This window comes from Phyllostomus hastatus, unplaced genomic scaffold (genome assembly GCF_019186645.2).
Source record: "Phyllostomus hastatus isolate PE091 unplaced genomic scaffold, TTU_PhHast_1.1 phas_contig_495, whole genome shotgun sequence".
In the NCBI taxonomy this organism is placed as follows: Eukaryota; Metazoa; Chordata; class Mammalia; order Chiroptera; family Phyllostomidae; genus Phyllostomus; species Phyllostomus hastatus.
Window position 1 is genome coordinate 8575487 of NW_025333895.1, and position 60948 is coordinate 8636434.

The 60948-nt window shown below is 68.1% G+C and overlaps 1 protein-coding gene across 4 annotated transcripts; it reads right to left on the reverse strand.

Moving 5' to 3' along the window:
- Positions 1–50345: 50345 nt before the first annotated feature.
- LOC123823373 (ficolin-2-like) lies at positions 50346–56145 on the reverse strand. Of its 4 annotated transcripts, XM_045846026.1 has the most exons (10): positions 56034–56145; positions 54955–55008; positions 54818–54871; positions 54683–54736; positions 54144–54215; positions 52866–52898; positions 52323–52450; positions 51833–51962; positions 51289–51423; positions 50346–50809 (listed from the first exon to the last, which is right to left on the reverse strand). In XM_045846026.1, the coding sequence occupies exons 1-10, from the start codon at positions 56125–56127 to the stop codon at positions 50562–50564; spliced, it is 1002 nt and encodes a 333-aa protein (XP_045701982.1). In that variant the 5' UTR covers positions 56128–56145; the 3' UTR covers positions 50346–50561. The 4 variants fall into 4 exon arrangements, with proteins under 4 accessions (XP_045701982.1, XP_045701983.1, XP_045701984.1 ...); XM_045846027.1 differs by lacking the exon at positions 54818–54871; XM_045846028.1 differs by lacking the exon at positions 54955–55008 and having other exon boundaries at positions 56034–56142.
- Between the last annotated feature and the right edge of the window lie 4803 nt (positions 56146–60948).

A 60948-nucleotide genomic window follows, 5' to 3' on the forward strand; every position in this document is an offset into this window, starting at 1 on the left:
GCTGGCCCAGGTCCAGGCCGGGAGGCCGCAGGACCCTGTTCCCGTGGTTGCGCGGAAGAAACGATTCCCCTTCTGGGAAGCCCTGGGAAGGGCTCGGACAGGAGAACCAGCAGGCACGGCGCCGCCCCCTGGGCGGGCAGCCTCCCGGGGCCAGGAGCCCCGCCCGCGGCACCCTCTCTGCCCTCCGGGGCAGGGACCTGGCCCCCACGGGCAGGGACACGCACGGCCCGTTTTCCACGAGTGAGCTGTTGACCTTCGAGCGAACAGCGGGCGCCGGGGTGAATTGGAAGGGGTGTCATCACACACACACACGAGCGCCCCGGGGTGAGCCTGGGGGGCCAGCCCAGTGCCCGGGGTGCAGCGTGTGTCTGGAGCAGAGGACTCCAGGGCCCCCCCCCGCTCGCTCTGCAGACGGGGCTCCCTCCCCTGGAGCTCACACTCTGCGGCCATGGCCACCTCACACCGACCAGGACCCCTGCCCGCCGAGCCAGACCCGGCCGCACAGACTCGGCCGCCGCCACCCAAGGCTGCCGTCGTCATGGGAGAAACCGCCTGGTTTGACATCCTGGCGAGTTGCTCATCCAGTGACTCAATCGGTGACACTCACCGACGCCCTCGGCCCAGCTGCCACTGTGCCAGCAGGACCCGGTTCGGGCCGCCGGCCGGGGGTGGGGGGCCGGGCACGGGGACTCGGCGTCCGAGCGCACAGCTGTGGGCACGCGGCCGGCTCCGTGCCTCTGAGTCAGACCCCCACCCTGGGGTGTCCGGCGAGTTGCCGGTCACGCTCATAAATGCACCGCCGCTCTTCCTTCCACGCGAGACGCCGGAGCAGGGCTTGAAGCCGGCGGGAGTCACTTTCTCCCCAGAAGCCCCCGGGAGGAGCCCCCCCCCCCCACACACACACACTGGAGGATTGTCTGCGTGAGCCTTGAGCTCGGAGGGGCCCTGGCGTGCCCCCTGAACCCACCGGTGGGGGTGGCGGTGCTGCGGTGAGCGCGTCCGAGGCGACGCTCTCGCCGGCCCAGCTGGAGGCGGACGAAGGCTGGTCAGTCGCCCGGACCCTCCAGCCGGGACCCTAGGCGCCCCCGCCGGCTGTGATGGCGCCGGACCTACGCCACTGAGTACGGCCCGAGCCCCCGTGCCCAGGGCAGAGCGAGCGGAGCCGGGTCCTCGCCACGCTGCTGGAGACCGGTGTCACCGTCCCCCACCGTCACCGTCCCCCCACCGTCACCGCGGCGGCCGGCACGAGACTGAGCCCGGGCGCAGAAGACGGGACGGACAGACGGCGCCGGCGAGGAGGCCTCCCCGGCCTGGGGGCCCCGAGCCAAGCACAGCGGGGCCCCGGTCTCCTCGGCACCCGGCCCCTCGGCAGGGCAGGGCCTCGTCCCAGGTCACCCCTCCTCAGTGGTGGGGAGGGCCTGGCACTTGGGGGCCCCACCGAGCCCCCCCTCCCCGAGCCCTGCTGCTCCCCAGCTGACGCCGGGGTTCAAGGTCGGCGGCGGTGGCGGCGGGCCAGCATGGGGCCGCACGGCCGAATTGACGCAGCACCCCCTGCCCCCCAGTCCCGGCTCCCAGATCGCCCGTGCACAGGTCGGTGTGGTCTGGCCGCCGGCGCCAGGCGCCTCCCTGTCACATTCTCAGTGACACCGAGCGGTCTTCCCTCCTTTTCACGGCTCGCTCTTGACAAGAACACAAACTCGACGTCACGGGCGCCAGACGGAGCTGGGACCGCGCTTGGGACTGTCACCTGCTCCGGGCCACGGGACGGGGCGCTCGGCCGCAGGAAGCCTCGGCTGCCCGGTTTCTGGGGTGAGGACGGTGACACGGGTGGGGGGGACGGCCACAGTGTGGCCCTGATTGAGCTCCGGGCTGGAGCTGGAGGTGCGGCGACGCCCCCAAAAATCCCGGCCTTGTCGCGTGTCCTCCGCACGTCAGGGGTCTGTCCCTCTGGGCGCCCCCCTCCCCTGGCCGTTCCCGCCGGGGGGTGACCTCGTGGCCGCTGGGCTCAGGGTGTGAGGAGGACCCACCGAGCACCAGCCCGGCGTGGGGCGGCCGGGGATCTGGGTCCGTTTGGCGGGTGACTGGTTTTGTGTGGCCGCGTCCGGCGCTGCGAGTGCTGGTGACGGGCCCGGGGCTGTCGGGACGCCAGCACCCCGGGCGGAGCACGGCCTTCCTCTCGTCCGGAGAGGGGCCCATGTCCGCGCAGCCCGGGGGGACGTGCCGGCGGAGGCCCGGGGTTGGGGGCTTCTGGCCCCAGTGGGGTGCATTCGCGTGTCCGGGGCCAGCCCCTGCCCCCCCGCCGCGGCAGAGCAAACCACCCAGTTCAGGGAAAGACCTCCTGCTCTCCGAACCCCCGAGGCCCACTGCGGCTCGAGTCCAGGGCCGGTGTGGCCCGGAAGCTGGGGCGGGTGGGCAGCGGGCGGCTCACCCGTCAGGGGACAGACTGTGGTGTCTGTTCTCGTGACATTTGTCCAGGGGTGTGGGCCGGGGTCTTCCACGGCGGAAGGAGCCGAGCGTGAGGGTGGCGGGCACGGTGGGGTTCCCAGGGGCTCCTCTGTGGCCCCGCCCCATCTGCCCACCCCGCGGGGGAGGCCGGGGTCGGGTCCCCTGTCCACTCAGGTGCCTGGGCCGGCAGACGGCGGATCACACCCGGTGGCTGAGCACGCAGTGGTCGCCCCATGAGGCCTGAAGACCCGACTTGCGTGGCGGGCGCTCACGGAGGCTGCGTGCCCATTTACAGCTGGGACCCCTCCCCCTGGGCCCCCCTCGTCCCCCCACCATGTCGGCCGGGGGCTAGCAGCTCCTGAGAGGGGCCCTGCCTCCCTCCGGCACTGGTTTCCTCAGCGAAGCCCTCACCGCGTGCCCTGCCCTGCCCTCCTGCCCTGGCACATGCCTCCCCCCGCCCCCAGGCCTTCTCTGGCTCTCGGGGAGGATGCCTCACTCCTCCCTCCCCTCGGGCCCCACTTGGTTCTGCTCTCTTGAGTTTCTCAAGTAAACCCCCCTGGCAGGGCCCCGGGTCTCCCCACAGAGCCCGTCAGCCCCGGGTGCCACACGGCACCGGAGCTCGGACCCCGGCAGCTCCACCCGACCAGCTGGCACCCGGGAGCCGGGCGTTGGGGGGGGGGAGCGGCGGCAAGGGAGCGGGTGAAAGGGCAGGGCTGCGTCCACAGGAGGGGGCTCCCCCGCCCCGGGACTGCCGAGTGCCGCCAGCCAGTTCCAAAGGTTCGAGCTCTGACTGAGAGGTCAAGAGCATTCCCAAGGTCATGGGACAGGACCCAGTGGCCCCGGGGGGAGAGTGAGGGCAGCTGGGCTCAAGGTCGTTGTCCCAGAGCTTCCCAGCCCTCTCAGGCCACCCCTTAGAGGGGACCTGCTTCTGTGCCGAGGGGTCTGGGGCGGGCGGGGGAGCGCAGGGAGCCCCAGCGCCCCCCCACCCCAGGACGGCGACACCAGCCCTCCCAGCCGGTCCGGGAAGCTCTCTCCGATGCTTTCCCAGGAACAGGACATGCCAGCCCTTATACCGAAAATCACAGAGCAAGACCACGTCCGGCCTCTTTCCGTCTGAGGTCAGAGTTCGCCCGGGCCCACAGGCCTGGCGCGCAGTAGGCCGTGGATCAGTAGACGGAGTGGCTCCTTGGAAGTGAGGGGAGTGGCTGCTTGGAAGCGAGCTGCGGGGAGAGCAGATGGCCGGCCCTGTGCTCCGCCCCCTCCCCACCCCTGCCCGTCTGCCCGAACCCCCCGCCCCCCCTGGCGGTGTTTCCAGCCCGCAGGTGACGCCCGTGCGTCCCGGCCTCGCTCCCCTCTCGCCCCGGGCTGATCCGTGATCCAGGCGGCCCTGGGACCTCGGGTCCCTTGGGAGGGCCCTGGAAGCGGGCGCGGCTGTGGGAGCCGGTCCCCTAGAGCAGGCGAGGGAAAGGGTGCTTGGGAGGCAGACACCACACCGCTCGGCCCCCGGCTCCCGGGGCCCCGGCCTCCCCTCCTGAAGCCCAGAGGTGCTGGGTCCCCTCCCCGAGGTGACGGGTGTTGCCCTCGACACACCCTGCCCGGGGCTTCCTCGGGTCGAGCCACTTTGGGACCCAGAAGGCAGGATCCTCGGGCATGCGTGTCCCCACCAGCTCCCTGGCGGAGCGCACGGCAGCCCCGCACCCACCCCGCTCCCGGGCCCGCGGGCCGCTGTTAAAGGGGAGAGGAGCTCCGTCCCACCCCAGCTGGCAGCCTCCCCGGCGGGGACGGTGACGCCCGGCTCCCTGGAGCTGGCTGCCCAGGCAGCTGGCCTCTGACCCCCTTCTCGGCCTGGGAACGGCTGCAGAGATTTCAGACACCGAGCTTGCTCCAACCGCCCACCACCCTCAGGCACGATGGGCCTCCCAAGGAGGCTGCCCCCCAAAGGCAGAACCTCAGAGGTGGCCCAGGGCACTGGGGCCGTCCTCGCGGGTGGCGGGTGCCTCTGGGCTGCCTGCGCTGAGGGATACGGTCCCCGGAGAGACCCTGCGGCTCAGCTTCAGCAAGAGGAAGGGAGAGGCGGGTCCCGGCCCGGCCCAGGGAGCTGCCCAGGGTCCTGAAACGCTCGGGCGGCCCTGTGAGGGTGCAGGCGCCCGCATGTGAGGGTGCGGTGGGGGCCGGCCGAGAGGTGGACGCCTGGCACCCTTCGCGTGGACGGGCAAACATTCTCGCCACCGAGACAAAGCTTCCCACCGAAGTTGAACAAAAGTTTTCTGCGAGAACACGGGGCACCTTTAAAATGACGCTAGGAGGGGGCCCCTGGAGTTTGCCTTCTGGTCTGGGGATGTAGGCTCGGGGTGCCTGGAAGTCAGAGGGCCGTGGCGAAGGCTCGGGGGGCCCTCGGGTCCCTGCGGTGTGTGTGTGCGTGAGGCACCCGCCCGGGCGCGCCCTGTCCGTGGGTGTGGATGCACGTGCGCCTGGCCGTCCACAGCGCACAGCCTGCCCCTCGGCCAAGAGGCTTGTCTGCCTCTCACGCCAGCCTGAGGCTCCCCGGGGACCCGGCCGACGGGCCGGGGCCTCCGAGGGGACAAGGAGCAAGAACCCAGCCCCCCGGGCCCGGGGCCGGGGCCACCCCTCCCAGGGAAGAGCCAGGGAGCAGCCGGGGCTTCAGGAAAACCAGGGGAGCTCGTTCCAGAGCCTTCTCTCCCGCCAGCCACCTCTAACCTTCTGTCTTTTGTTTCCCCTTTTGTTCTGAGAGGGAGGGAGGCGGGGGGAGGGAGGGCAGGGGCTGTCGGCGGGGGGGAGGGGGGAGGCTCGGGGCGACGGTGCTGATGCCCACCGCCCCCCGCTGCGGAGGGCTGGTGTCCCAGCTCCCGGCGTGGCACCGTGGCACCATCCAAAGGGCATTTTAATGTCACCGGCGAGCAGCCTGGCTCCCGAGGCGAGCAGCCTCTTCCCAGCGCCCTGGTGCCGGAGCCGCACGGCCGGCCGGTGCTCCCACACGGCCCGGCCCCGCCGGCCCGAGATGCATTTTTAAAATGGAGAGCACCCAGCCGGAGCCAGGCTCTCCGCTGGCACGCTGTTTCGGGGGACAGCGAGCCCACGCGAAATGCCCAGCTGTCCCCCGCACGATCACGGCAGCTTGCTGCTCACACTCCACCCGAGCGCGTGGCCGCCACCCCCCAAGCCCTGCACGCCGAGCCCCCCACCCCAGGCACTCCAGCCCAGCATGCCATCTGCCTTTCCCCGGTCTGGTCCTGGAGGCACGAGCCCCAGCGTCCCTCAGCTTCAGGAGCCCCAAGGGCAACCCTACAGCCAGAGGCGGGGCTGCTCCGGAGGAGTGGGGTGCGGGGTGCGGGCTGGGAGTTAGGGCAGAGCCGCCTCTGAAAACGCCAGGGGCTCGGACGCGCTGCCCTGCCTCGCCCCAGAAACAATAGCAGCCAAAGGACCCCTCACACGGGTCTCCGAACTTCTCAGCGGGAAGTGGGGCCCCCTGCGCAGCGCGGCCGAGCTGGGGCGGGGGTCCTGGGAAGCTCGGCGGCGGCACCAGCCCCGGCCAGTGTGCACCCCCCCTCCCTCCACCCCAAGCGCGGCCGCTCTGACGTCCGCCCCAGCCGCCCGGCTCCGCGCCCGCTGCGCGGAGCTGAGCTGCTCCCCGACTTCGCTGGGCTCCCCGGGGACCAGGCGGGCGCCTCTCGCGCGCCGAGAGGAAAATGGCGTTGGATGCACGTACTTGAGTGAGTTCGGTGCCCATGAGGATGAGGAAGAGGAGGCTCAGGAGCTTCCGGGCTGGTTGCATGTCTCGCTGCCACCTCCAACGTCCTGGCATGCAGGAGCCTGGTGCTCGCCAGCGGCGGCGGGTGCGCGGACGCGGACGCGCTCTCGGCTCGGCTGGCTCCGCGGCGGCGCCTGGCCTTGTCCCCGCGCCCTCAGCACCCGGAGCCGGCGGCGCGCGGGTTCTGCTGCGCGGAGCGTCCGCTCTGCATATTGATCGGTCCCCGCTCCGCGCTCTCGGGCGGGGCGGGCCGGCGGGCGGGGCGGTGGCGGCTCCGGCCCCTCCTCCTCCAGCGGCTCCCGGCGCCCGGCTCGGAGGCGCGGCCCAGCGGCGGTGCCAAAAGTTTGCCGGGTAGGGGCGGGGGCGGGTGGCGCAGAGGGACCCGCGCGCCACGCTCGCGCGCGGGAGCGGGGAGGGCGGCGGCCGCCGGCGGGGAAGCAGGCTGGGACAGGATGTGACATCAAAAAGGCGGGGGAATTTAACGCGGAAAGAAAGTCCATCCTGAGGGGCCACAGCTGCGTGGGGGGGGCGGGGGGGGGACTTGCTCTGGTCCTGGGATTTGGGATCAGGATCCGACCGTGGCCAGCGCCTTCCAGAGGCAGGGCGCCAGGGGGCAGGGAGCGGCTGGGGTGTTGGCCCGAGAAGAAAGGGGTGGTGTCTCTTTCACCACCCCCTTAGGGGGTGGGGACAAAAGGCAGACCTGCGGCCAGAGGTCGCCCCTCACGGGGACACCCAGCGTCGCCTGTCCCCCCCCCCCCCCCGCAGGAGGCTCCCCGGCTGAGGTGGCACCTGGACGCTGAGCTGCAGGGCAGGGCCTGAGCCCCTGTGCCTCCCTCCTGGGGTGGGAACGGCCCTGCAAACGGGGGCTTCTGTCCGCTCGGGGCCAGCATGGGGCTTGTGCTCGCACGCGTGGGGGTGGGGCACACAGGCACGGGCGGGAGCCGGTGGGTCAGCTTTGGGCGGTGCACCTGAGTTTGTGGAGGAAGCGGAGGACACAGCTCTGCCTCCCCAGGCAGCTTTGTCTGCAGCCGGGACCTGGGACGGGAGCCCTCCAGCCAGCGTGGGCTTCCGGATCCCCTGAGCGGGGCCACCCTCTCAGCCCCGGCCTAGGGGTTGGCCACGCCCCCCGCCCCCCAGCGGAGACAGGCTCCCTCCCTTCCTCCCGGCCCTCGGCACCCTTCGGTCCTTCCCAATGCACTCGCTGCCGGAGGTGCCGCAGGAGCCGCTCCTGGGCCCACGGTTTCCATTCAGTGCCTCCTCGTGGGGGAGAAACCCCAGACCACCTTTATTTTCCGGGATGACCAGGTGGCGACAGCTGCTGAGCCGCACCTCTGTCGTCTATTTCCTGTCTGGTCTCCGGACAGTCGACTCTGTGAGGGACACAGCTGACAGCCAGAGACAGACTCCGAAGGCCGCGCTGGTGGGGGGTGGGGTGTCCGCCTGTCCTCCGCCTCTGGCGGGGAAAGGGGCCTGCGGGGCGGGGGAGGGGCTGGCACAGGGCTCCCCGGCTCCCTCCTGCCTGTCACCCTGCCACCCGGCACAGGGGGAGGCCCCGTGGGCACCTGGGAAGGACCTGAGTGCAGGCACCTTGGGAACGCAGGTGACGGGTTCAGGGAGGGCTCTGCCCTGGGGACGCTGTTCTCGGAGCCCTGAGGCCACGGCCCCGTGCAGCCTGTAGGCCCTGGGAGCCCGGGGGGGTGCTGGACTGCCCTGGGGGCCGGCTCCCCGCCCCCTCCCCCCCGCCGGCCCGTTCCTAGTGGGGCGCCTCGGGCAGGTGGGCCCTGAGGCCCTGAGGTGAGAGTGTCGGGAAACGGGAAAGACGGGGTGCGCAGTCCCACTTCTCTCGGCCCCTCCTGCGGTTCCACCCGCCCCGGGGTTGTCTGGGCGGAGGACAGGAGCCTCTGGGCGGCCGCAGGGTGGGGGAGGGCCGTGCTCGGGGGCGGTGCACATGCTCTTTTCACCCCGTCGGGGGGTCAGGGGTGGTCCTGTCTGCACTCGCTCCCACGACGGCCACCCCTGGTCAGTGGTCCTCGGTGGCCCGGGGTCTTTGCCTCCGGTCACCCCTTGGGGTGGTCTGAAGTCCAAGCACCAGGCGGCCGCAGCCAGGGACACGGCCACCCCTCCCCGCTGACCAGTGTAGAGTCGTGTCCTTCTCAGCTGCCGGCCCTCCCACTGGGGAGGCCACGGCGGGTCTCAGAGTGCGGGCACGTGGAGGCGGGCACCGGCTGGGGTCCGAGGGGCAGCCTCTTGGGCAGGGCGGCCCCTGGCCCTGCACTCCAGCCCCGGGCCCTGCGTGGTTCCAGGACGTGGCCCAGTGGGTGGGTGGCCACGGGACGCCGGCTGGCACGGCTGGCCCCCTCGCACCCCCCCTCCTGCTGTCCCCCACGGGGCACTCGGGCCGGAGCCTGGGAAGGAGCCCGCTTCCCGCTGCGACCCGGGAAGCGGGCAATCGATGGGCTTCGTGCTCCTTTAAGACAAGCCTCCTTCCCCGCCAGCTCGTTACAATGTGACAGAGTGGTTGCCAAGGCAACGGCACCAACTCTCCTCTCTCTCTCTCTCTCTCTCTGCAAATTTGCTAGCAAACGGGGCCAAACCCGCGAGAGGTGTCCTGGGTGTGCTGGCAGCGGCAGGCTGCCCGACCTCACCTTCCTCCGGGCGCCAAGCCCGTGACCCACGGAGTCCCCACGGGCCTGGCTCTTCCTTCCCAGCCTCCCCCTGGCCCCATGGTCCTCATTAAACTGAGGCTCGTGAACCTAGTAGGCTGAGAACCTACTGTGTGACACGTGGGACCAGACAGAGCCTCCCCCTCGGGGCCACAGGCACCGCCCGGGCGATGGGGACTGGCTGATTCCCGGGACCCAAGGCTGCCTTTCTGCACCCCTGGGGCCCCGTGGGCCCGCAGGTGGGTGTCTAACCCTGGGGGTCCTTCCCGCACAGCCGCTCTGTGGGCTGCGGCCCCAGTCACTGGCCCCGGCCGGCTGCCTCCCCTCCCCCGTGGCAGCCTGGGTCTCCCCGCACCGCCCTGGGGTCGCACTGCTCTGTCTCCTTCCTCGCCCGGATACCGTTTGGAGGAACAGACGTTCATCGCTTTCGTTTTCCTCTCTCCCTTTTCAGAGCCCGCCCCCCTGCCCCCGAAGGCAAAGCAGATGCCCCTGTGTGAGACCCAACTGTGTCCCGCGTCTGCTGGGGCCACGGGCCCTGGGCTGGGGGGCGTCCACCCGCAGACGGGTGTTCCCTCCTGGTTCTGGGAGCTGGAGGCTGGCCCCGCCCCCCCCGCCCCAAGGCTCCCGGGAGGGTCCTGCCTGCCTGCCTGCCTCAGTTCCCGGTGGCTGCCAGGGTCCCTCGGCCGGTGGCCACACCCCCGGCGCGTTCACACCGCCCGTCTGTGGGCCGTTCCTCCGACCAGATCCCCACCTCGATCGCGCTGGCACTGACCCCTTTCCTCGGAAGGTGAGGTCCGCGGGGCCGGCTTGCAGATGGGACGGCGTTCGGAGGGAGAGCGGCTCTTCCAGCCTCTGGCAGGTGTACAAACTCGGCCAGCAAATGAGAGAACCAGGCAAATATTGATTGTGGGGAGTGCTGTGAGCCAAGAAATGGGGTGCCGGGGCTGGAGGCTCACTGACAGCGCCCACAGAGGCCCGGCGGCGGGGGCGAGCCCGGGCAGAGAGAGGCAGAGGGCCAGGGAGCGGGGGTGGGGGGGGAGTGGACAGCCGGGCCCGGAGCCCGGGGCCTTGCCAGCCTTCGGAGACCTTCGACGTTGTTCCCAGGGACAGGCGGCCGGCAGGCTGGGAGGAGGGCGGCTGTGGGGTGTGATTTGCACCGGGGGAGCTCTGTGTCTCCGTCTCCGTGGGGCCGTCGTCGGTGGGACCCGGGAGGCTGCTGACAGGGCCCCGAGGGTGACCGCAGCGCTGGACGGGGCAGGGGAGCCTGCAGGGCCGTGTCCCGAAAGAGCGCAGGGGACCGGGATGTGCTGATGACTGGGTGTGGGTGTGGGTTTGGGGGGCCGGGGACGGTCTGGGAGCCTTGGTTTGGGGCTCTGGGTGGGCGCTGGCTCCCGGTGAAGAGGAGAAGCAGGCTTAGGGGGAGTCAGGGGCTCGGGGGGGGTGTCGTGGGCGCGAGGAACCTGGGGGGAGGCACCAAGCAGAGGCACCGAGGAGCAGGCGGCGGGAGCCTCTGGCAGTTGTCCTGGGCTGGCCAGCGGGGGCGGGGGCGGGGGGGGCCGGGCTGCACCGGAGTGCGAGGCCAGGGCGCCATCCACGGCTGCTCTGGCAGGGTCCCGGCTCGGTGCCCCCGAGTCTGGCCTGAGAGTCACCCTGGAGCCTGCGGCTGGTCCCCATGGGGGTCCCCAGACGCCTGCTCTCACTCTAGCATTAGGCCGTGCTGGGGTCAGGTCAGCTTTGACCTTGCGCCCCCTCCCCGGGCTGGGGGCCGGCCTCTGTGTGGCTCCCGCCCTTGGAGAGGAGAGCCGCCGCGGGCCCAGATGGTGCCACCGCCCAGCGGACGGGCCCCAGGACCCGCGCTGAGCTCTCTCTCCGCAGCTGGCATCTGTCCCTGCCGTTGCTTTGGCCCACAGACGAGGAGGGACCGGAGGCAGCCGCGAGGGGTGTCACTGGCTCAGGGCTTCGGGGCCTGACGTGGAAGGGGCTGCCCAGACCTGGGCCCTCAGGGCTCCCCGCGCCCGCCGTCCTCCCAGCACGCCCCACCTCGAAAGGGACCCCGCTCAGCCCTGACTGTCCACCCTCGGAGACCTCCCAGAGGCCGGACCCTGCCCCCCGCTCGTCCCCGGGGGGCCATCGAGAACAAACAGGCAGGAACGCTGAAGGTCGCTGGTTTAGCGAAACAGGCGACTCGGGAAGACAGGTCCCTTTCGTGGCCTCTCAGGCTAGCGCTTTGTCAGCGGCAAGAAGGAAACTGGAGGCAGGCCAGAGGTCTGTAGCGGGCCTGCGGCTTCGGGAACATCCCTGAGGACCTTCCCGGCCACCCCCCCCCCCGGGCTCCTGGGGGTGGGGAGAGTGGCAAGCGGGGGCCAGGCCTGTGAGCTCTGTCCCCAGAGTCCTCACCCGGGCGAAGACACTCGGGGGAGTGGCAGCGGTGGGACAGAGCCCCTTCGGGGGCTCGGAGACCTGAGTCTGGCCCAGAGGGACCCCCGCAGCGTCCGGGCCCAAGTGAAGGGTCGCATGCACACGGCGCCGCGTGTCCCTGGTGTTTGCTCGGTGGCCACAGATCCGGAGGAAGTGCGGGAGGGGCCGGCACAGCCAGGGCCCAGAGACGCTGCCGCCGCCGGTCGTTGCGCCCGCGGCCACAGCACAGGCCGCTGTCCCTCCCGCCGGCGGACTGGTTTGCTCCTGTTCGGCCCTGTGGGCTCGCAGGTCTGTGTCGTCCCCGCTCCGTCCCCGCAGCCCCCGGGACCCAGGGCCCAGGATCGGCGAGAGCGGGGTGCTGGCCCCGCTCCCGAGCTGAGGGGGACAGCGGTCACCCCGTGAAGTTCGGCGCTCGCTGTCGATTTTACGTCTGTGCCGTGATAGCCGTGCCGTTCTAGCCTCCTTCGCCAAGAGCATTGCTACTGTCACCGGATGTTCAGCTCCGTCAAATGTCCCTCTCTGTGTCGGTTGCGATGCTCCGATGGGCTTTCTCCTCCGTTCGGTTGCTGCGGCGGAATCACAGAGCTGACGCTTGGAGGTCGCACCGTCCTCGCTTCCTGACGCGGACCCCGCCCGTGCGGCCATCACGCCTTGTCCTCGTGGGCACTGCTGGCCCCCCCGGTGGGGACACTTCGCCTGCGATCTCGAGGAACGTGGGTTTGTCCTGGCGGGTCTTCCTCACGAGGCCCCGGCCGGCTTTGGCGTGGGGGTTGCGCCGGCCGCGTCCAGCCAGTCGAGAAGCTTTCCCTTCTGTTCCCCGTAGCCTGACGGGGTTTGTGTGACGGTGACGATGCTGCTTCTCCGAGCGTTTGGGAGAATTCACCCGTGGGGCCATCTGGGCCTGGGTTTGTTATTTGGCTTTTGGTGGAAAGGATGGATTGTTTTTAATTAAAAAACACATTTAAAAAAATACCTACAGAGACATTTGGATTTTCTCTTTTGTCTGGTGTGAGTCTGGGTAGGTGGCATTTTTCAAGGAATTTGCCCTTTCCAACCGGAGTTGTCAGGTTTGTCAGCATGAAGTTAGTACATTTTTGATGTTCTTGAATTTATTGGCACGGAGTTACTCGTAATAGTTTCTCCTCTTTTTAAGATCTGAAATAACCACCCTGTTTCTTTTCCTGAGATTAATGATCTGTTTTTCTCATTTTCTTTTGTGGTCCATCTAGTTAGGGTCACCTCCGCTGTGTGGCCTTTCCAAAGAATCAGCTTTCAATTTTGTTAATTTTCTCTTTTTCTGTTGGTTTCCTGTTTCTTTGGCTTCTTTATTAAAAAAAAACATTTTATTTATTTATTCTTAGAGAAGGGAAGGGAAGGAGAAAAAGAGGGAGAGAAGCATTGATGTGTGGTTGCCTCTAGTGTACCCCCTACTGGGGACCTGGCCCACAACCCAGGCATGTGCCCTGCCTGGGATTTGAACCGGTGACCCTTTGGTTCACAGGCCAGTGCTCAATCCACTGAGCCACACCAGCCGGGGTTCTTCCTTTATTTTCAGTCTTTTCTCCCTTCTGCTTACTCCGGTGGCTCCTGCTCTCCCCAGTGTGGAGGCAGAGCCGCGGGCTGTTGATTTGACGCCTTCCTCCTTTCTCCTACAAGCTGTTGAGAGCGACACGTTCTCCCGCGGGCGCCGCCTCGGCCGCGGCCCCTCAGCTGTCACGCGGCGCGTTTCACTGCTGTTCAGCCTGAAATGCTGCCTGATTCCCCCGTGGCTTCTTCTGAGAGCGTGTCCGTGCCGCTGACCTCCGCTGGGGATTTCCTAGATATATCTGATCAGTCTTGATTTCTTTTTTTTTTTTAAAGATTTTATTTATTTATTTTTTTAGAGAGGGAAGGGAGGGAGAGACAGAGAGAGAGAGAAACATCAATGTGCGGTTGCTGGGGGTCATGGCCCACAACCCAGGCATGTACCCTGACTGGGAATTGAACTTGCAACACTTTGGTTTGCAGCCTGCGCTCAATCCCCTGAGCTATGCCAGCCAGGGCCCCCACTCTTGATTTCTAATTAGCTTCCACGGTGGACGGGGAACAACAATTCTTTTACCGTTTTGTTTCATTTATCTTTATTCTTGCCTGAGGACATGCCTATTGATCTGAGAGAGGGGAAGGGAGGGAGAGAGAGAGGGAGAGAGAAACATCAAAGGGAGAGAGAAACATTGATTAGCTGCCTCCCATAGGTGCCCCCAACTGGGGACCAAACCCACAATCTAGGTCTGCGCCCTGACCGGGAGTCGAACCGGCGACATTTCTGTTTACAGAGCAATGCTCCAACCCTCTGAGCCACACCGGCCAGGGCCAGCAACTCCGGGGCTCCGACCGGGTGCTGTCAGGTGTGTCCAGGTGATGGGTGGCGTCCTTCAGGGCTCCCTTTTCTACGCCCTTTCCCTCGCTCCCCTGTCCCCCGCCGGGAGCGAGGTGTGCTAACGTTTCACCGAGGCGGTGAGACCGTTCTCCGTGCTGCTGCGGTTCTGGGGCGGTCGCCTGGTGCCGCCTGAGGCTCTGGGATCAGGTGCGCGTGCGCTGAGGACGGTGGCGTCTTCCCGACAAACCCTTTCCTCCTTGTGAAACGCCCGTCCTCACCCCGGCAGCTCCCCCCGCCTCGGCGGCGTCTGTTCCGCCCACCGAGAACCCCCTCGGCCTCTGTCCTCACCGTGGACGGAGCGCGTGTGTTCCTCCATTCGCGCCCAGCCTGTTTCTGGCTTTATCTGTTGCGGCCAGGTCTGCGCGGGGTCTTGCTTTTTAAAAAAAAAGATCTATTGCGAGAAGCCCCGCCTTTTCATTGGGGTGCTTATTCCATTAACATTTAGGGGTGTCGCTTGATGTTTGTTTTTGTTTGTTTTTCCTTTTCTTCTTTGTTTTGGGCCATTTGACTGTTTTTAAAAAATAATTCCATTATCACGAACCTCTTAACCTGTACGCTATACATCGTCGCACTGGGTTGTCGCGATCACTCGGGATTGACGATGCGCGCTCCCGAATGGGTCCCCGGCCGCCGAGGGTTAACGCCGTATCCTTCCGCCCACAGCTGCGGCCCCGCCGCGCCCCGCCCTGTGCCGGTGCTGGAGCTGTCCCGCTCGCTGCCTCGCACGCGTTTCGGCCCCCAGGCCGTGCCCACTTTTGCTTTAGCCAAGCGTCTCTGTTTTAAAGACCTTAAGGGGAAACAGGCATTTTCTATCCACCTATTCGCCCATTGCTTCCGACCGCAGGCCCGCCTTCCCGCCCAGCGTCCTCCCGGCTGCCCGAGGGCGCCCCGCCGCGGTCCTGTTCGGCCGGACCCCGGGGAAAGCTCGCGCGCTGTCCCAGAAGCCAGTGACGCGTCTCCTCCTCCGCCGTCCCAGGCTCCCCGCGCTCCTCTGTTTGGGCGGAGTCCGCGGGGAGGGGGGGGCGCTTGCGTTCCCTCTCCGCGCACTGAGGCCGCCAGCCTTGGCACTGCCGTCTGCTTCCTCGCGGCTTTGTCGCCTTCTCCGCGGCGAGCGAACTGCAGCGTTCGAGGTTCAAGTTCCCCGATGGCTGGTCTGCGACCTCCGGTCTGCGCGCCGAGCGCGTCTGGTGCGTGGTAAATGCGTGTTTGGTGGTTCGGGTCTAAACTTTCCGTTTGGATACTTTTCCATTTTCTGTGTCTCTGCTTGCTTCCCCCCGCCCCCTCATTTGAAAGCGTTTCCCCTTCCTCCTGAGCCGACCTCCAAAGGCCGTGCTGGTTTTATGTGACTCCCACGCCGGGTCCCTCTCAGGGCCTTTTCCTTGTTGTGATCCTGTCCCTCTTTCCCGGCTCCCCGTGGTTGAGCCCCACCGGAGACTGTCGCTGCGTAGGGATGAGACTCTCACCCTGCGGTGTCTGTCCGGAGGGTTGGCGCTTGACCTGGAGGTGACATAGTTAGGTGCCACCTGCGTCCCGCCTGCGATGAGGGCCCAGATCCCTGCCCGGCCTGCTTCTCTTCAGCCCCACGCACGGGAGCTCCGGAGCCCAGCCAGAGTCCCAGGCCGTCCCCGGGGTTCGCACCGAATGCGGGTCCCCTCCTGCGGTTCCTCCGACTGGAAGCCTGGCGGGATTTGCGCTCGGCGCTCCGGCTGCCCAGCCCGGCCCCCTGGGCACAGACTCGCCCCCTCCCCGGAGCCTCGGCGCATTCTCCTTTGTCCTGGCCCGGCGTCTGCAGTTGTCTTCTGCGGGAGGATCTGTGTGCAGGTTTTTCTGCGCTGGAGGTGAGGTGGCCCCGGGAAGCCAGTCCTCCCAGAGTCCTTTACCTCCTGCAGGGTAGGGAGCCCACGCAGCCAGCCCTGCGCGTCCTGCAGAGCCGCGCCTGCGCAGCCCACTGGTCCGGCCTATGCCCCGCCCCCGGCGTTGCCCCGCCCCCGGCGTTCCCCAAGGTCCCGCCCACGCAGCCCCGCGGTGCCCTGCGGGTTCTGTCCCCACGCTCCTTTCGCAGCTGGTGGAGCTCGCTGAGTTTGTTTCCCATCTCCCACGAAATCACAGACCACAGGGGCACCGGACGCTCCGCGCCGGTGGGCCGAGGCCTCGTGCCCCGGAGGGATGCACCGGCCTTCCCTGCCGCCCCTTACGTGCGGCCCCTTAAGGGCCACCCACAAAACTGTCACGCACACTCGTCTTGACAAAAGTCTCCTCGACGCTTCTTCAGCGCCCTCTTGCCCCCTGGTGTCTGGGCCCATTCGTGGGTGGGGCTTTGTTTGCAACGGCTCCGCGCCCCGGTGGCCAGGCCCTGCCTTGGGGACTGTCCCGTGGGTAAGTCACCCAGACTCAGCGCTGGGACTTCAGCGATCCCCTCCGATCACGGACCTGCGTTCTATCTGGGCTCAGGAGGGGCAGCGTGGAGGCCGTGGCCGCTCATCCCGCACACACCTGGCCTTCGACCCTGGCCTTCGACCCTGGCGGTCGGCGGGGACCGCAGCTGGGCTGCCCTGGCCAGGGCACCTGCGGCGCATGGCCTGTCCCCGCTGCTGCTTGGCGGCCTCCCGAGCGGTGCTGTGTGCCAAGGGCGGCCTTCCAACGGAAGGACGTGACCTGGCTCGCTTCCCCCGCCCTCCGCCGGGTGGGGCAGCAGGACGTCGGCCCAGGTTCACGGACGGAGGACCCGGGTCAGGCCACGAGGTGAGAGCGGGCTATTGCCACGAAGGAGAGGGCCTGGGAGGTGGGGTACACCGGGGCAGCCACGTCTGGTGACTCTGCCACCGGGGGCAGCTTGTGAGTGACCGGGCAGTCACGACTGCTGTGAATAGGCAGCCACCGTGCCTCTGGCTTCCAAGGGCTGGGACGGCGCTGCCCCGACTGGTCCGGCCGTCAGACGCCTGTGCTGTCACAGCTCTGTGCTGGGCGCCCGGCCGGGCGCCCGGCCAGCCTCCCGGCCCCCGGTGGGCAGTGGTGGCCGCTGTTTTACGGGAGACGACGCGGTGAGTGGGCACCGGCGGCTGCTGAAGGGCCCCGTGGCTGGTCCTGTGGCTGCCGGTCGCCTGTGAGAAACCTGCGGGTTGCAGGGGACGACCCCGAAAATTGTGCTGCGGATGGACGACGCCTCCCAGGCCCTCAGAGTCACTCCTCCCGTCCCCGCCCCCGTCCCCCCACCCCCGCTGTCCACCTCCCCTCGCTCCGTTTTCCTCCTGGTCCTGGCTCTCGGGTCCCTGGGGTGGGGGTGGGGATCTGAGGACCCCTGAGCAGGTGGCCCAGTGGCACAGCGGGAGCCGCGTGAAGGACTGTCATGACATCGGGTCTGTCTGAAGGTCATGACCTGAGGCGAGAGGGCTCAGAGCGGGGCGGGCCGAGGGTCGGTGGGAAGGCGGAGCGGAGCCCCGGGGGGTGGGGTCTCTCAGCTGGAAAGGCCCGGGTGATTTCCCTCAGCTCCGGGTGCGGCTTCGCACTAGAGGGATCCACAGTCTCTCCAGGCTCAAATCCGCCCGGCCCTCCGGGTCGCCCCGGCGTGGCCTCCCTCCGCCACAGGTTTGCAGACACTGCTCTTGGCCTTGTTCACAGCGTCCACGAGCTGGGGGCCAAGGTCCACATGCAGAACCTGACCCCGGCCCCTCTGCCGTGGGGCGGGTGGGAGGGGCGCCTTCCTCTGCAGACCCGCGACCCCGTGGCGGGTCCCATCCGGTCGCCCCCTGCTGCACCAGGGGCAGGGGGGCGCCTGCGTCTGGTCACAGCGAGTTTTCCTTCAGTCCCCTCACCTTCCCGTGACCCAGAGATCGAGGCGAGCGGGCAGGCGGGGCACCGGCCACGGTGCCCACGGTTTCTGTTTCCCGTGACAGAGGCGATGCGGAGGGGCGGTTTCGGGGTCAGACCGATTTCATTCCTGGACGTGGGGGTGTTGGTGGGAGGGAAGCGTGAGCACGGCCCCCACCCCGATGCCGGCGAGTCCACTGACCGGGGCCGGATCGGGGTTCCCGCCATGGGGTCGGCCCAGTCTCCCTCCGCCAACGCCGCCGCCCGTGGGCTTCTCGACGCGTGCCTCCCAGGACCGGAGGGAGTCCATCTTCAGGGAGAGATGATGGATTTAGATAATAGAGTGTTTTGTCACCGAGGAGGAGTATTGATCGAACAGCTCGATTCTCCCAGCGCGGGCAGGTCACGCCGTCCCCATTTGCTGCAGCACGGAGCAGCCGTTCTTCCAGCGACGGCCCCCCGTGGGCCGGCCGCCCTCTGCTGCCCTCGCCCACAGCGCCTTCCTGCCCCGGCTGCCCGCCGCCCGCCCGCCTGCCCGCAGGGGCGCGGGGGGCCGTTCACTTTCCGTCCCGACAAGCAGGTCCTTGGACCCCCCGCCCCGCCCCGTCAGCCACCGCGGGGAGGGCAGGGGGAGCCGGGAGGCGAAGCCAGAGAGAGTGCTCCCTCCGTAGCCGGGTCCCGCCGAGGTGGAATGTTCCGGCCCGCACCAGGAGTCCGTACCTGTGGGAGTGCAGATGGCATGGGACCGGGACGGAATTGGGGCGCCTGGGTGCCGTCGGCCGGCTCCTGGCCTGCGGCGGCCTCTTCCTGGGGCTGGGAGGCATCTGCATCGTGCTGTGAGCGTGGGTCGACCCTCCCCCTGCGTCTTGCCTGACCCCGTCCAGAGCTGTGTCGGCCCCAGAGGCGGGGGACCCCCCACCTGCCCTCACACCGAGTCCCTCCGAGTCCCTCCGTGGCCCCGGCAGGGCCCGGTGGGCGGCAGAGCTGATGAGCTGCAGGTGCTGCAGGGCAGCTGGGGACGTTCTCCAGGCCGGTGGAGGCCCAGGGGCCGCAGGTCAAGGTCAACAGACCCATCCGCTGAGCAAAGGGCTTCCCGACACGCATCCCCCCGGGACCCGTGTGCAGTCCTTAAGAGCAGCCCCGGGTCTCTGGGGGGATGGCTCCCGGGCTCCTGGCCCTGGGCCCTTTGCTCAGCAGGTGGATCTGTTGACCTTGACCTGCCGGCCCCTGGGCCTCCACTGGCCTGGAGAACGTCCCCGGCTGCCTGGCTCTGGCTGCCCCGGGTCTCTGGGGGCCCAGAGGTGAACTTGCTCCCCATCCCTGTGAAATGCAGCCTCCGGCTCGTCTGCCCCCCAGGGCCCCACACCGGAGCACCCCAGCCCCTGGCTGTCCCATTCCATGAGACCGAGCCTCGCCCAGGAGGGGCCACCAGCCACACTGCACGGTGACCTCGGGTTAGTCCCTCACGTCCGAGTCTGTCCAGCCATTGTCAGTATGATGAGAAGGGTGTGTGGGACATCGACCGATGTGACCGGGCAGCCAAGGAGGGTGGACTGTCCTAATGGGTGGGGGTGTAGACACCACTGAGTGAGCATGTGCACTGTGTGGCCGTCGCACTCAACATGACTGAGCGAGGAGAGCAGCGAATCTGCACCGAATCTTGCTTTAAGCTCGAACATTCGCCCATGGACACAGCTCGGTGATTCGGAAGGTTCTGCAGCTGTGGGCACCGGGTGACTGGCAGCTTCGTCGCGACGAGGCGCCCGCTTAGGCGTCATGTCTTGTGCTGAGTTCTTTTTGGTGAAACAGCAAATCACCCCGGTGACTCAGCCCACCTGCAGCCCGGATCTGGCGCCCTGCGGCTTCTGTTTTTTCCCCCAAACTAAAGTCACCTTTGAAAGGGAAGAGGTTTCAGACCATCGATAAGATTCAGGAAAACACGACGGGGCAGCTGATGGCAACTGGGAGAGCTGTGTGAGGTCCCGAGGTGCCCCCTTTGAAGGGGACTGAGGGGTCACTGTCCTGTGTACAGGGTTTCTTGTATCTTGTGTCTCCTTCAGTAAGTGTCTCTGTTTTCATGTTACATGGCCGGGCACCTCCACGCGTAACGTGTCCGCAGGGGCCTGAGGGCGGCCGCTGTGTGGAAAGTGGAAAACGCCAGGTGTCGGCAAGGACGTGCAGATGCCGCGGGGACTGGCATGGCCTCCCCCACCCCTCCCCCGCACGAGAACAGCCGCCATCCCTCACCCGTCACCCCGATTCTGGGTGGGCCCCCGCGAGAGCTGCGGCAGGGCCCTGAACAAACACTCGCACGCCCGCGTGCACGGCAGTCTCGGCCACGAGAGCGAACACGAGGAAGCCCCACGGGTGCCCAGGCACGGGTGGTGGGTGGACCACCCACGGTCAGTCCCCACAGTGGGGTATGGTCTCGCCCGAGTCGGAAGGCAGCCCTGACCCTGGCTCTCTCTCCCACCCGCCCAGAGGGTGTCGTGTGGAGGGGGCTGGGCCAGATGGGGAAGGACGGGGACTGTGGCCCCGCTCACGGGAAGGACTCGGACGGGCCAGTTTACAGGGACAGGGAGCCCACGGTGGGGCCGGGCTGGGGCAGGGGCGGGAGTGGGGGGTTCACGGGGACCGAGCGTCCGTGTGGGAAGAGGGACCGTCCTGGAGAGGACGGTGGCGGCGGCAGAGGTTGCACAGCGGTGGGACTGTCCCTGAGGCCGCTGAGCCGTGCGCGCCCCAGACAGGGTGGCTGGGGACGGTCACTGTTCCGTGTTTTACCTCGCGGAAGGCGCTGGCACGGGCCGGCAGAGGGCGGGTCTCGGGGGGAGGGGCCTCTTGCGAGCTCCGCCCCGCCCCGCCGGGAGAGAGGGTGGGGCTGTGCCCGGGAACTCGCCCACCAGTCGCGACGTGTGACTCGGAAGGAACGTGAGGGGGGCCAGCGAGGGGCAGCTGCCGTGAGTCGGGCACGTGCCCGGTGACCCTGGAGAGCTTCCTGCCGCCCGGGCCAAGGCCAGACGGTGAGGCGCCCGGCCAGCACTCTCGAGGGTCAGCGCGTCCGCAGACGGGAGGCCGTGCTCGCTCCCGGCCGTCCTGGGGGCGGCGGCGAGGACAGCGGGTGCCCTGCGCGTGCCCCCCCCCAAGGCCGCCAGGCAGGACCCAGGGGCACTGTGGCCCGGGCAGCGCACCCGCGGGTCTGCGGGAGCCACTCAGAGAGAGACGTTCCCGTTTGTTGGCCCCTCCGCCTCGCACGCTTCACCGGGGCCAAGTGAGGACGCTGACCCGTGCACCGCCCGGTTCCCGGCCGCCTTTCTCTGCAAGAGCCCGTCCCGGGGGGGCTCGGACGCCGCCCCAGGGAGCGCCCCTCCCTAATTGGCTCGGCGAACACGGCCGCCGTCTCGGGGGCTCGCGGACCTCCTCCAGGCAGAAGGCCCGGGGGCTGGGGACGCGGCGGCCCTTCTCCCAGCCCTGGGCCAGCGGGTGGGGCTGCTCCGGGCGCCTCCCCCAGCCGCCTCCCCCCCCCTGGGTGGAGGTCCGCCCCTTCCGCCGCGCATCCCTGCCCCCCACCCACGCCTTCTGTGCCCCTCCCCCCGTTCCCACAGTGCTGCGCCTCCCTCGCCCTGAGTCCCGGGGGCGGGGGGCGCGTGCTCACGTTTATAAACATCTAGAAGAGGGGGCAAAGGGTGAGCACCCGGCGCTGACCCGAGACCACCGGGCGAGAAGGAGACCAGATGAAGGGACCTGCCCCCTGCGAGGGGGGCGGTGGGCCCTGCTGGGGAAGGAGTCACCCCCGATAAAGGCGACCCTGCTCCCGGGCTGAGGGGCAGGCAGGCTCCCCGCGGAATGGCGACCGGCTGTCCCCGTAACTGCCGTGACCCGGTGTGCGGGGCGGGAGCCGGGCAGCCGTGGAGGCCGAGCGCCCTCCGAACCCCGTCCGAACCCCGTCTGAACCCCACTGGGGGGTGGGACGGTCCGCTCCCACGGGGACAGACAGGGTCCCTGCAGCAGGGGTGGGAGGAGGGACCCCAGGACTGGGGAACACGCCTGCCCGGCCCCTGGGAGGGTGCGGAAGGTGGGCGGGATCCGGGCCTCTGCGCGGACAGAGCGCCCCCCCCCACCTCTCTGTGGCTCCGCCCCCACCTGGCCCCTGCGGGCGGGCCTGCTGCTGTCTCAGGCGGAGGCTGCAGCTGGCTGCCTGGCCGGGAACCAGCTGCCCCGGGTGGACGTGGGCTCCCCGCAGGAGGGCCTGGAGGAGAGAACCGGGCCATGGTGCCGCGTCTCCTGGAAACTTCTGGCAGAGCAGCGCAACAGCACAGTGCAGGGAGACAGGATGGGACCCAGGGGAGCCGGGTGGCCTGGGGTCTGGGCTGGAGAGGGTGAGAGCATTCACCAGGAGGGGGCTGGACGTGCAGGAGGCTGGGTGCCCACGCTGGGCCGGCGGGCAGGGCGAGGGCGTGGGCTGGCCGCCTGGGGGCCACAGCAGCTGAGCTGCCCCTGTGCTGCCCCCGCCAGGCCGGGCAGGGAGGGGGAGACAGGCTCCCGGCACTCAGACCCCGCCCACACCCCTCACACAGGTTCCTTAAGGCCCCAGCCCTGGTTTGGGGCGGGACCACCCTCGGGTGGCAGTTCCCGCAGCCCGGCTATGCAGCCCCTCGTCGCTGGGCATTTAGGCCGTGTTGCAGCGAAAATGAAGTCCCCTCATTTTCGCTGCAATATGGACGCCGTGGGGATGGCGCTGTGCCCGGTGTCCGAGCGCGGCCACTGTCAGGAGCTGAGGCCAGGCTCCAGGATGCAGAGCCAGTGTGGGTGGGTTGGGGGGCCTCCTGGGACTTCCCATCGGAGGTGCGCCATGGCTGGGCCTCCTCCCCAGAGCCCACGTCTGTGGGAGAAGGGAGGAGCCACGGCCACGGAGGCCTTCGTTCCCCCATTGGAGACGGTCCCCAAAGGGGGGTGGCTTCTAGAAGGGCGGTCAGGCGGGTCTGCAGGGCCCAGCACTCCCCGAGGCTCCCTGAGACCACAGGCCGGGCCCGCCCTCTGCCCCGCACAGACCTCCTGGGCAGCCACAGGGAGAAGTGGGGAGGCAGCCACAGGGAGCGGTGGAGGGGCAGCCAAAGGGGGCGGTGTGGGGAGGGGCAGCAGGCCTGCCTACCCACGAGGGCAGCGCCCGGGATGCCGGCTTGGTCCCAGCTGTCACAGCTCACCCTCGTCTTTGGCGCAGAGCAGCTGCGGCCCGCCCAGTGCTCAGTGGAAAGTCCCCCTGGACAAGTGTGGCTGGTGGCCCCTGGCCGCGGTTTGGGGCATCTCCCAAACACAGAGGGACGTTTCTGGGCCAGGCCGGGTGTGGGCGCGGGGTGCGCGCACGGCAGTGTGACACGGGGCCCCCACGGGGCCCTCTCCGGCTCCTCCTGCCAGTCACAGCCCCTCTCGGCCCCACATGCTTGACCTCCGCCGGCTGCCCCCCTGGACAGCAGGTACAACGTCCTCTCCTCTCCGGTTTGTCCCAATCCCCCCAACCCCGTCCCCTCTCCCTGCTGCACCAAGTGGCAGGCTCAGCCTGGGGGACAGAGGTGATCCGTTCCTGGGACAGTGGGGCCAGGGGTCAGGGGTCAGGGGCTGGGTGGAGGGGCGGGATGGGCACCTGTCACAGTCCAGGGTAAGGCTGTCGGCGGGAGAGGGCAGGGGTGGCTGAGGACGGCTGGGACTCGGGGAGGGGGGGCGGGGACAGCGCAGCTCCTGTCTCCTGTGCTCACGGCGGGGCTTCCCACCGGAACCACAGGGCACCCCGTCTGTGCCCGTGTGGGGCTGAAGGGTGGGGTTCAGGCCCAGCCGGGGGGCGGAGCTCGGAGCTCCCACCTGGAGAAGACCTCGTCAGGCCTTTGGGAGCACTCTCGCCCCACCTTCGGTCCCCTCCCTCTGCCCCGGGCCACTCTCCCCGGGGACAAGGTGGACGGGGCACCTCGTGTCTGCTGCCCCAGGGAGCAGCACGGGGTGGGGGGTGGGGCGGGGAGGCTCCAGCCAGAGTCGCGTCCACACACACAGTCTGTTTGTTCACATCCCGTCGTCGGGGTGAGTGCCCCTCGGCTCCGCCCGCCTGCAGGACCCGGCAAGCGCTGAAGGGCCCGCTCGGGGCGGCCGGGCTGCCGCGCGAGTGCTTCCTGGACAAGGCGGCCTGGGCCCAGGGCCGGGCCTGGCCGGCCCGCCCTCTCGGGATCCGGCCGGGCATCGGGAGAACGTCCAGAGGAAGTGGCCTGGAGCCGTGCGCAAGGGCTCCGGCCGCTGCCCCTCCGAGGGAGAGATCGCGCTGCTCACCATTGGCCACGGGGCCACGACCCGTGGACGCCTGCTGGCCACTGCCCCGGGGCCCGCCACGGGCCTGCGGCGCCTGGCCCCTCGCTCCCGGATTCCGGGGCCACCAAGCAGCCGCAGCCCGCGGTCAGGGGGCCCCGGCGCAGGGTCGGGCTGTCCTTTCCGTCCTCTCCGGAGGGAAGCCGTGCGGAGCAGCCGGCAGGCGCAGGAGTCCCGGTGGTGGGCGGGGGGCGGGCGGGCGGCTGCGGCGTGTTTGGAATTCTGCGGGAGAGACCTGTCTCCTCCGCGCGCATCGATCCGGTCCGGCACTTCCGCCGGCAGCGCCGGCTCATGCATATTCATCCTGCGCCGACACCGCGCTCCTGCCCGCTGCCGCTGGGCGGTGGGTCGTCCTCCCCCAGCCGCCAGGAGCTCTCGGGTCTGCCCTGCGTCCCCGACCCCGTCCCTGTGACAGGCCCCAGCCTCGTGTGCGCCTGCGTGCGAGGGTGTGATTGTGTGTGTGAGCGTGTGAGAGCGTGGGCAGGTGTGAGCGTGGGGCGGGTGGGCGCCCCTCACTTCCCGCCGGTGCGCCAGGCTCCTGCTGCCCCGCCCCGGAGCGGCCCCGACCCCGGGAGCCCTGGTCCTCCGGGGGCAGGCGGTTCCAGAGGCCAAGGTCTGGGCCCAGGGGTGCGGCCCATGGCCCCTCGGCCACGGAGCCGGGAGATGAGTGTGCACTCACCTGCGTGCACTCAGGCCGTACACCCGTCCAGCGCTGGTCGCCTGTGTGCTGACGGCAGCCGGCAGAGGGTGGGCCTGGAGGGAGAGGAGGGGCCGGGGCGGTGGATGAGGACACGGTGACCTCCCCGTGGGGGGGGGGAGGGGTGGCCTAGCGTCAGCGTGAAGGTGGCAGGGAGGCGGGAAGTGGTGGGGGAGGTCGGGACGGGGGTGGGGGGGGCTGGCCTGCAGGGCTCCGGGTGCCCAGAGGGAGCTTGGAGCTGCTCTCCAGATGGGGGAGGAGGGGAGGGTGGGGCAGCAGGTCAGCGGGACCCCCACGGGCTGAGGTGCCAGGAGCGGAGCAGCCCGGGCCAGTGGTCATGGGCAGGGGGCCCGGGAGTGTCTGAGCACAAGTCGGGGGACCCGTCCCTCACTGTCCCGTAGAGTTCTGTGGTCCGGACACGCTCACAGTTGCGTGTCCACTGGCTGCAGACCAGCCCTGGCTCCCTGTGACCGGGGGGCCGACCACTGGCAGGGACCGGGCCCCGGGAGGGCGCTTCTCCGAGCACGGCCCAGCATCTCTGGGTCCCCGTGGAACTCGGGCCCCCAGGCCCTCCCTGCCCCTCGAAATGGGACCCTGTGGGCCAGCGCCCGGCAGCCTGCGAGGCAGCCCCCCAGCGGGGGTCACGCCCACTTTGCCCTGAGAGCCTCGGCTGCAGGTGCCGTGAGTGCCCGAGTGGAAGCAACTCCCCCCTCACAGAGCCGCACGGCAAGTGGCCAGGGCGGAGCGTCCGTGTCTGGGGATGGGTCCCCTCCTGTCCCCACTCCCTGTCCCCAGGTCCGCCGAGCCAGTGTCCCACCCCAGCCCCGGGGTCTTCGGCTCCCTCTCCCAGTCCCCTCCTCCTGTCCCCGACGGGAAGGCTCCCCCTGGGCTGTGAGGGGGTGCCGCCCCAGCTGCCCCCACCCCACAGCCTCTCCCAGGAACGTTCGGCCCCCAGGTCACCCTCGGGGGGGGGGCCTCCCCACTGGGACCCTGCCCCACCACAGCCGCCAGTGTCCCTCCCTCGGCCCCCCGGGGCAGAGCGGCTGCTCCGTAAACTCTGTGTGAGCCGTGGGGGCGCTGAGACGGGCCGGCGAGTTGCGTGTGTCAGGAATCCGGGGGGAGAACGCCCTTTGCAGCTCTCCGGGGCGGCAGAGCCGGGGGCGGGGGGCGGCGCCCTCGAGAGCAGCCTTTGCGCACCCGCAGGCGTGTAGGTCAGTATTTCCATTTCAAGGGGGCAGCGCCAGCGGCTGCCCAGGACGCGGTGGGTGGGTGGAGGGGGCTGGAGAGCAGGTGGCAGGCTGGCGGAGGGGACCCTTTGGAGACACGGCACCGAGTGACAGGCGGTGGGTGGGCAGGGCCCCCCCAGGGAGCTGCCGCAGACAGAGGGCGAGAGCCAGGCCGGCTGGGTCCCGAGGGCGCTCACAGGCAGCTGCCCAGGCAGGGGGCACGGCGCGGAGGGGGCGGGGGCACAGCCCGGGGGGGGGCTCTCCCCAGAGTGGTCCTCTCAGCTAGCCTCAGCCCCGGGAGGGGCAGGGGGCCCCACCCCGTAGGAAAAGGGGCTTTCGGTCGACCGGTCACGGGGGCCGGCCTTCAGGATCTCGGGGGCTGCGCTGGGGGCCGCCTGGGCCTGGGGGGACGGGGCCGCTGGGTGGGCTGTCAGTGGGTCCGCGCGTCCATCTCCCCGCCCCTCGGTTTCCTCAGATCTGGAAACGGCCAGGTGATTTCCGGGGTGCCTTCAGCTCTGACCCGAGGGCCGGCACCACTGGAACGGCCCGTGGGGGGCCCGGTGGCCGGGACCGAAGACCCTGGGGCTGCTGCTTCAGCTCCCTGCTCCCTGGCGGTCTCCGGGGGGCTGCAGGCAGCGGGCGGGGGCTGGGGGGAGCTCACGGGCAGGGCGGCCGGAGCCCTGGGTTCAGGGCCCGGGGTGGGTGGAGGGCTCCAGGGAGGGCGGGATCAGGCTGGGGTCCCTGGGGCCCGGGAGAGCCTCCTGTGATGGGTCCGAAGACTGGGGCCCCGGCCCGGGCACCGCGGTGACCCGTCTCTCTGCCTCTGGGTTTCACGCTCTGACTTTGTGACGGCAGCCCAGCGGCCTCTCCCCCCGGCCCCCGTCTCTGGGGTCTCTTCTGGGTGAAATGGGGTGAAGGGTGGGCCAGCAAGCCGACAAGCCCACACGGACACAGGCTAACACCATCGTTATCGCTGTGACCACGGGCGCAGAGACGGCGGGCGGCTGCGGCAGGGGCCAGTCTGCCCGGGGGTGCCTCGCACCTCAGCCCCCAAACGCTCTGAAACCCATGGAGGGGAGCGGCTTCCCACCGAGGGCCTTCGGGGGTCATTGTGTGGGAGTCAGCGCACCGGGGAGACCTGGCCCCTGAGGAAGACCCTCACCCAGGAGAAACTAGGTGGGGCTCCCCCGTCGTCGGCCGCTCCCCGCACGTGGGGGCTTCAGTGACGAAAGTGCGGGGTCCGATGAGAAAGAGGCGTTCTGGAGACTCTGGGCCAGCTGGCGGCCGCAGACCGCACTCCCCCCCGCAAAAGGACGGAGCGGGGGCGCCGGGGAGTGTCCATGGCTGTCCCCCTCCTCGCCCCGGGTGCTCGTGGGCGTCCAGCCGAGGCTGCCTGGAGGGTCAGGCCCACGGGCCCCGTGGCCTCCGTCCAGTGCCTCGAGCCAGGTCAGCGGCGCCTGCAGAGGCTGGAGCAGGAGCCGGGGGTCCCAGCAGGGTCGGCAGGGCCCCCACACCGGGGCGCAGGCAGCCGAGAGCTCGAGGTCGTGCATCTCTCCTGGTGGAGTGCGGCCCGGGAGCCCCGCTGGCCTGTCGCCGCTGCCCAGCACACGCGGGTCGAGTGAAGGAGCCCGGGTGGCGTGGGAGGAGCACGGTGGGCGCTCGGGGCCTCGGGAGAGACCCCCGTGGCCGGGGCTCAGGCAGCTGCCACCGCGCACACGGCTGCACCGCCCCCGGCCCCCGGGCCCTGGGCATCGCTGCCCGTCCTGGCGGTGGGCTCCGCCGTTCTCCTCCCGGGGGTCCAAGCGTCGCCGTGGCTCCCCACACCTCCCCGTGTGGGGGGCACGAGGGGATTGGCCAGCTCGGGCACTTGGCCGGCCAGTGCAGGCAGGACACAGGGGAGTCCCTGGTCCCACCCCAGACAGCCGGCGAGCTCCCTGATCCCCACGAAGTCACGCCGCCCAGGGACGGCCGGTGACATGGGGCACTTTGGAAGACTCAAAGAACTGAAGTGTCTGGCCTAGAGAGGGGTGGCACCCGTGTGCCAGCACCCGGGGCCCTGGCCCGGACTCAGTCGACAGCAACGATGGGGAGCTGGGTGGTGGTGCGCCGGCTGTGTGCCGAGTCCTGCCCTGCGGAGGTCCGGGACGTTGAGAAACGGAGGGGCGAATGCCGGTGTCGTTTCCCAGGAGTTTCTCCCCTAGGTGATGCGGTTCAGCGAGCCCCGGGGCCGGGGACAAGCAGCCTGGCTCGGCCTCCGGCTCTCTCCCGGTGCCCGCGCACCGCGGCAGTTGGCTTTGCTTCCTGGAACACCTGTGCCCCTGAGTGCACACCGGGGCCCACGGTGATTCCCAGCCACCTGGGTCTCTGTCCTTACGGCGTTCCGTTCTGTGGGCTCCCGTGCAAGCTCCCTCCCCCTCCTGTGACCCAGCCGTGAGTGGCCGTGAAGGGGGGAGGGGGGGGAGGGAGGCTCAGAGCCGCCAGGCCTGGGCCAAGGGTGTGAGGGAGGAGGCTGGGCAGCCCGGCCGTCGGAAGCGCGGAGCAGAGAAGCGGGCGGCCTGGCTTTGGGCGCCCCGGTGTGGCTTCTGAGCGGGACCCTCGGGGCGGCTCCCAAATCCAGGGCACCAGTGACAGGTGCCGGTGGTTCACCGCCCCGTCCTTCTCCAAGGAAGGGCCACAGGTGGGGAGATGTTCCTTCCGTGGGTCAGCCTGGCCCCCCTTTGCCGGTTTCACTAGAGCTGGGCCACCAGGGTTAGACGGTCACCATTGTTGGCCCCAAATCACATGCCTAGACACGGGCCCTGGGATGGCACAGAGCGGTGGGGCTGGGGCGTCCACCCTGAAGAGGGCAGGGGGGCTGTGGAGTCTCGGCCTGGGCCTCCTAAGCTGGGGTCCGAGCCCGGAGGGTCTCACCCCCGTGCCCCCGAGGGAGGCCCGGGGCCCAAGGGGCAGGCGGCCGCGCCGGCCAGGGTGAGGTCAGCTGGCAGCAGCCGCCCGGGATGCCGATGCCGCGGCTTCCTCGCTATTCTTCTTCGGGAGGGGGCCCCGGACCCTTCACGGGGTCCTCGTGGGCGGTGGTCCCACGTGCGCTCACGTGCGCAATCTCGTGAGGAGGCAACAGGCAGGAAGTGGGTCTCACACGCGGCACTCCGGGGGACTCCCGGCCGGGGGAGGGCCCCAGGGTCTGGGCCTGCACCAAGTGCTGACCCTGAAGTGCACCCTTGTGGGGAGATACAGGCAAATTCCCGGAGGGGACACGGGGCACGACGGCCTGGGCCAGGTGGCCGGGGTCCGCAGCAGAGGTGGCCGCAGGGGACCGCAGCCAGGCCTGACGGTGTGACGAGGCAGGCCCCTCCCCTCCGGTCTTCCCCCCAACACCCCGCTCCCGGGCACTGTGGCGACTGGGGAGACGGGGCAGTGCCCCAAAGCACCAACCCGAGAACGAGGTCAGACCCGTCCCAATGGAGGGGCATTCCTCGAAATCCCCGACAAGGTCATCGGAAACAAGGACAGTCTGAGACACCGTGCCAGCCCAGACAAGCCCACAGGGACTCCCGGTCGGTCCCCTGGCGGGTCCTGGAGCGCTCCTGGGGCAGAGAAGGGCTTCAGGGGTCCCCACTGACGTCTGAAGTCGAGTCCCCAGGTGCCTTGTACCGGTGTGACTTCTTCCTCGGGACCCGTGGGCCGGGGTCACCCAAGCTGTTTGCAGAGGGGCCCGGCTGGGACTCTGCACTGTCTGTGTGACTCTTCTGAACATCTGAGACTAGTCTGAAGCGCGTCATTAAAACCCCCGCTCGTATCCATCCACGCCCGCCCCCGCGCCCCCACCCGGGGGCGGCAGGCCCCCGAGAGACATGTCCCTCCTGCTCCCCGTCACGCCCCGGGCGTCTCCTCACACTCGCATGCGGGGCCTGAGACGACGCTTTGTTTCTGTAACGCATACATTTAATTAAATGCCTGCAAGATGGAGCGTTGTGTCGACCTCGTCCATGGATGGATTCAGTATTTATAAAACTTTCACCGCCTTTGAGAAATGAACGGGAAGGAACACTTCCTCCCCTGCAAGACGTCTCTCTCGGAAAGGAGAGCTGGTTCTTTCTTACGGGTGGGTCTTTTTCTTCAGCCTCTAGAACTAGAGGCTTGACCCTCGTCCCCGACCCTCCCCTCCGACCACCGGCGGCCTGGGTCCCGTGGACCCGTGTGCCTTCGCTTTGTGTCCTCGACGGTCTCACTTTTGGGGCTCCACGTCGGGGGGGGGGGGAGACTGCGCAGTGCTGGTGTGTCTCCGCCCGACGGTCTCACCGAGTGTGACGCCCTTGGGGACCGCCCCTGCTGCAGGATTTCACTCCCGTCATGGCCGGATGTATCCCACACAGCAGCCGGCTCAGCGCCGCGGCCACCGTGGTCCCCGGGCACGGAGCGAGTGCTCGGGCCGGCCCCACGTTCAGTGCTCACGGTTCGGCGGGTGCCCACGTGATCCCCATTGGGCAGATTCCCATTGGACACACTGAGGCACGGGTGTCGAGAGCTTGCTACAGGTGAGCGCTGGGTGCCCCCCACCCATGGGAGGGTTTGCCAGGGGCTCAGACTTACGGAGCAGGCAGGGCCCCGGGGGGCAGCTGGAGGGCCCAGTCCTCAGCCCCGAGGGCCGTGGGATGTAGTGTCGATGGGCGAGCTCAGGCTGGATGACCTACGGCGCCCGGCCTGTCTGGCCCTCTGACCCAGCACTGCGGTCCAGGAACCTGCTCGTTTAGGGGGCTCAGAGGGACCCTCACACCCACTTACCCAGGCTCTGAGCCACCAACTGGCCGGATTCAGTCGTCCCAGTCGTCCGCGGGGACATTGCTGTATGGGTGCGGTGCCTTCCGTCTCTGCCGCCACCACTGCCGCCGCCCCCACCACAGGCAGCTCCATCACTGCCTGCATGGGGCGGGAGGGACATTTGGGGTGATGGCTTTGATGGACTTGTGCACCTTGTCCTGGTGGACCCCAGAGCCATCTGCCCCGCAGCGGCCAGTCCCCGCAGCCCTCCCACCCAAGGGAAAATCTCGCTGTCCCTGGCGGTGTCTGCCAGTGTCGGGCACGGACGGGACATTTTCTGGGTGGACAGGTGATGGGCTCCAGCGGGCAAAGTTGGACCCCAGAAACCCAGGGGGTGGTTGTGAGGTGGGGTATGGAAGCCTCAGACTCGGGCGGGAGGGCCAGCCTGTCTCCTGTTTCCTACAGGTGTGCTGGGGGCTGAGCCCCTCCCGGCCATGCTTACGGCCACGGCCCCGGGCGGCCACCTCTGCTACACCTCGGCTGGCTCCCCACACGCCTGACCTTCCATCTAGAACTCTTTCTGGGGGCCAGCGATTTCCCCGGCAGCCTTTAATCATCAGTTTCCTGGGGCGTGTAACAACCCACAGAAAAGCGTGATGCGCCAGGAGCGTCTTGCTGTGTGCCTGGCCCTTTGTCACCGGCTCTGTGTCTCAAAGCCACGCTGCTGCGGCTGCAGGAGACGGGGCCTGGGATTGTCCTCAAAAGGCCCGGACAGGGGCCCCTCCTCTGCCCGCGGGAGCCTGCTGGTGAAAGGAAGCCGAGAACCAGGACGGGGCGGCGGGCTGCCGTGCTGGGGTCACACCTGCGGGCATCAGGCCGAGCCGGGCGCGGCCCCCTATCTGGGGCAGGAGGGGCCTGCGTGGCGGCGGTGGTGGCGCCTCTGCCAGCTTCACAGGACAGGGTGGGGGGGGTGGGGGCGGCCGCAGAGACTGGGGGTCCTTTCCGCCAGCGGTGTTCTATTCCTGCATCAGAGGTCACTCTGCACAGGACACAGAAAACCCTCCCCCTCCCCCCCCTCGGGTTGCCGGATCCAGCGCAGGAAACTACAGGGTGTCTGTTTAAAATTTAATCCTAGGTAAACAACAAATAATTTTTCAGTGTGCGTGTGTCCCATATAATGTTTAGAATACACCCACATGAAACAATTAAGGCGATCTGACACGTGAGTCAGCATGAATGAGGAGTTCTGTGTATGGTGAGGCAGCCCTTCCCCCGGGACCCGGCACACCCGCTGCTAGCCCCCCGGTCACCGCCAGGGAGCTCTCGGGGCCGTGCGGCTCGGCTTGGAAACGCCACGTGCCCTCGCCAGACCGGCTGCCCAGTGAGGAAGCGGCCCCAGAGGGCCTCCTTGAGCTTTCAAGAGTCCAACAGCCCTTTGGTGGCAGAAAAAGAATACAGCTGGGTCTGCTGACCTGCCCCCTACCCATTCGGCCACTCCTCTGTCCCTCAGTGTATCCACCCACCATCCATCTGCCATCCATCTGCCATCCATCCACCACCCACCATCCATCCACCACCCACCCACCACCCACCCACCCGTGTGCCCAGCCAGCAAACATTCACTCAGAGCCATGAGGCTCTGGCTGTCGCGCGGCTCCTGGGGAGCCAGAGGCAAACAAGGCGGAGCTGACGCCTCCTGGGAGCTCCCGAGCGATGGAGGAGCAGACTCGAGCCTCGTCCGAGCCCCACCGGCGCCGTCCTGGGAGGGCGCTCTCGCCGAAGGCGCTGCGGGTGGGCCCGGGGAGCCCCGCGGGGAGTCCCCCTCTGGTGGCCCCGGGGTTTGTCCTGAGGAAGGACGGGGCGCTGCTGGCTACGGAACAAGCATGCGGCGGCAAGACCCTCCAGGGGGCGGGAGAGGCGGGGAGCCCGGCGCCGCGAGAAGCCGAGGCCCGGCGAGCACTCCGCTCCTGCCGCCGGAGTCGCCCGCGCCGCTGGCTTCGCCTCGTTGACCTTGTCCGGGTTTGGCCGCAGCGCTGGCTTCCGCCCCGCGGACGCCAGCAGACGCTGCGACAACCAGAACGAGTTCTGGACAGGGCGGGTGGCCCTGGGGGGGCTCCGCCGCCCCCATCAGATGCTAGGAAGGTCCCGGAAGGGGTGAGGGTGGGGGGTTAGGTCCTTCCCGGACGCTCTGCGGTGAGGGGGCGGGGCGAGCGGAGGGCAGCCCACCACAAGGTGCGCCCCCCGCACTGCAACCGCACGGAACTGGTCTGGACCCCAGCCAACCCCTTGGGAATACGAGGCGGCCCGCAGAGAGTTAACGGTGTGAGCGAGGTTGCCGCTCCTAAACACACGGACCAGTCATGCATGCGCGTGTGCGCACAAACAGTCAACAGCGTATTGAGTTTTCACACTGTTTATCTAGCGTGATTTGCAGCGGGCCTGGGTTTGATTAAATACCACCGTCTTCTACGTCGGAGCCGCGCAAGTAGACAGAGAAACCACTCGCAGTCCAGTGCCCCGTGAAGAATTCCTCTCGGGTCCGTCCCGAGCGCACGGGCCGTGTGGCGGGGCCGCGGGGCTGGCTGCACGCGGTGGGTGGGTGGGGTGGGGGGGCGGACGGCGCCACGGGGGCCCGCGGCGAGCTCGTCTCTCCGCTTTAATAAGACGGAAGCTTCGAGAATTCTCTGCAAATGTGCAGATTAAAAACTCCCGTTGATGGCTTTTTAATCAAATAAATCTTGCAGGGAGTTGTTTCAAAATAACAAATTATTCTGTACCCTGTAGACGGGAGGCTTCTCCGGGGAAATTATTTTCTCGGTTATGACATGACAGCGTTGGAAAGCCAGCCCTCGGCTGGGTGTAGGCCCCGCCCCTCGCCCCCCCACCCCCAGCGCGGCTCCGGCCCAGTGTGGGGCGGGGCGGGGAGAGGAGGGGGCCTTTTCCCGGTGAGCCTGGCCGGTGGGGCTGGGGCTGGGGCAGGAGCGGCCCCTCCCCCACGCAAAGGAGGCCTGGCCCCTCCCCCCCACCTGCCTGGAGGCCCAGGGCTGTGCCCGGATCCAGAGACACAGCGTGAGGTCAAGCGCTCCTCTTCCCAGGAACCCCCAGGGAAGGGACCATGACTGCGTTGGGGGTCCCGGAGCGCTCTGGGGGTGGGGGATCACCCCGGTTCGCTCCCCTGTGTCAGTGTCCTCGGGCCGCCGTCACGGGTGACTTGCAGCAGAAGCTTATTGTCGCCCAGTTCCGGCGGCTGGAAATCCCAAGTCCAGGTGTCCCAGGGCATCTGGAGGCCCCGGGAGGCCCTGGGGCCGGAGGGGGGGGGGCGCGGGTGTCCTGCTGCTCAGGAGTTCCTGAGCCAGAAGACGCCCACGGGCCCCGAGCCTCCACTCTCACCCCCGCCCTCCCCGGGGAAGCCCTCCCAGGCTCTCCCTCTTTGTAAAATATTTTTAATTTATTGATTGATTTGAGGGCGGGAGAAGCACCGAGTTGTCCCACTTATCAATGCATTCGCTGGTCGCCTCTGACCGGGGATCGAACCCGCAGCCGCGGTGCGTCGGAAGACGCGCCAGCCACCTGAGCTGCCCGGCCGGGGCTCCCAGTCTCCTGCGGGTGGGGCCGGCCCCTCTGGCCTGGATCCCGGGCTCCTCCCTCCGCACGCGTGGGAACCGCGTGCCGGGCCTCTGCACGCGCAGCAGCGCCAGCTGGGGCCGGGGTCACGGGGCTGCCCGCGTCTCTCAAGCACGTGGCCGGGATGCACCGGTGGCTGTGGCGGGGTTTCTGTCTCCTCCGCCGTCCACGCCGACCGTGCGAGCCCCCCGGTGGCCGCCGCATCGCCAGGCCCCCAGCCCTCTGCCCCCACTGTCCCCGGCCATTCCTGCTGCTGGCTGTCCTCCCGCCTCGGACGCCGTCCTGGTCGCCTCAGCGAGACGGTGCCCGAGCCCACAGCCGACGCCCCGCGTGTCCTTACCGGCCGGCCCATCTCCAGGATGCGGGCGCGTCACCCTCCTTAGCAGGCCGCCGTCCGGAGCCAGCGCCTGGATGGCCGGGACGGGGTGCGCTGTCCTCGCCCGCAGCGCAGGCTGACCGAGGGGCTGACCACGCCCCGCCTGCGGAAGGCTCCACCCCAGCTCGGGAAAACCCGGGTTCTTAGGGAGGCTCCACCCCCCAGCCCCCCCACCCCTCCCTGCAGCCCTGCCTGCTGGGCGGCCCCCACCCAGTGTGCTCTGGGGACCCTCACTCCTGCAAAGCTCTCCCGTCCCCCACCTCTTTGGGCCCCCCACCGTGCACCCAGTTTGTGGTTCCCCGTGGGCCTCCCAGGCCTTCTTCCTGGAAAATGAGCTCTTCTCCCATTCTTTCCTGTTCCCGCCTCTTTCCCTCCCCCCACCCCGTTCCTACCTGCCCCCCACCTCCCATCCTCCCGTCTCCCACCCCCAAGGTGTCCCATCCACCCGCCTCGATCTCTCCCACCGGGCACCTGGCAGGGATGCGGTGAACCCCTGAAGTCTTTGGGGTTCCCCGGAAACGAACAGAACCGACATTGCCAAGTGCCGGCTGCGGGGGGCCAGAGCAGGCCCCGGGGCCAGGCCGCGGGGAGGCCCCCTGTGCCGCTCTGCTCTGCGGGGGCTCAGCCCCTGCCCAGGCCTGCGCCCTGCAGGGGACACAGCTGGGCTCCCTCCTCCGCCCCTCTGCTCCGGGAGCACGGCAAGGGGGGGGGAGGGGAGGCTTTAATTCGCTGAGAAACCCGATTGATCTGGCTCCGTTCACTGCGGTACGAGCCATTCTAATTAACACCTCCTAATACAGTTGGAGATGAATTTTGCAAACATTAGCAGCTCCGTTTTTTTCTCTCCAAAGTCATTGCCGTAAAGTTACTGAGGAGGCCCAGCGGGAAGCCGGGAGGACCCCGCAGGGGCCGCGTGGAGGGCACAGGATTCTCTGTGTGGGCACTTTGCTGGGTGACTCGGACCCTGGCTGGGCCGGTGGAGGAAGGGTAAGGGTCCTGGGGCGACCCGCATCAGGTCAGGCTCACCCACTCCCCGGCCCCGGGGAAGGCACCCCTCTACTGGCACCTCAGGGCCCCAGCTCCGTCCATCAGGGGCTCCCCACGCCTGCGGGCCGCACCCACACAGTTTCTCCGGCTGGGATTCCGTCCGATGCTCACGGCGGCCTGGGGCCCTCGGGGCACGCCACCGCACCTGTGAGTGGCAGGAGGTGGGGACGGGAAGGGTCAAGTTTACACCGCTGGTGGGTGGTCAGGCCGGGTGCTGACCCCACTTCTGGGGCTGTCCCCAAAGCTGTGCAGGGCGGGACCCTCTGCCGTCTTGGTCTAACTGAGCCCTGGTCACCTGTTCAGCCTTGACCTCCACTCAGCCCGGGTCTGACTCAGACGCCCGGGCGCCTCGGCTGCACCGGCACTTCCTGGCCCGTGTCCTCCCCGCCTCCCCGGCCTGTGCGCTGGCCGTCCACCCTGGGAGGACGGGGACCCTGTGCCCTGGGCGCAGTGCCTGGCCCCGAGGGGTTGGGGGCATCTGTGAAATAAGCCAACCACTGACTCCGTCCACGAAGGGATGCCCAGGACTGAGAGTAGGCTTTGGCCACTCTGCGTTCCCGCAGTGCCGGCGCCTGGCCGGTCCTCAGTGAGCGCCCGCCGTGAGAAGAGGGGGGGTCAAGGGCAAGAGGGACAGGATGTCCCACCCAGCAGGGCTGCATCCCCTGCACCAGGTCCCCGTGGCCTCACCCAGGGACACCCGTGCTGGGAAGCTCTGGGTGGCACCTGGTTCCTGCAGATCAGCCAAGACACCGCAGATGCCAGCCTGCCTTTGCTCCCGGGCCGCGTGCCAGGCCCCTTGGCGGGGGAGCAAAGGGTTAGCCCAGCCCTGGCGTGGGCCCACCTGGCCTCTGTCCCCCTGGCTTGTGGCCTCCGGGAGTCCCGTGCCTCTCGGAGCCACCGTCCTGGGCCACCGGACGAGGACCATGACCCCTAGGCTCAGGGCCCGTCCAGTCCCGGGGCCCGGGGAGGTCCCTGAAGCGGCAGCCGCGACCTCCCTCCCATCTCCCATCGCCACCTCCCCCGACTCGGGGTCCACCGAGCCGGGGCAGGCGTGTGGCCCTTGCACGAGGTGGCGCCCGCGGACGGGAGGCCGGCAGGCGAGTCCCTGTGGCCCCGCACAGCGGTCCCCGGGCCGTCTCCGGTCCCTGCTCATCGGAACGTCGGCAAACGCTGCTGCGTGTCGGGCGCTCAGCTGTGCCGCCTCCCGAGCAGGACGAAGCAGGTCGGAGGTTCCAAAAGCTCCGGCTGCAACGGCAAAACGACGGTCGGCGCGAGACTTCGCCGGCGCTCCTCGCTAGCTAGCGCGCCCTTCTCCGCGGCGTTAGAGCTCAGAGGACCAGCGTGGGACGCTGCTGGGCGCCCCCGTGGGCCCCCCACTTGGTGGAGGGCGGAGACTGTCTTCCACAGAGGCGGTGGGGGGGGGGCCAGGGGCCAGAAATGCTTGCTGCCCTCCACCCCCCCCCCCCCAGTGCCAGGACGTCGCAGCGAGAAGCTGCCGGGAGAGGAGGCCTCGGCGAGGGGGGGTGAGGGCCCTGCCCCTTCCGACTGCGCATCCTTGGCCGGTGACGGAACTCCTCTGTGCCCCAGCCGCTCCTCCATCCGTAAAGTGGGCGCATCGGGGGATTGAGCAGTGCCGGCCTGGCGTGTCGGGGGCACTGGGTGCTGCCGGCCGAGGGCGAGCGGCTTTCTGAAGCGGCGGCAGAGAGGCCTGCTGGGGTCTCGGGTGGTCTGCAGCGTTGTGGAGAAAGCCAGCCACCCAGCTTCTGGGAACCCCGGGGGTGGCCCCTCCGGCTGGGGACTTGGGGGTCAGCGGGTCCCCGGAAAGTCGGGTTTGGGAGTCGCCCCTCCCGGTGGGGAAGGGCGGGGCTGCCTCCCGGCCGGTGGATAGCAGAGACTGGCCCCAGAGCACGGAACACCCGCCTTCCCCCTGTGTGCAGCGGGCCCCGACCCGGCAGGGCCCCCGCGGGCCTCTGCCACCAGTCGGCAGTGACGGCAAGATGCCCCCTGCCACCAGCCGCCCAGCTCGGACCCGGGCCCGGATGGAGGCGGGGCGAGCACATCACAGCCCCTTCCCCGCAGGGCCGCCGCCGCTGTGCACCCGTGCCTTCCCCCGCCTCCTCACGCCCCTCTGGGCTCCCGTGGCTTTTCCTCGGCTGTCCTGGAGCGGGAGCAGGCCCGGGGGGTCACGCCGCTCCTTCGACCCCGCACCCCCCCGGCGGAGGAAGCCGGCTCCCTCCAGAGACGCTCCTTTCTAACCCCGGGGCCTCTGCCCACACCCTTCTGTTCTTTCTCTGGGGGCCCTCATTCTGTCACTCTCCCCGGGACACTGTGCGGCGTCTCTGCCAGCCGGGGCTGTGCGTGCCAAGGTGCCGTGGGCGTCGCTTGGTGAAGGAGCTGAAATGTCACCTCGGAAGCCGAGTGCTGGGATGATCTGCGGTGACAGCTGGGAGCAGTGAGAACCGGGGTCCCTGCCCCCTCGGCCCTGGGAAGCCACGCGAGAAACACAGGGGCACGGCCCACACGCACCACGGCGGGCCCCTCCGCGCACCTCGCGTGCAAACAAACGGACCCTGTGAGCTGCACCTCCCACCGCTGCACTCCTGCAGCGAGGGCACGGCCACCCCCGCCCTTCAGGTGGGCCCCCCCCCGGGGCTGGAGAGAGGGCGAGCCAGGGCCAGCAGCCACCCACTGAGTCCCCGCTCTGCAGAAGTGGCCTGCCCGGGGCTGTTCCGAGGGTAGGCGTGGAGTTGACACGCACACCCCGGGAGCGGGAGCGGAGGCAGCTCGGGCGGGAAGGGATTCACCAGCAAACAGTGCGGGTCTCACCAGGACGCAGAGGAGCCGAGAGGGAGGAGAGACAGTGTGTTGGGGAGGGCAGGGGGCAAGTCACGGAAAGCTTCCTGGAGGAGGTGGCTTTCACGCCAGGGTTTGAAACAGCGACCGTTTTGCTTGCTCACAGTGAGGTGGTGGGTCAGCCGGGAGGTTCTGTTGGCCGCACCCGGGGCCCCTCAGCATCCACAGGCCCCTGGCCGTTGGTGGTCCGGAGGGCCCCGGACGGCCTCACTGTCACCCCCGGCGGGGAGACTGGCCATTAGCTGGGCCCTCCGTGTCTCCAGTCGGCAAGATGAGGGAGAGACCCACTCGTCCCACAGCTGGTCCCCTGCCTCCTACTGGTCAGGGCAGGTCTCCAGGTCCCCCCCAGAAGTGGGGGGCTGGGAAGCAGCACACACCCCTCAAGGAGGGAGCTGCAAGGCCCCCGGAAGGGGGGCCTCGGGAGAAATCGGGTCTGTCTGCGCGAACAGTCTGACACTCTGGGGAAAACTTGGGATGACGACTGTCAGCGTCGGATGCGACCTTCCGGAGACTCTGGCCGAACTGCGTGGTCAGGGGACAGCCCCCCCCGCACCCCGTCCTGGTGAGTCGGCACCACCCGCCTCAGTGCAGTCGCCAGCCCCTTCCCACACCCAGCCGAGGGCCCCCCTCTCCGTGACGCCCCCACAGCTGACCCCGGCTCGCACCCTCCTCACCCCGGGGGAGGCGGCGCTCAGGGCTCCGGGACTCCAGCCTGGTGGGGGGTGTTGGCCTGCTTCAGAAAGCTGCCCAGGGGGAGCGAGAAGCAGCTGCTGACCAGTGCTCGGCCCCCGGCCCCCCGCCCCCGCGGGGCCGCCCCACTCGCTCCGTGTGCCTCTGAGGCTGCGTCTTTGGGGCGGCGGCGGTGGCGGTGCTGGGCTGTCCCTGCCGCTGCGGGAACCGACTCCCACGTGGGAACGAGAGACGTCGACCCGTTTGTCCCTGGGAAGAGTTCCCTTGCGACCGTCTTTGTCACGTACGCGATGCGGCCAGACCAGCTCTCTCCGGACGAGGGCAGCCCGGTGCGCCCCTCCTTGTCCCCCTCCTTCTCGCGGTTTCTGCCCTCCGGGCTCCCGGGCGCCTGTCGGAAGCCGGGGTCCGCCGGGTGCAGCCTGTTTGCCCACCCAAAGCGAGGCTTCTCATTGCGGGGGTTTGGCTCTGACGCCGGAGGCCTCACGCTCTGGCTGGCCCGGCCCTGGGCGTGTTCCCGGGACTGGCCCCGGACCTGCCTTCTCGGTGGTGGCGTCTCCCTGGGCTCCGGCGGGTCCCGCCGGGTCACGCGGGCTTCCGGAACTCTCCGTGGACTCAGCCCTGGGCCTCCCGGAGCCCCCAGCGTTGCCCCAGCGTTCCCCTGGCCTTGCAAGACCTGGACTCCTGCCGGCCTCTCTCGCTGCAGCCTGGGAGTTTTCTAGAACAAGCCGGGACACCCACAGGGCTTGCTTCCTTTGTTCACCTCGTTAGGGCGTGTTTATTTTGTTGCGAGATGGCCTTAGACCACGGTTGCTGCAGTGTGTCTTTGTGTTTGTGGAGGGTGTTTTTTGCTGGTCGTCTCCGGAGGTTCTTATTGCTTCCTCCTGGCCGGAAGCCAGATGAGTTTTTAATTTGCGCTGGCCTGGAGAACGTTTCTCTGGAAACACACGGCTCTGCAAGTGCGCGTCCACCGCCTCCGGCGCCCGCGGCGGCTCAGCCGGGGGGGCGGGGCGGAGCGGAGAGCAGGTCCCGGCCGCCACCCTCCCCGGCTGGAGGGACGCCAGGTGAGTCTCCCATCAGCTCGTACATTCCAGCCGTGACGTGTGGGGGCGCTAACAGCTGCCTGGGTCCCGTCACTGCGGTTATCCAGGAGGTGTGTGTACGCTTTTGGAAGCTGGGTTGTGAGGAGTGCGTTTGCAGAGTCCGGTGGAGAGAGCAGGGGGAGCAGGTCCAAACGGCCCTGGGTGCTCTGGATGGGAGGCGGTCCCCCCCGGTGGGCAGGGGGCGGGGCTTTGGCGCCCCCGCCCCCGCACGAGTCCCCCAGGGAGGTGCTGTCTGCCCCACGTGTAGCCAGACAGCTGCGTGCGGAGAGTTCAAGAACGAGACAGACAGACAAGACAGACAGACAAATAAGACACGCCTCCAGGATCAAAAGAGGCCGAGGAAGCTCTCTCCCCGGAGGGAGTATGAGCACTAAGGGGGGTAAGGGTGTCCGAGTTGGGAAACGGCCAAGGGTGCTCCAGGCTCGCTCTTGCACAGGGAGCCAGGGCCACGGCGAGCCACAGGGAGTCACGGCCACGGCGAACCACGGCCATGGCGAGCCACGGCAGGGCTGGGGTCCAGGGGAGCGCCCAGGAGGGAAGTGGCCTCAGCACCCTTGGGCCCGGGCCCCTTTCTGGCTACTCCCTCCCTCTCCTAGCCCAGACCCGACTATGGGAGGGAAGCCGCCCGGGGGCCTAGTGCCCCCCACGCCCTCCCTTCAGGTGGGGCGGCCGAGAATCAGCACTGGTTGCACGGGGAGGCAAACCCGGTGCTCCAGTGCCCTGAGGCCTTGTCCCAAGTGCCCCCCTCCCCCCACGCAGGCGGCCAGGGCGGTCTCAGGGCAGGCGTGGGTCTGGGAGGGCCCCGTGCTCTTTGGCGGAGCTGCAGGGCGGGTGGATGGGCAACCGTGGGCGCCCCATGGGCACGCCAGGTGCCATGTGCGTGGTTGGCGCTCCTCCCCACAGCCCTGCGGGGCCTGCCCCAGACCGCCTGGGCCAGGACCCGGCCGCCTCGCTGGCCTTGCGGGCGGGAGCTGGGCCCAGCATTATCTGTTCCGGGGAGGCTTTGGGCGAGGCTGGGCAATCATCGACTGGGAAGTCCAATTATTGTTTCATTAAGGATTGATTACACATGTGGCTGGCCATTTAAATAATGGCCCTGCCGACACCGTTAATTGTTTGATAAACGGTCCCGCCCTGGCTCCCGGAGTCGGTACCAGAGCTACTCTGGGACCACCGCGGGCCGCCCCCCCCACCCCACTGAGGGTCCAGACAGTCAGGGGGGCGGGTGCCCAGGCCGCACGGAGGGTCGGCGTGGGGGTCAAAGGCGCCAGGCCAGGCCGCCCAGCCTCCTGGAGCCACAGGCCCACGCCCAGCGGCCGAGAGCTGAGGGTGCGTTCAGTGTCTCCGTGAAAACCCGAATTCTGGTTTTAATCACTCAGACGCTGCGTGCGGCTCAGCGTCGCCTCCTTGTGGAACGCAGGGCGATGGGGGCCGAGGGCAGGAGACGCCCCTCCCAGGCCCTGAGAGATCAGGGTGGTCTCTGCCCGGACTGAGCAGACGCCCGGCCTGTCAGGGCCCAGGGAGGGGCGTCCCTCCGGCCAGCGTTTGTTCGTTCACTTGTTTGCTCCTTCGAGATCAGTGAGTGCAGGTGGGTTCAGGGCAGGTGCAGCCCGCCCCCACCCCCAGCAGCGCGGTCAGCTGAGGCTGGAGGACAGTCGGCAGAGGACGCTGTGCGGGGGGACCCAGGGGCCCTGACGGCAGGGGGCGCGGGGTGATGGCGGGAGAAGCCTTCACGGGGCGGGGGGGATGCAGGGCAGCTCTGTCACCCACCCCCAGCCCCTGCAGTGGTCCTGGGGGCCCTGCTTCCGGCAGCTCCCTCCACTTGGTGTTTCTGCACAAAGCGAGTGTCCCATCCTCGGTCCCCGTCACTGAGCGGAAGCTGGTGGGTGCACAGCCCTCGTGCCGAGCCCCGGGGCCCAGCAGGTCCCATCTGGTCTGCCTGGGGGAGGCGCCCACGGCAGTGAGCTCAGGCAGGGCTCGGGCGGGAGGTGGGGGTTGCATCTCCGCACCGGCAGGGCGGCGGCTCTGGGGCTGGGACGCAGCCTCGCCCCTCCTACCTCGGGGACCAGCCAGGCTCCGATGTCCTGCCGAAAGCTGGCTTTGTCCTCTCCCTCTCACATCCTGCCCACGACGGAGCAAACGCTGGCTTGTTGAGAAGTCGACCTCTGGGGCCGAGGAACAGAGGGTTGTCCCAATGGTGTCTTCTATTTGCAAGAAAAAGGAACCGGAATCCGACACCGCAGAACGTTAAAATACGAGAAAGCAGGACTAGAAAAATAAGGCTCCTCCCCACGGCCCTCCCTCCCACGAGCGGCCGAACCACGGGGTCGTCTGAACAGCCTGGTTGGTGTGCGGGGGGCGGGGGTGGGGTGGGGGGGTGCCGTGGCAGGGGGCACCCGGTGGGCAGGGAGCACGGTCCCGCTGGGGGGCTGGCCAGTCCGCCGTCCCCGCCTCTAGGAAGCCGTCGGGGGCTGCCCACGCCAGGCCCAGTGCCTGCACACAGACGCGCTTTTCATAACTGCAGGAGAAGCTCTCTCTCTGGTCCTGGGACTTGGAGGCGGAGCCGCGGCCGCCACCAGGGAGGGGAGTCTCCCCTCGGGCACCCAGGTGTGGACGTGGAGGAGAGGACGGTGGCGTGCTCGCTGGGAAGGGTGAGCTCGGAGCTCTGCTGTTCCCCCCGCCCCCCCGGTGGGGACGCTCGGCTGGGTCACATCGGCGCCTGCCCCACCCTGGCGGGGGCTCTGGGAGAGGCCCCCATGGTGCCCCCAATCTCCCGGCTGACGCCCCCGAGGCCCGGACGTGGGCTGCGCCTTGGTGCAGGGGGGCAGCCTGCACCCCGTTGTCCTTCTCCAGCGGGTGACCCCTGGCTGCCCTTCCGGAGCTGGGAAGCGCCGGGCACAGCGGCCGCTGTCCCGTCGGCCTGTCCGGCTCCGTGGCTGTCCCCTGGGCCCGTCCTCGCGGGGCCTCTCCGGAGCCCCCGGCACTGCCACAGCCTCCTCCTCTCCCAGACAAGGGCGCGGGGCCGGGTCCCCCGGCGGAGGGGTCCCCGCCCAGACCTCCGGTGCCACTGCTCACCGAGACCTGGCCGGGGACCGCGGGGCCGGGGAGGCAGGCTCCCGGCGCCTGCAGCCCCTCGGGCAGGCCCGGACCCGGCACGCACGCCAGACGGGGAGTGGAAGGGCTCGCGTGGAAAAGCGGTTCTTCTGCCGGCCGCGGCCTCGGCGCACTGAGCACTGCTCAGCCCGTCGGGACCCCCCCCCAGTGGCCTCCCATGGGTGGGCGGTCTGTCCAGTGGCTGGGAGGAGGATGCACCATCTGGCTCCATGAACCTCCTTTTCACGGTTCCCAGTCCCTTCGGACCGGCTCTTCTCACCGAGCAGAGAGCCGCTTCCGCCCCAGGAACCACTCGGCCTCCAGCGCTGCAGGGGGTGCGGGCAGCGTGAGCACAGCCTGAGGCTCGGGGACAGGAGGCTTCGGGCGTGGGTTCCCGGGCTCCCCGCCTGCTCCCCACGGAGTCCGTCCTCAGAGAGATGAGGCTTTCGGTCGGCCTGCTCCCTCCGCACCCTGCACCCCCGGGGCCGTGGGGCCCATGTGTGCTGGCCCAGCAGACGGGACCAGAGAGGGGGGGGGCCTCCTGCCTGCGTTCCCGCACTCACCCCGCAGGGACCTGCCGAGGGCTCCCACCGGGCCCGGTGCAGAGGAGGGTCCGGGTTCAGGGAACCAGGGGTCGCAGACAAGGCAGGGGGTGGCCTCCCGGATGCACTTCCAGTCCGACCCTGCTCTCAATTCCCCGGCTGTCCCCACCCTCCTGGACCGTGGGTGCCCTGTTGGGGGGGGGGTCACCGATGGGCCTGCTGGGCGCTGGCCCAGGGCCTCCGTTTGAATCAATGTGCACATGAGGAGCCTGCTCCGGGCTGGTCCTGAGGGGTGGTCACCCGGGGCGGCCGTGCGCTCGGGGCCAGGGGCGCCCCACCCCTGCTGCGGCTCAGCCACGCTCCATCCCAGCGTCCCCTGGGTGCTGGGCGCCGGGGGTGGGGCGGCGTCCCTCGGCCCGGCTCAGCACACGGCAGGCATGGGCGCGGTGTCTGTGACAAGGAAGGGCACCCAGGCCGAGGGCGCCCTTGTGGCTGAGCGGCATCCCCCACGCCCCTCTGTGTCGCCCTGACCCCGGGACCGCCGAGTGCGGCCGTGCGCGGACACTGGGTCTCCCGGCGGGTCAGGAAAGCCAGGCAAAGCGGACGTGCCTGTCCCCGTGCGGCCGCCGCCCGCCATGAAAGGGGGTGTTTGGACGCGGACGCAGTAGAGGGAAGGCGGCCGTGGGAGGACACGGGGACGGGTCGGCTGTCTGCACACCCGGGGTGGGTGGGGAGCCGGGAGGGGCCAGCCCTGCCCATGCCTGGGCCTCGGACGTCCGGCCCCCAGGACGTGAGATGAGACCGTGAACGTCCGCTGTCCTGGAGCTCATGGCCACCACCGCGGCGCAGACCGAGGCGGGGGGCTCTGTGGAGCGTGCCGGCCGGCCCCGCCGTGGCAGTGCTGATGCGACGAGGGGGGTCGAGGTCGGGAGGATCCGAGGAGGTCCCTGTCCCCAGTACCGGTACGCATGCCCCCGCCTGGCTGCGGGGGGCCCCCTGCCCGCAAGTCCAGCTCCCACGATCCCCTTCTGTCTCTGGAGCTGCCGACTCGCCCTCGTTAGCTGCTCCGGGCCTCGTTTCGGCAGTTTCATTCCCGCACCTGACACGGCGGCTCACTCCCTTCCACTGCCAGCACCGGGCGCCGGGCGGCCGGTCGCACCCCACGCGGAGCGCAGTTCTCAGCACGAGGGCCTCGCGCCGAACGCTCCTCGGTCTATTTCAGGCACCGCGGGCAGGGGTGTGCCCAGGGTGAGTCAGAGGGAGAGTGCGGTGCACGTGTCTGGGGCCGTGGGTGTGTGCGCACAAGCATGTGAGACTGGGTGTGTGCAGTGCATGTGGGGGAGACTGTGGGGTGTGTGTGCAAGCATGTGAGACTGGGTGTGTGCAGTGCACATGGGTGAGACCACAGGATGTGTGTGCAAGCATGTGAGACTGGGTGTGTGCAGTGCACGTGGGTGAGGCTGTGGGGTGTGTGTGCAAGCATGTGAGACTGGGTGTGTGCAGTGCACGTGGGTGAGACCACAGGGTGTGTGTGCAAGCATGTGAGACTGGGTGTGTGCAGTGCACGTGGGTGAGACCACAGGATGTGTGCGCAAGCATGTGACACTGGGTGTGTGCAGTGCATGTGGGTGAGACGTGGGTGAGACCACAGGATGTGTGTGCAAGCGTGTGAGACTGGGTGTGTGCAGTGCATGTGTGTGAGACCACAGGATGTGTGTGCAAGCATGTGAGACTGGGTGTGTGCAGTGCACGTGGGTGAGACCACAGGGTGTGTGTGCAAGCATGTGAGACTGGGTGTGTGCAGTGCACGTGGGTGAGACCACAGGATGTGTGCACAAGCATGTGACACTGGGTGTGTGCAGTGCATGTGGGTGAGACGTGGGTGAGACCACAGGATGTGTGTGCAAGCGTGTGAGACTGGGTGTGTGCAGTGCATGTGTGTGAGACCACAGGATGTGTGTGCAAGCATGTGAGACTGGGTGTGTGCCGTGCATGTGTGTGAGACCACAGGATGTACAAGCATGTGCAAGCATGTGAGACTGGGTGTGTGCCGTGCAGTTCTCTGTGTTCGTTTGTGCCCGCGAGAACACCCCACGCGGGAGGTGTGCCCGTCACAGACTGGGAGGAGCACGCGCCGTGCTGGGGACGGCGGGCGCACCCGCTTCCCTGGCGCTCACTCGGCTCGCACAACAGGCCCCGACGCCATTGAGCTGCACCTCGTCGGGGAGCCGGCCCAGGCGGCAGGCCCCTCCCTGTACAGGGGAGGGGAGCTAGCAGGGCCCCCACTGCCACGGGCGGAGCCCCCTGCGAGGGGCACACGAAAGACAGACGTCCAGGCCTGTCCTCGGGGCCTGCCGCCTGGCCGGGCAGGCCACCCAGGAACTGCGTGTCCACGGGCAGGTGCCGGGGGCAGAGGGAAGGAGGGAGGTCCAGAGGCCCAGGCAGCCTGCAGGAGAGGCCCGGGAGCTGGGCGCGCCCCCCCCCCCAGGGGCTGAGCGGCGAGCCACTGCGTGGGGCTGCGGTGGCAGCGAGGGCGGCGTCCCTGGGACGTTCACGGCTGCTCGGCTGGACGGGGTTCTCGGCATCAGGAACATCGGGGTTTGTTTTTTTTAAATTTCTTTTAAACACTGAATATAGTGTATCTTTGCTATAAATCATGTATTTTTTAAAGACTTTACTTATTTATTTTTAGAGAGGGAAGGGAGAGAGAGAGAGAGGGAGAGAAACATCAATGTGCGGTTGCTGGGGGCCGTGGCCTGCAACCCAGGCCTGTGCCCTGACTGGGAATCGAACCTGCGACACTTTGGTTTGCAGCCCGCGCTCCATCCACTGAGCCATGCCGGCCAGGGCTGAACTTTGGGGTTTTAAAAGCCACAAAGACGTCCTCTTGGAAAATCTCTTTTGTGTCCTTGTTGGCAAGTGCTGTGACGATTAGCGTCTTATTTGCAGCGTCAGGAAGGGCTCCAGACAGAGAACCAGGAGTCCCGGGGCCTGGTCTCAGCTCGGCCACCAGCCTCTTCTGGGTGACCCTGGCCGCAGCTGCCCGCAGCCTCACCGGCCCACGGAGGAGACCAGGAGGCTGGGGCAGTAGGCCCCAAGGGGGGGCCGGATAGAAAGTTCTATGGCTGGATGACACGGGGTGGGTGGTGGTGTTTAGACAGCACAGGGCAGCCCAGCCCTGGATTTGGGGGAGTGGGCGCTGCTGGCGGCCCTCTCCGCGGCTCCCTCCACGCCAGGGAGGGTCAGGGTCAGGGTCAGGGTCAGGGTCAGGGAGGCGTTCTGAGGCTCCGAGCACTTTCCAGGCAGCTGGTCACGACATCTGCTGGGCGCTGGCTCCAAAGGGGCCGCTGTGGCGTCCACCCCCCAGGCGTGGGTGGGTCCGCGGTGCAGGGTGATGTGGGCGGGAAGCAGGCGGGCAGCAGAGGTCAGCAGGACCCCCGTCGGGGGCTGTGCCCAGGAGTGGAGACGCTGGTCGGCGTCCTGTCAGTCAGGCAGCTGTGCCGAGAGCCTGCAGCGGGCTGGCGAACCGGGCCGTGTCGCCGGGCCTCGCGGGAGGAAGGTCGCCCTGCCCTTGCCTGCTCAGCGTGCTCTGCAGAAAAGGCCCACTTACTGATTAAAGCCGGCTCCGTCCTAATCCTGCAGCGTGGCGGCCTGCACCCCACCTTTCCAGGGGAAGGAGGGGGAGAGCCCGTGGCTCCTCCGTGGCCCCGTGTGGGCAGGCCCCTCCCTTCCTCGGCTCTGACTCAGAGCCCCCGGCAGGCTGGGGGGCTGTTCCCCCTCGGGGCCACGCCCGGGAACGGGTCCCCGGGACGGTCAGGGCCTCTTCCCGCCCCTTCGCCTCTTACTTCCACCCAAGGAGGAGGCTCTGAGCCCGGGGCAGGCCCGGCTGGGCGGGGGGACACAGGCCCTCCCCAGGGTCTGGCTGCCTGGGTGACCCCGCCGGTGCCCCTTGGTCCGCCTGCCTCAGTTTCCCCCATGCTGGCCGCACAGCTGGTCCGTCCCCAAGCCCCCCACCGCCAGTGCTGGCAGGTGAGCGTCTCTGGGGGTCTGGAGGAGCGGGTTTCGCAGGCTCTGGGGGTCTGTGTGGACAGAGAAGTTGGGGCGCTCTCGGGATCTCTGCATGGACCAGGGCTGGCAGGAGGCTCATCACTCCCAGCCCGCACCCCCGCTTCTGGGCGTGGCGCCCACCTTCCATCGGTCGGAGGGCTGGCCTCTGGCCCACCCGGCATCGAGGGGCCCTGGGCCTGCTTTGGGACGGGGGACGGAGGGCGAGTGTGTCCCCTGGTGAGAAGGATGGGGCCCTGCGTGGGGCCCACACCAGGACTCTGCATTTCCTGGGGCTCCGAGCCGGTTTAAACCGGCCTGACAGCGCTGCCGGGCTGCCCGGGGCGGGCTGCGGCGGGGTTCTGTCGGCGACCCACCCGGGCCGAGTGGCTGTCCAGCACCGGGCCCTGGGTCAGTCGGGCCCCCAGGGGGGCTGTGCGGGCGGCTGGGAGGCAGGAGGCCGTGGCTTGACCGCTGATGCCTGGGGCCGGCACGGGCACGGTGGCAGTTCAGGCCCGCTGTCACCTGTCTGCTGGCGTGTCCTGTGGGCGTGGGTGGCAGCTGCAGCACCCGCCGGGCTCTGTCCCAGGGTCTCCACCTCCTGGGCCAGCGTGCCCCTGATGAGGGGCTGGAGCTGCCCTGGCAGGATTGCCCGAGTAGGAGCTATGGGCTGTGGGGCGAAGCCACCGCCCCAGCAGCAACTGCTGTCCCTCCTTCCCGACCAGCCGGCTGCCCTGACGAAATCAGGCTCAGGAGCGGCGGGCTCAGGAGTGGCGGGCTCCCGCGGACCCTGCCGCTGGCTCCAGCCACCGCGTCAGGCCGGTCCCTGTAATCAGCTCTTTAAGTCCATCTCCTGGCGGCTCTGCTCTCTGATCAAAGCCGCGAGCCAGCCTCTGCCCCGCACAGCGAGGCCCCGTGCCCGTGCCAAGGACAGCAAAGAAGGTGTCTGTGCTGCGCTGCGGTCCCCAGCAGGGTGGTGACGCTGTCCGCGGCCGGCCGCCCTTGAACGCGGAAGCTGGTGTCCCTGAGAGGCCAGGCGGGCAGGGGCTCCGGTTCCCCAGCGGTGGTTCCTGGTTCACTGGGAACTCGGGCGGGGTTCCCACGCTGCGGAGAAACCACAGGCCGCCCTCTGACCCTGTCGCACCTCCTTCTGGTCGTTCCTTTCTGCAGCGGCTCTTCTCACGGTGCCGTGTGGGGGACCACCCACGTGACATGCTGGAGACGCAGGTTCTAACTTCCCCACCCGACTCGCTCAACTTGGAAGTTTCTAGGTGGAGCCTTGAATTGTCCAGTGACCCACCATCTGGTTTGTAAAGGACCGAAGGGTTTCTGGGACGTGGAACTTTGCTGACGTGGGGACAGTTCCAGGCAGAAGGGACCTGTCGATCGGCCTGCTTGAGCCTTGCTCAAGGTCCCCTGTGCTGGCCCAGCAGCACGACCCCCATTTCCCTCCATCATGATGATTGGCTAGTGCCCAGCCAATCAGAAGCTTCCCTGGGATTCTTCACTCGCAGTTGCTAGGTCATGCTCTCTCATCTCCCCAGTCACAGGGCAAGATGGCAGGGACTCCCCTGTGACCGTGGTTGGGTTTCCCTGCCTGCCTGCCAGCTGTCCTCTGTAAAAGGTGAGAAGGAACCCCAGCGGGGACTGAGCTGGAAAAAGCCTGCAAACCCGCCCACCTGCCCTCGGCCGCCTCTTGTCCCTGGGATGACGGGGATTCGGGGTGCTGGGAGGGTGGAAGGAAGCTCCGTGTGTCCGGGCCCCGTGTCCCCTCCACCGGGCAGAGGACCTGGTGCACCAGGCGAGGCCCTGGGGAGGGGGAGGCAGGAGAAAGTGCTTGCATGCGGGAAATTGTTCCTCCCGCCCAGCGGTCCTCCCCTGGCGACGCGTGTCCGGGATTAGTTTCGTGCATCCCACCCACCGCCAGGCACGCGTCAGGAGGGCGGATCCTGCTCTGACGCGAGGTCAGAGATGAAGCCCACCGCCGTGAGCCGACGTCTCGGGCGGCCGCACGCAGCCCACCCTTTCCCGCGGAGTGACTGTGTTTGCCCAGTGGCCCCCCGGGGACGCAGGGCCCGGACACATGGGTCCACGGGAAGAGCCGGTGTGGCTGGCAGGCTGGGACGGGGACTGGACGCCAGGCTAGGGGGGACCCCAGTCCGGCGGCCACATCAGCCCTGTGTCTGCAGCCCTGCTCTGCCTGCAGCTGGAAGGCAGCCGCAGGCCACAGCGGGGCAACAGTGGCTGTGTGTCCTTGAACTTCACTGGCACGCAGGTACCACGGGCCCTGCCGCGCCGATGCCTTAGACCACCAGACACCTCCTGCTGAGACCACCTGGCCTTAGGCCACGTCACAGAGGGGCGTGGATAGGTACGCAGAGAGGGGCCCACGACCAGGGACCGGCCGATGCAATTCACGACGGCGCCTGTGCAGCGAGCCAACACCTTTATTGAGGACTGGTGCTGTGGGCGAGGCGGGGCGGGGTGGCATGGGCCGCTCTGATGCAGGCAGGCGGGGGAGAAGGGCTGGCCGCCGGTTGAAGGCTTGAGGCTGAGGGTCCCCGAGGGGGGCCGGGGAACGGGATGAAGCTCTTTGCTTCCACGAGGATAATGACCAGGGATGTGTCTCCCCTCCCTCGTGCGCCCTAGGCGGACCGCACCTTCATCTCCGACACCTTGTAGCTGTAATTGTACCCTTTCCCCGACTGCCAGTTGATGCCGTTTGCAAAGCTGTCATGTGAGCCCCCGAGGTAGCGGCCGTTCAGGTTGGACGAGTGGCAGTTCTTGTACCACCAGGCTCCTTGGTACTGCTGGGCGCAGTTCGAAGAACTTTCGTCGTTGTCCTGGTCTTTGGTGGAGAACGCCATGTTGTTGTGCTGCATCAGGGAGTCACCTGCGCAGGGGGGAGGGCGGGCGTTCACACACAGCGCGGGGTTGGGGGGGTCCTGGGCGCCGGGCCGAGCCTCACAAAGTCCGAGGGGGCCGCTGACGTGGCCCCAGGGAACCCCCACTCAGCCGACACGGCGGCCTCCGAGCCCCCCAGCCGGATCTCCCGCTGGCTGGCGGACACCCTGCCACTTTTAGAGGGGGGCCACACTGCCCGAGACGACCACAGAATGGGCCGACTCCTGGTCCGTTCCCACCGGCACCCCGACGGTGGCTGAGAACGGCACCACCACTCATTGGGCTTCCCACCCGTGTCATCCTCGTGGGGACGAGCAGGTGGGGGCCGTGTTGTCCCAACGTGTGGATGAAGGAACCGGGGTGAGCAGAAGCCACTGCCCCTCATCGCCCGGAGGACGCGGGGCCGGGAGAGTGAGCAGGCCCACCCTGCCCCGCCCCCCAAGTGCCCCTGCCCGGCCGGGTGCTCACCCGCACTGCCCCTGACCAAGGCGCCCAGCACCAGCTTGTACTTCTCCTCCTCGCTCCCCAGCTTGAACGACTGGTACTTGGCAAACTGGTAGCCGCCCTGGAAGTCCACGAGGTCGACGCGGAGCTCGCTGGTTCCTGTGGACAGAGGCGGTCAGGCGCCAGCAGCGGGGACCCTCTGCCTCGGGGGCTTGGCTACGCTTTTAGGGAATTTGGGGACTGGGCATCCAAGGGGAAGCTCCTCAGGGTCACACAGAACGTCCTGGGCTAGTAAGGGGCACGGGAACGCCCTTCCCACGGGTCCCTCGCCGAGCCCCCAGGGCCCTACTCGGGCTCACGGCCCGGGCTGTCCCCCGACCGGCCAGCAGCGGGCTGTGATGTCACTCACCGCTCTACCCTTTGTGTGGGAGCGCTGGCTTGGGACAGGGCCTCAGGGCGGCAGGGAGGGAGCAGAGGGCGGGCCCAGCGACAGGATGGCCCTGGGCCAAGGTCAGGGGCAGGGGGGTCTCGGGGCCCCAGGCCCTCGAAGGGCTGGCCCCGGGCCTACCCTGGGCGGTCAGGGCGTGAATGTTGTCGTTGCCCAGCCAGAACTCCCCCAGCTGGCTGCCGAAGCCCTGCTTGTACTCGGCCCAGTCCCGGAAGAAGTCCACGGAGCCGTCACTCCTCCTCTGGATCACCTGTGGGGGCGGGAGGGCAGGGGCGGCCCTGCAGTCGGTTGGTGCCGCCCAGTGCCACCACGAGGCCACCTGAGCCTCAGCACAGACCCCGGGTGCTCAGACGGTGCCCACTGGTGACTCAGGAGGAAGAGGAGGCTCAGAGAGGGTGGGGGACACGCCCCAAGCGGCACAGCTGGAGCGGCCGGGGCCTCCCCCGGGCCTCGCCCCACTGTCTGGCTCTCTCTGTCCGTGGTGAATGGGGGGCAGCAGCTGAGACAGCTGGGAGCTGGACAGTGGGACAGAGGCTAGAGAGCGGGAGTCCCCCCCAACACAGCAGCCCCCACCCCGGCCTGCGCAGCCGCCCTGACCCGGGACACTCACCGTCCAGCCCCCGCCGTCCGTGTGCATGTCACACAGCACGACCAGGGGCCGGCAGTCGGGCAGGTAGATGGTGTGCCAGCCGCTCAGGAGGTGCCCCCTGGTAAGCAGCTCGTTGCAGTTCCGAGGTCCTGGGAGGGGACCGGGAGGTGGGTGCTGGGGCTGGGCCCCGGGCAGGGGGGGGCGGGGGGACTGGGGGGGAGGGGAGAAGCAGGGGCAGCGGCTGTCTGCATGGACGGGGAGGGCTCCAAGGCCTGGGACTGACGTAGCCCGGCACCCAAGGGCACTCCTACCCCCAGGTGCCCCCATCTTGGTCCCCAGGGTCTGGGCCTTTCAGGGAACGGTGTCCCTCCCACCAGGAGACTCCCGGGGCTACACCAGGTTCTCTAAGCATGAGCTGCCTGCCCCTCGAGTAGCCAAGGAGTGAACATGAGTGTGGGCCCTCCAGGTCCTGCCCCGCGGGCCTGGGAGGCTGGCCTTCTGGTCGACCGCCCCCAGCCGGGAGCAGGTCCAGCTCAGATACCAGGTGAGGGCCCGGTCAGTCACCTGTGGCACAGGACTGGGATTGTGCGGAGTCTCCTGTGGGTTGTGAGAGAAGACACGCATGTCACACGTCTAGAAATCAAGGTCCCCGTCCTCCTCTGCCCTCGTGGCTCCACGGACCCCAAACAGACAAAGCTCTTCCCGGGACACGCAGCCCCTGTCCTAGCGAGCAGGTCCCAGACGCTGTCTCCGGGGTGTGGGGCCACCACGCCTGCGTGAGCTCGGCGCCACCGAGTCCCAGGTGGACTGGGGCTGAGGGTCAGCCCTGCCCCTCAGGGTAGGGACCGGGCCTCGGTACGGCCGTCTCGTCCGGGGCTGTCCCGGTCCTCCCCAGCTCAGCCCTGTCCCCAGCAGAGTCTGTGGAGGGGACAGTGCTGGGGGCGGGCATGTGGCTCTGTGCCCCGGCCTTGCACTTTGTACTTGTGGGCAGATCTGTTGCCTTTTCAGATTTTTTTAAATTTTATTTTAATCCTTGTCCAAGTACAGTTTTCTCCCTTTTACTCCCATTCCAGCCCACCCACCCATCCCTCCCCACCTCCCTCCCATTACCAGCCCCACCCCTAGTTTTTGTCCCTGTGTCCTTTAAATTTGTTCCCGTGAACCCTTCCCATTCTCCCCTGAAACTCCCTCCCCTCCCCCCTCTGAACACTGTCAGTCTGTCCCCTATTTCAGTGTCTTTGGCTATATTTTGCCTGGCTGTTTGTTTTGTTGTTTAGGTTCCTGTCAAAGGTGAGATCACATGATATTTGTCTTTCATCATCTGGCTTGTTTCCCTTAGCATAATGCTCTCCAGCTCCATCCACGCTGTTGCAAAGGGTAGGAGCTCCTTTCTGCTGCAGAGAATTCCATTGTGTGAATGTACCAGAGTTCTTTGATCCACTCATTTACTGATGGGCATCTAGGCTGCTTCCAGCACTTGGCTATTGTAAATCGTGCTGCTGTGAACACTGGGGTGCACAGGTTCTTTTGGGTTGGTGTTTTAGATGTTTTTATAAATATGTTCATGTTGAGTGTCGATCAGAAAACAAGCAAGTCACTCTCCAGGTGCACGCAACAGCGCAGCCTGCCCGCCACGTGGGTCCTCGCTGGGCTCGGGGCCCTCACCGACTGCGACCGCATAACACGGTGCAGACACCCCCCAGCCCCCCACCGGCTGCCTGGAGGGGCAGGGCCAGGAGACCCTCCCCCAGGGGACCGTGCTGGGTGTCACGGAGGCCTGGGCCGAGACCTCCCCAGCACAGAGCCTGCCAGGGAGCCCCCAGGATGGTGGGAGGGGCTCACCCTTCTCTCCACAATCACCCTTCTGTCCACGATCACCCTTCTCTCCGCGCGCACCGGTCTCCCCGCGGTCTCCTGGAGAAGACAAGACAACAGGACCCTGCTGCTAGGACACCGGGTCGGTGGGACACGGACCGTCTGCTCCGGAAACCACCCAACTGCTCTGCTTTCCAGCAGGTGTGTGGGAAGGGCCGTGAGACTCCTCGCTCTGCCGTGGGCTCAGGAAGGTGGGACTATGCGGGCACCCCCCGCAGGGGAGGGCACTCTGGGGCCCGGGGGCCCGCCCGGTGAGGGGAGCTGGCTTGGCACCCAGTCCCTGGGCCCGGGGCTCAGTGTGCACCCCCCCGCCCCTCCCCCAGGTGCCCTAGAAATGGAAAATGCAGCAAGCGCCCTCTGGGTCCCTCTGTCTCTCTGGCCGCCTCCCTCCACCTGTCCCTCCCTTTGCTCATTCATCACCCCCTGCCCCGCCCCCATCTTTCTCTCATTTCCCTGCAGGCAGACCCGGGGCGCCCAGGGGTCTTCGCTCTCTGTCACGTGGTTACCTTTGGGCCCCACTGGCCCCAGCATCCCAGGTAGTCCAGGCAAACCCCATTCTCCTGCGAATTCCAAACACGGCACTGAGGAAAATGCACCCCACACTTCTCACTGGGGATCTTCGCTCTCTGTCACGTGGTTACCTTTGGGCCCCGTTGCCCCCGGAATCCCAGGTAGTCCAGGGTAACCCCGTTCTCCTGCGAATTCCAAACACACGGCACTGAGGAAAATGCACCCCACACTTCTCACTGGGGATCTTCGCTCTCTGTCACGTGGTTACCTTTGGGCCCCGTTGCCCCCGGCATCCCAGGTGTTCCAGGGTAACCCCGTTGTCCTGCGAATTCCAAACACACGGCACTGAGGAAAATGCACCCCCACACTTCTCACTGGGGATCTTCCCGGGGTGCAGTCCTGACCCGTCCCTTCAGCCCCAGTGGTCCTCAGCATCACCGCCCGGGACAGCCCAGTGGTGACCGTGGCTGGTGGTGACCCCGCGGCCAGCTGCGTGGTGCAGAGCAGGGTGGCACCTGGAACTCAGGTTCCTTGGGGTACCTCCTGGGTTCCAGCCTTTGATGCCGGCAGCCGGCCCAGCCTGCGCGGAGCCTGCGCGGAGCTCCACTACCTGGTCATGGGCCTGGGGCGAGGACCACGTCCTCGGACACCCTGTCACCAGGCCTCCACAGGACACGGTGAGTCCCCCACGCCGTGGTCCCCCGCGGGAGGAGTCCACTCTGCGTCCAAGCCCCTGGGCTGGGCCTCCGTGCGGGCTCTACCCCGTCTCCAGAGGGAGGTGGGGCCCCTGGCCTCCCGGGTCACCTGCACGGAGGCCCCTGAGCCTGGACACCCTTGACACATGCGTCCTGCCTCCAAGGTGATGCCCCCCCGCCCAGCTGCGTTTCACGTGCACACCCCAGGCCCGGTGCGTCGGCTTGGGCTCAGATACTCCGTGAAAATAGGCCCAGGTGTGAGCTCAGAAAATTCTTAAGGGACTGGCTCTTCCTTTCAGGCCTGGGTGGGCACCAGCCCTGAGCAGGGCCAGCCCCACAGCCCCACCCGTGACCCCTCCGCTCGGAAGTCCCACAGTGCTGGGTGCGAGTTCTTGGGCCGTCTCCCAGGGCTGGTGATATTGCAAAACTGGGCCCGGCAGGCGTGCCCTCCTCACCCCCGCACTCGCCTGTGCACTGGGATGGGATGCTGCCACCCCCCACGAGGGCTGTGAGGCAGGTCCCCTGCAGACAGTGAGGGGGGGCCCGTCTGGAGAAGAATATTCTCGAGGGCACGCCGTGAGGGGCGGTGGGTGGAGGCTGTCAGCTCTCAGACCGACCCCATTGGGTCCTACTCACCTGCAGCCTCACTCACCTACACAGGTGTCTGCCGCCGAGGCCACAGAACACAGGAAGGCCATGGCCAGGACAACGGGCCCCAAGGCCACCGCCGCTCGGCTCACCTGCATCTTGGGTCCTGGCCGCTGCGGGCAGCTCCCGCCTTTATGGGCAGCTCGGAGCCCCACCCCCGGCTCTGTTTGTCACCCTTGGGGGCAGGGCACCTCCTCCCCCACCCGTGGTGTCCCCCGAAGGTGGCGTGGCCTCAGGGGACCCTGAGGGGCCACACCCCACACCCCACGTAACGAGCTTCCTTGTGGCTCCCCCTTGATGGAAACACTTTCCCAGCGAGAAGCGGCCGGGCCTGCCTGCCTGCCACTGTCTTTTGAGAAGGTTCTGCATGGATGTCCCAGGGCGGCAGGGTTGGCGGGACTGGGGGTGTCGTCTGCATACAGTGGGCTTGAAGTCTGCAGGGGGTTGGAAGCACCCTCTGGGGGTCTAGGGTGGTTGGAGGGAGGGGTGGCTTCCAGCCGCGGCCAGGCCCGGGGCAGGCCAAGGGGGTGGCTGCCTGGGACGCTGACGCCTGCCGTCCCAGCCCGCACTGCAGAGGGGCCAGACTGGGAACTAGGCAGAGGCAGCTTTGTCTGGGGGGGCTGAGGGAGGTGGCACTAGCTGCCCCCAGCAGGGGCCCGGCTGCCTGGGCCCCTCCACACCCCAGAGACTATGGCTAATTCTAGACGCTCTCACCTGGTGGCCAGTCCAGTTAGAGTTGGAGGTGGCAGGTGTGTGGTCCCAGCCCCAGTTCCTGTCCGGGTGTGACATCAGAATTCTGAGCCCAAGTCCGACGAAACCCCGTGAGGATCAAGCACCATGTCAGGGTCCCCAGGGGCCTGGGAAGGGGACAGCTGGACATCGGAGAGAGGACAAGTACTTTCCTGTCCCCACTGAGTGCTTAGCAGAGACCTGGTCACCTGAGACTAACAGAGAAAGCTCATTGACACACCTGGCTCGTGTGCCCACGGGACACGCTCGGGGGGTCCCAGGGATGACACCCTCCTCACAGGGAGGGGGCGAGGGCCTCGCAGGGCCAGGAGGACGGTCGGTGGCAGTCTGTCTGTCTTCTCCCGCGCTTCCCACCGTGGGGGCGGGTGAGGACGGGCCCGGAGCCCGGAATTCGCAGGGTGACGGCTTTGGCCTGAAGGGGTCCGAAGCCCACCCCACCCCGCACTTTTTCACGTTGGTCCCGTCCACGGTGGCCTGCTACCTCACTGCCTGTTTGCTCAAGCCTTACGGGCAGCAACTTCAAAAGAGGCGAACTCTGACCTTCTGACATTCCGGCTTTGAGATGTTTGCTCGCCCCCAACGGGTTATTTGAACGGACTGCCAACGTTCTTCCTGGACCTTTGCTCTGTTTGTGTTTTTCCTTCCTCCTCACAACTGCCCGCCCTCGCTCCTGTGGTTAAGATGGTCTTAGGGGACGAGAGCCCCCCCCACCGCCCCGCCGTCTCTCAGGCTGCCGGCGGGGGGATAGAGCCCCTTCCCTCCCACTGGCCCCCGTCTCCTGGGGACTCGCCCCCGGGGTGGCAGGCAGGCGCGCCTGTACCCTTGGCGGGGGTTGGGGGGGGGGTCGGGTCTGGGGTTTCGAGGGTTGACGCTGCTTCAGGGGGCCCCTGAGAGCAGTCGCTTGGTGACCCAGGGGGAATGTGGGCATGAGTCTCGGAACAAGGGGGTGGCTTATGTGCGGGTCCCGCTGTGTCGATTGTTTGGGGGACCCCTGAGTTCATCCCAGGCTTGTGTTCCACAGTTTCTAGAAATCCGCTCACACACGGGATCATCTCAGAAAGGGACGCGCCTGGGCCGCCGCGACACCGGTCTCAATCTGCTCGTTTTGTCAATGCAAGTAACATGCTTGCAGCCGCTGAACGGACTGTGTCAGCGAATGGAACAAGACCTATTCACAGGCCTCTCGAAGGAGGTTATTAGAGTCTGCCTGTTTTGTGTGGAATGAGGTTTACACGTCAGACTTAAAAGCTTAGGGAAGGGATCGCCGGACTTTTGGAGTTAACGTTTTAATGAACCGAACGGGCTACATTTGAATTCATTTAAAAAAACGGTGACATGCCGAGGAGGCTTCTCTGAGCCCCGAGCAGGACAAGACTCGGGGCGGGACAGGACTGGGGGGGTCCGGAACCAGGACTGGGCCCGGCCCAGCTCAGGTGTCCCTGGGGGCACTGCAGGTTACGGATGGGGACACGGGGGGGGGGGCGGAGAAGGAGGGAGGCAGCGGGGGGCCTCACAGCCTGGACTCGGGGGGCTGGGTCAGAGCCCAGCTCCCTGGGGCGCTTGGGCCGCCCTCCGTCCCCTCTCTCCCTCTGCCACGCTGCCCACACCTGCCCGCTGGCCGCCACCGCCACCCCCACCCAGAGACGGAGTCCAGGTCCCGAGGTCATCTCTAATGGGCGGGAGCGGGAGTCAGACGTGCCCTCCAGCCCTCGGGAGGGTCCCCTGGAGCCGAAAGACCGCTCACGGAGCAGGTGAAGGGCGGACTCGGGGACGGTGACCCAAAAGGACAGGCCTGTCCTCAGCTGCCTTGCACGGGGAGGTGTCCCTGCTCCCGAATTTCAGGGTTCCTTCCCCTTGGGCACTCCAAAAACATCCCCAGGGCCAAGGCACGGCGACCCGGCGTCCTCACGTGCCGGCCTCATGAGCAAGAGGGCGGGTGTTTGCTGAGCACCCGCTGGGTGCCCGGCACGGGGCAGTGCCCGGTGACACGTGGGGGACGGAGATGGAGCAGACAGGGCCCCGAGCCCGTGGGACCGCCCCCACCGAGGGAAGGCAGACGCAGAGCCGCATGGCCACACGGCGTGGTGCGGCCGACTGAAAGAAGAGCCCCAGCTCGGGACAGCAGCAGAGCGTCCCAGCCCAGGCCCCGCAGGCCCGGACCCGAAACCCACTCTGTGACTTCCCGTGTGAAGGCCCCAGCAGGCCAGCGTGTGGGCTCCCGGCCCTGTCCTGACGGCCAGCCGCATGCCAGCCACCCGGCCCGCCCGAGGGGCCCAGGGCCTGGAGACCTGCAGGGGCGGCTGGGGCTGGCGGTCACTGCCCTGCTCTGCCCTGCCCTCCCCACTTCCCTTTGGCCGGCCCTGGACTCAGCCCCAGTGACCCCAGGACCCTGGGGAGGGCGGCCTGCTGGTGACTGGGCAGGGGCCCCGGTGCTGCGGGGCCCTGCGGCCCAGGCTCCAGGAGGGGGCGCTGTCGGGGCCGCGCCTGGCGTCCCAGGTGCGTCCCATTCTCGGGCTCCCGCCCCCTTGGCCACGCCCACACGCTTCCTCCCGCGCCTTCCGTCCCAGGGGCGCTGCTCGGCCCCGCGGGGCCACGCTCCGGGGCAACGTGTCTCCGATTCTCCTCCCCCTGCTGCCTCGCTGCCTTTGGGCAGCCGTCGGCCCCTGGAGTCCGCGCGACGCCTTCCCCTGGGTCACGAAGGCTTCCTCCTCGGGTTACATAAACTTCGTGTTCCACCCTCAGCCCCGGCCCACGCCGGCCCGCGTTCACAGTTGCTAGTCCTCGCGTGTGGTCCGGCCAAAGAGCTTTTTATTTCACACATTTACAGTCACTTTTATTTTATTTTATTTTATTTTTAGACTTTCCTTATCTCTCAGAGTCCCGGAGGGAATTTGAGGCCAACTAGGGCGCAGACGCGATCCCCAGACGTCTCCGTGCGTCTCCACAAGCCCCTCCCCCACCACTCCAGCCTCCGCGGCCCCCAGCCTGAGCGCGGGACGCGGGCTCTGGGCGTGCCACCCCACCCAGGGTGCCTCCCTCCCGGCCCACCCGCACGCCCAGCGGGCGCTCCCCACTGCAGGCTGCTCCATGATGCTTTGCGGCAGAGATGGGGCGCCGGCACCGTGGGGGCGGCACGGGGTGGCTGGACACTGGGGACGCAGAGCTCTCCCACCACTCAGAGGCGGAGGCCCCGTGCAGAGCACGTCTCTGCGGCGCTCACAGGGCCCTGGCGCCTGGCAGGGAGCAGGCGGCGGGCGCCTCACTCCGGCCTGTCCCGAGCACAGCGGCCGGAACGTGCCCAAGGCTCAGAGCCGGGGGGAGCATCATCCCCTCGTTGTACATGCAACGGTGCACACACACGCTCATGCACGCTCGCACACACTCAACGCACGCTCGTCTCATCAAGTGTGCTTGGCCAGTGCGGTCTCCAGATGGCACCTTGGCCAGGCGACCCCTTGCTGGAAGTTTCGGGAGACGCCCTGAGCGAGGACCCAGGTGATCTGTGTCCCGGTTCCCCGCCCACGGCAACGTGAGGTAACAGGTGTGCGTCCTTGTGAGCCTCTGTTTTCGAGTAACTTGTTTTGCAACAACACGTAACACGGGCACTGGCAGGTGTTTTTACTCAGTCTGCTCCCTTAATGAGTCTCTTAAAGCACGGGTGGCAAGTACAAGGCCCGTGGGCCGAATCATGCCCTCCACCTGGGTTCATCCGGCCCGGCACCTGGCTCCTACCCGGCGGCAGGGCCGAGCTCCGTGCCCCTAGTTGAGGAGCAGTTACACGTACACAGCCCTGAAGTTACATTCGGCCCTTTGAAGGCCCCCGCAGGCTGACGTGGCCCCCGTGAAAGTGAGTGTGACGCCCCCGGCCACCAAGGCCCCTTGGCCTGGGGGTGTCTCGTTTCCAGCAGGTCTGAGGGCGCCCCAAAGGGCAGCGACGCCCCCGCACCCTCAAACACCGCTGCTCCCCACGCGTGCGGGAGAATCATTAGGCTTTCCCCAGGTCCACGTGATACCCATTTGTCGCGTAAAAAAGGGAAGATGAGGAAAAACAGGAGGTTGTGTGCAGGTGGTTTTTGTTGAAGCATCTGCCCTGGGGATCACTGGAGAGTGACCATTCCCTGGCTGGACGCAGGCACGGGCCCCGTGCCGCAGCCGTGTCTGGCGAGCCG

What these genes read in the sequence shown, in the direction of transcription:
- LOC123823373 (XM_045846026.1), bottom strand. Translation starts at nt 56,127, where the DNA reads ATGCAGGTGAGCCGAGCGGCGGTGGCCTTGGGGCCCGTTGTCCTGGCC. An exon ending in GGGGCCAGTGGGGCCCAAAG is followed by an intron (nt 54,216 to 54,682) that starts GTAACCACGTGA and finishes TGTCTTCTCCAG; the next exon opens with GAGACCGCGGGGAGACCGGT. An exon ending in CGGACGGCGGGGGCTGGACG is followed by an intron (nt 51,963 to 52,322) that starts GTGAGTGTCCCG and finishes CCGCCCCCACAG; the next exon opens with GTGATCCAGAGGAGGAGTGA.